This window comes from Rattus norvegicus, chromosome X (assembly GCF_021556685.1).
Source record: "Rattus norvegicus strain SHRSP/BbbUtx chromosome X, alternate assembly SHRSP_T2T, whole genome shotgun sequence".
NCBI classification, from domain to species: domain Eukaryota; kingdom Metazoa; phylum Chordata; class Mammalia; order Rodentia; family Muridae; genus Rattus; species Rattus norvegicus.
Window position 1 is genome coordinate 20,269,944 of NC_141554.1, and position 72,089 is coordinate 20,342,032.

A 72,089-nucleotide genomic window follows, 5' to 3' on the forward strand; every position below is an offset into this window, starting at 1 on the left:
GGGTGTTCTGATTCTTTCTTTCTTTTTTTCTGTATGCATGTATGTATGTATGTATGTATGTATGTATGTATGTATGTATGTTTGAATGTATGTAAGTACGTTCGTATGTACGTATGTATGTATGTATGTATGTATCTATCTATCTATCTATCTATTTATCTATCTATCTATCCTCAAGAAGCAATGAAACTTGTATCTTCTACTGGGTTAAAAGCTTCAGTTGATGTGGAGGACTCCTGTGTTCAGTTCTGAGTAGTGGTAGAGAAAAAGTGAGAAATATTTATGCCAGGTTAAGGCTGTCACTGATTAATACCTGAAGTCGAATATCCTTCCCCCTCTTTTATTTACTCTTTAATTATACAATCCATCTGGACCCGCGCCTCCCCTCCTTCAACTGCTCCCAGTTTTCCCACGTGCACACCTCCCTTTCCGCCACCTCCACTACTTATTTAACCCCTGCCCCATCTCATTTTGTCTACTTTGAACACACATGCACCGTGTGCTTACACAGTTACTGTGCACATATATCAGGGCTTCAGCACACAGCTCACCACACCCCATACCTCACCATCACACCCCATCCCATATCCTCCCACCACACCCCACACGACCCACCCCATCCCACACCATCACAACCCATCTCACCAGATCCCACCCATTACAACCCTATACAACTCCATCCGACATCATCACATCCCACTATACCCCCATCCAACCTAATCCCACCCTATCACACCCAATACCATCCTATAATACCCCGTTCTACCTCATTGTTCAACTAAAATGAAGTAAATACTTTATTATTTGAAGTAATCATAAGTAAACAAAAATAACATCAACACTTTTCTTTGGTGCCAAACTAACTTTATTTGAAATAATGGTCAAAGGTCAAATGGTCAAATGGTTAAATGGTCAAAGGGGAAGGTCATAGAGCTGGAAGGACAAGATGAGGGTCCAGCCTGGTACCCTGAAGAAGACTTCAGGTCAGGAGCAAAGCTCCAGCTCACTTCTCTTTGGGGTTGTCACCCAGGCTAAGTTTTCCAAAGAGATACTCAGCCATGCCGACTTCTGGAGATCCCATCTGGCGCATGCTGATCAGGAAGCTGCTCATCTCCTTGAGGACTGCAACTTGCTTGCGCAGAAAGTGTGTCTGCAGGAAGCTACACAGATGGCCGTCTCTTTTTCTGGCCGCGAGCTGGTACATGGCCACAAGGCTTTGGTTGAGGTGCAGCTCCAACTGGAAGGCACGCTCCATGGCTGGGAGGCCGCCTATCCAGTTGTCACAGTCTGGCTTGTAGATGGTGCGGAGAGAGACGCGACCTCCGCGCTGGTTTTGCAGGGCCAGAAATATCTCAGCATTGCGAGTACACTCGTGGGACTTGTTTAGGAAGTAGCGTGAGAAGTTCTCCAGGGCCACATCTTCACGATCAAAGTAGAAGCACATGGATAGGTAGACGTAGGAGGTGGAGAGCTGCAGCCGGACATGTCTGTTGATAGCGGCCTCGCAGTCAGTGTGGAAGTTCTGTCGTACATCAGATGGTGGAGAGAAAATAGGTGGTGGCATAAACACCAAGGCATTGGCTGCTCTGTATCTCTGGAAGTGGGGTGGGCAGCGTTGGCGTTGGTGACGCCGAGGCCCTCGCACAAAACCCATGGTGGGCAACGGACCAACGCACTAGGCTCGAGCTCCTGGCTGAACTTGGAACAGAACCACACAGAGTTTAGAACGGAAAGCCAGGTCCGTTACGAGTCAGGCCTTAAAATGGGAATTCGGAGTTCTATAGCCACCTCCAGGACTCTACATTGATAACGTGACTTACATAGTATTTTCAAAAGTTACCAAGGAAGGACAAACACCCAATTTCCTTAAATCAGAATATTACTTAAATGTGATTTTTATTACTATGCTGCTTTTCATGATTCCGGAAGTTGTATTTAATAGCTAATATTTTCTTGAGTGACAGCGCTCCTCTGTGACTTCAGTGAGCATACAATGACAGCCTTCAGTGAGGAGGCACACGTTGGGTCCAGGGGTCAGGGGCTGCTTGTTGTGCCATCTGTGATTCCTTGCACTGCCTGGCTGACGTTGCTCTACCTGACTTCTTTGGACATTTGAACTTTGCAAAAGTGTTGTCAGGATTCAGGAACCTTCTGGATTTCTTGCATTACATGGTTGTCCCCCAGAGGGAGGTGCATTTGTGAATCAAAACTATCTTTGGCTACCTCATGAATGTAATTATTCTGTAGGTTAGGCCCAGAGTATTCTCCGGGTGGGAGAAGGCTACTCTGTGTCCCTTTGGTGGAGCAGTTCTCCAGCTGCATAAAACTGTGCTATACTCTGGTTTTTCTTCCGATTCCCAATCATTACACTGTGGCTTCGGGTAGGTAACGGGCCTCAGACCACAGCAATTTATTACCCACCCCACATAGGGATGAGAAACCATTACATGGCGATGGGAAGCTAGGTTGGGATGTGAATGCATATGGGAATGGAAAAAGTTACTGCAAACTTGAGGAGGGCAAATGATTGAGTTTGGGGAATTACAGACACAAATCAATCTCATGGCCAATTCACAAATCTTGGAATTTCTTTTATTTCATTGACACTGTCCTGATAATTTCTTTAAGTATGCTCAGCTTTCTACTGAGGTATTTTCATTCTCTCATTTTATCAATCTAACAGCATACTCTACTTGTATTTTTTAAAACTCTCTCAACATTCTCTGCTTCTCTAAATATTCAACTTTCTGTGTGTGTGTGTGTGTGTGTGTGTGTGTGTGTCTGTGTGTGTGTGTGTGTGTCTGTGTGTATGTGTGTGTGTGTGTGTGTGTTTGTAGTGGGTGTGTTTTATGGGAATAACCATGTCTCCAGTGTCCTTTTAAAATTCTCTTGTAAATACAAATAATTTTTTTCTGGCACAATTTACATGGCACTTATCACTTGTCTCCTTTGTTCAAGCAACCATTAGACTGTTATGTGTTTATCAGGGAGAAAAGAATACTAAATAGAAAGTGACAGAATTGGTCACCCTCAACAGAGATATATGTAGGGAATGTTTAGAAACATGTGTTACTTTTGAGAATTTTATGTGTGAGTTGGGTATTACACCATATCTCCTCTAACCCTCACACTTTCAACTTCTCCCATGACCCCCCAACTTTACCTTCTCAAATTCATGACTTCTTATCGTTCCATTGTTATTATTGCCCAAAGTCTCTCTCTCTCTCTCTCTCTCTCTCTCTCTCTCTCTCTCTCTCTCTCACACACACACACACACACACACACACACACACACACACACACATACACAGAGAGAGAGAATAGACAGAGACAGAGAGTTAAACAGAGAGACACAGAGACAGAGACAGAGACTCACATTTATAAATACAACTTGCAAAGTCCCATTCGTGCTGCTCATATGTTTATGTGTTTAGGGTTGACCACTTGAGATTGAATAACTAATTATTCTAAAGGTCATACCTCATAAAAACTCATCTCTCACCTCCCCATCTCTCACTTCCAGTCATTTATTGTTATTGTCATTATTATTCCAGTCATTCATCAAGGTGTGTAGCCTTCTGAGACTTTGCCATGTCAAACTGACATATCAACTAATGTCATAGTTTATGTCTTGTTTAGGCAGTCATATTGTTAAAATTTCACGGATGTAGTTTATCTGTCATGTATAGAATACACTATATTGTAGTAGTGATTCTGATATAACACATGGTTTTAGAATCAGATATTTTTCAAATGTGGACAACCCTATTGTGGAACTTGATTTTTGAGTGATTTTTAAGCATAAATTTAAGCAGGTGCTAATTTTGCAATACATGTCCTTTGACCTCAATGGAATTAAGTCAGAAATCATAAAACGTTGTCTTCGCTGGGCATGGAGGCTCAAGGGAAGACTAAGACACTTGCATTGCTGTAAGTTTAAGGCCTGCCTTGGCTGCTTGTTGAGTTCAGCCCAGCTTACACTATAGAGTAAAACCCTGTCTTAAAACAAAACAGACCATCAAAGAAGATATCTGAAAACAAAGTATTTGGTGACTAATAACACACATTTAAATCATTCTAGTGTCATTAAGGTCTCAAACTCTACTCCCATTGCTTCTCTGGTTTGATCCCCAGTGAGAGTACTTAGGTGAGATACACAGAGTATAGCTGGTGGGTCAGATAGATCATAACCATTTACAGAATGGTACATGGTTTAATGCCAAGAATCATAGATCATAACCATTTACAGAATGGTACATGCTTTAGTGCCAAGAATGAGCAGTGACCAAAGAGATCACTGTGCTGATCCAAACTTTAGGCTGGCCTTATCCTCAAGACCACCTATATAAGAGTGACACTGCCCTCAATGATTTGGTTCTTCCACATCAATCATCAATCAAGAACATGTCCCACAAACTTGTCCATAGGCCACTCTAATAGGGGCATTTTCTCAATTGTGGTTTCCCTTTCTGAAACAACTCTAGCTTATGTCAAGTTGACAGAAAACTAGCCAGCACTTATGGATTTTTCTTTGTTTATATGGTGGATTACATTGATGGGGGACTAGCCAGAGAACTGGGATGGGGGAAGCTACAGGAGTCTATGGGGCTGATCCTAACTGAGACTCCTAGTAGTAGGGGATATGGAGTCTGAAGGGGTCACCTCCTGTATCCAGGCTAGACTTCCAGTGGAGGGAGGGGGATCTCAACCAACCCGCAAAACATTCAACCCAATTTTGTCATGCTTAAGAGATGCACAGGGATAAAAATGGAACAGAAATTGAGGGACCAGCCCACCAGTGACTGATCCAACTTGAGACTTGTCCCATGAGAGAGAGTCAACCCCTGACACTAATGATGATAGTCTGCTATCCTTGCAGACAGAAACCTAGCACAACTGTCTCCTGAGAGGTTTCAACTAGCAATAGATGGAAACAGAAACAGAGATCCACTGTCAAACTCAGGTGGAACTCAGGGAGTCTTGTGGAAGAGTGAGGGATAGGGTTGAGTGAACCAATGGGGGCAAGGACATTAAAACAAGACCCACAGAGTCAACTAACTGGGCCAACAGAGGCTCACAGAGGCTGAACCACCAATCAAATAACATGCAGGGGCTGAACCTAGGGCCCTTACACATTTGTAGCAGACATGTACCTTGGTCTTCATGTGGGTCCCCTAACAATTGGAGCAGAGGCTGTCTCTGACTCTGTTGCCTGCCATTGGATCCCCTTCTACTAGTTATATTGCCTTGTTGAGCTTCAGTAGGAGACGATGCACTTAGTCCTGCTATGACTTGATGTCCTAGGGTGGGCTAGTACTCAAGGGGTCTCCCCTTCTCTGAGGACAAGGGGAGGGAGTAATAGGGGAAGGATTTGTAAGGGTGGAACTAGGAGGAGAAGAATGAGGTTATGATCAGAATGTAAAGTGAATTAATTAATTAAATATTAAAAACTAGCCAGCATAAAGATAAAATTGAATTAAATATTATTTAGGGGTGGGGGTATGTACCAAGCCTTGTATGAGACCAAGCACTGCATACACTGGTTATAGCAGCACATGCCTATAATTCCAGCACTTCAGAACAAGTGACAAGATTATAAGAAGTTCAGTGTCATGCTCAAATCCACAGTGAGTTTGGGATCAAAAGCCATCCTTGACTACATGAGACCCTGCCTCAAAAAGTGTTTAAGAAACTGTAGTAAACATAAAATAACTTCAAATAAAGTAGGTGGAAGAATTTTGTGATTCAAGAAATGTAAGCTAAGACCGAGGACAGCATAAAACAATGATGCAAGACATCTATTTTGAGAGCTGATTACAGTAACTGGAGTTTTAGGGCTATAGCCTTAGTTCTAACAGCCCCAGCAGGCTAGAGTAAGCCAACTGTCACAATTTGCCAGTTAAAGAGACACACAACACTAAAAACAGAGAAAGGAGATTTAAACAATGTGTATTGGACAGAGGAACAGATAAACTGGTCAAGTGATCCCAAGTTCATCTGAATAGCACTAAAGGGGCTTTAGGATTTACCAGAGGTAGAAATGTATTTGTTAAGAGGTCACACTCAAGATGTGTTCCAAGCCATTGTTGCCTCAGCTCTTTCTCAACTCTGTCCTACCTGGTAAGCCAATAAAAAGTTGTAATCAATGCCTGATGGCATCAACCTGCTTTCTACAAGATAATCTGTTCCAGTCATGTGTTGCCTCTCCTTCACAGTCATTCTCATTTAGAGAAATAATCTATCCTGCTCATAAGCAAGGGATAATGTGAAAGTCTCTAATAGGCTAATATATATATATATATATATATATTAATATACAGGTCAAAGTAAGTTGATATTACACAAGATTATTATACAATATATCTTTCTTTGATTGATATGACTTGCATGGATACTAAAAAGCATCTTCAAATAAGATGCTCTTGGAGGCACAAGCAGCATCAGGCCAATCTCCTACCCAAAATCATATGTCACCTGACAAAGAAACACACAGTTGATGGTGGTCCATAAGATTACATCACCTAGGGATATCATAGCCATCTTTGTTTGTGTAAATGGACTCTGATGTCCACTATACTTCTAAGTTGCCTCATAATAATTTCTTAGAAGTCTATCATTACATTACAACTGATAAAAAATAGATTTGTTTTTTAAAATTGATTTTTATGATTCTAGAACCTGGCAAATCCAAAGGATGTGGATAGAGCAGAAGAATGGGGCCCCAAGTAGAGGTGATGCTGCTATTGAAGCCCTAAGGCAATCTAGAAACAGAATTCAATCTTCTTGAGAGGGAATCTTCTTTTTCCAGGTACTGATTTAAATTTGAAAGTCATATAAACTAGATATGTTGAAAGCAGCATCCAGATGTGTCTGAACAGATATCCAAGTCTGATGACCTAGCCAAGTTGAAAACTCATGACTACAGATACCTAGGCAGAAAAAAAGAGGAAAATAAGGAAGGAGAAGACAGGTGATCCCAAGAGCCCACAATGGAAAGATGTTTTTAAGGGAAGAATTAAGAAAATAGTTAAATGATATCTTTTTTAAAAGATCTGACATGTAAGAAGAAATGAAAATTACTCAGTCAATCTTTCGCTCACTTGAGTGAGTTACTATTGTAGAGTTTACCAAACCCTAAGATTCAAAAATAGAATGGTAACGTGTTTCATTTATTCTTTTCTCTACATTGGTCTTTATTCATATTGCCAATTAAAATCCTTTGATTTGAATACTTTTGTTTTTAGCTTCTTATTCTTCATTATCCCAATTCAAGGTAAGTATTTTTCTAACAACACCAAAACAAAGATGTTTTGGAGGTTGGAGTTGTGGCTTAGTGGGTTCTTAATGGGGCCCTTGTTGCTTTCTCAGAGGATCAGAGTTCAGTTCACAAGATCTACTACATCAGTTGGCTTACAACCATTTACAGCTTCATTTGCAGTGCAGAGAATCAACCCTCCCATTTCCCACTGTCTCAGGAACATGCACACATGTGGTATACATATAGCAATCAGGCACAAACACATACACGTAGATAAAATTCAAACATAAAATATATCCTTTTGTAAATTATTATTATTTATCTGTGGCTATTGAACAAGACATCCAAATCCTACATTTCAATTAGGATTATGCTTAACTAATAAGTTTTTTCTTTGTAAGTTTTTGCAGTTTCTTTTTAATTGTGATTGTTTCAAAGATGCCTAAATGAGAGCTTTAAGCACAAGGTTTGTACTTACCTTTCCTGTAGGGATAGTAGTCATGCTATGAAAGGAAAAGAAATAGACATTTTCAATTGTTCTTTATAAATGAAAATTTTTCTTTCTCCTTAGTGCAAATTCTGCAAACAATATATTATGGCTTTTATCTACCAGTAAGATCACAAATAAATAAAAGAACAAAACAACAGGCTCTGAGGAAAACAGTCAATGAATTGAGAATGTAAGCCAATTTTATTACCCTGATAAATGTCATACACAAGTTATTCATAAATAGCATCTTGTAAAAACATCATAGCTTTCCTCTGAAGATCAGGAAAACTACAAGGATATTTGTTCTTACTCTTTCTTTGACATTGTACTAGAAGTTCTACCCCAGTAAAGTAAGCAAGAAAAGTAAATTTAAAAAAATATTATAAACATATGCTAAGCAAATATATTTAGAACAAAAGATAAAAAGGCATACATATAGAAAAGAAGTGCATATGAGTATTGCTTACTTGCAGATGACATAATCTTGTATGTAGAACATCCTAAAGGATTTTTTCAAGAAAAGTAATATAATGAGATTCAGCAATGCTTCAGAATACAAAATACTGCCCTCAAATTCTTGTACTTTGAACAGTGATAACTAACAATGTGAAAATGAAATTAGAAACACAATTCCAAGCTTCATTCCCTAACCTGCAACAAGATACCTGCTGTGGTCTTCCTTTTCTCTCTGACCACATCCTCAATGGGTCACAATGACCTTCTCTCCCAACCTTCCTTCTCCAAATTCATCCTATTTTTCCCAGCCTCGAACACCAAAGTTCTCTGGGAACACAATAGCTTAGCAGGCTAGGGAAACAAATTAGCTCTCTAAAGACCCTTGCCCCTACCTCCTCGCCTCCAAGTCCAATCCCCCAGTCTCTTTCCCAGCACTGAAACAAAACACCAGCTACAGTATTCTTTCCCCTCCAGTCCAACATCCTTAGTCATCAGGGAAATACAAATCAAAACCACTTTGAGATTTTAACTTATACCTGTCAGAATGGTTAGGATATGGAGCAAAGAGGAACACTCCTCCATTGCTGATGGGAATGCAAATTTGTACAACCACTATGAAAATCATGGTGATGGCGCCTCAGAAAGTTGAGAATCGATCTACCTTAAGATCTAACTATACTACTTAGTCATATATCCAAAAGAATCTTCATCTTATGAGAGAAACATTTGCTCAACCATGTTCATTTTTGCTCTGTTGATAAGAGCCATAAACTAGAAACAACCTTAGATGTCCTCATAAAGAAAATGTGGTCTCTGCTCCCAGACCCGGTGAGAGAGAGACCCAACCGCCTGGTCAGGTGGGCACTCCTGAGGCTGCAGAGCAGAAGAGACCACCAACACTGCTCACCCCTGCCCACATCCCTGGCCCAAGAGGAAACTGTATAAGGCCTCTGGGCTCCCGTGGGGGAGGGCCCAGGAGCGGCAGGACCCCTGCCAGAGACACCGCCGGACCCTGAAGGAAACAGACCGGATAAACAGTTCTCTGCACCCAAATCCCGTGGGCGGGAGAGCTAAACCTTCAGAGAGGCAGACAAGCCTGGGAAACCAGAAGAGACTGCTCCCTGCACACACATCTCGGACGCCAGAGGAAAAAGCCAAAGACCATCTGGAACCCTGGTGCACTGAAGCTCCCGGAAGGGGGGGCACAGGTCTTCCTGGTTGCTGCCGCTGCAGAGAGCCCCTGGGCAGCACCCCACGAGCAAACCTGAGCCTCGGGACCACAGGTGAGACCAAATTTTCTGCTGCGAGAAAGCTGCCTGGTGAACTCAAGACACAGGCCCACAGGAACAGCTGAAGACCTGTAGAGAGGAAAAACTACACGCCCGAAAGCAGAACACTCTGTCCCCATAACTGGCTGAAAGAGAGGAAAACAGGTCTACAGCACTCCTGACACACAGGCTTATAGGACAGTCTAGCCACTGTCAGAAATAGCAGAACAAAGTAACACTAGAGATAATCTGATGGCGAGAGGCAAGCGCAGGAACCCAAGCAACAGAAACCAAGACTACATGCCATCATCGGAGCCCAATTCTCCCACCAAAACAAACATGGAATATCCAAACACACCAGAAAAGCAAGATCTAGTTTCAAAATCATATTTGATCATGATGCTGGAGGACTTCAAGAAAGACATGAACACACTTAGGGAAGCACAGGAAAACATTAATAAACAAGTAAAACCCTACAGAGAGGAATCGCAAAAATCCCTGAAAGAATTCCAGGAAAACACAATCAAACAATTGAAGGAATTAAAAATGGAAATAGAAGCAATCAAGAAAGAACACATGGAAACAACCCTGGATATAGAAAACCAAAAGAAGAGACAAGGAGCTGTAGATACAAACTTCACCAACAGAATACAAGAGATGGAAGAGAGAATCTCAGGAGCAGAAGATTCCATAGAAATCATTGACTCAACTGTCAAAGATAATGTAAAGCGGAAAAAGCTACTGGTCCAAAACATACAGGAAATCCAGGACTCAATGAGAAGATCAAACCTAAGGATAATAGGTATAGAAGAGAGTGAAGACTCCCAGCTCAAAGGACCAGTAAATATCTTCAACAAAATCATAGAAGAAAACTTCCCTAACCTAAAAAAAGAGATACCCATAGACATACAAGAAGCCTACAGAACTCCAAATAGATTGGACCAGAAAAGAAACACCTCCCGTCACATAATTGTCAAAACACTAAACGCACAAAATAAAGAAAGAATATTAAAAGCAGTAAGGGAAAAAGGTCAAGTAACATATAAAGGGAGACCTATCAGAATCACACCAGACTTCTCGCCAGAAACTATGAAGGCCAGAAGATCCTGGACTGATGTTATACAGACCCTAAGAGAACACAAATGCCAGCCCAGGTTACTGTATCCAGCAAAACTCTCAATTAACATTGATGGAGAAACCAAGATATTCCATGACAAAACCAAATTTACACAATATCTTTCTACAAATCCAGCACTACAAAGGATAATAAATGGTAAAGCCCAACATAAGGAGGCAAGCTATACCCTAGAAGAAGCAAGAAACTAATCGTCTTGGCAACAAAACAAAGAGAATGAAAGCACACAAACATAACCTCACATCCAAATATGAATATAACGGGAAGCAATAATCACTATTCCTTAATATCTCTCAATATCAATGGCCTCAACTCCCCAATAAAAAGACATAGATTAACAAACTGGATACGCAACGAGGACCCTGCATTCTGCTGCCTACAGGAAACACACCTCAGAGACAAAGACAGACACTACCTCAGAGTGAAAGGCTGGAAAACAACTTTCCAAGCAAATGGTAAGAAGAAGCAAGCTGGAGTAGCCATTCTAATATCAAATAAAATCAATTTCCAACTAAAAGTCATCAAAAAAGATAAGGAAGGACACTTCATATTCATCAAAGGAAAAATCAACCAAGATGAACTCTCAATCCTAAATATCTATGCCCCAAATACAAGGGCACCTACATACGTAAAAGAAACCTTACTAAAGCTCAAAACACACATTGCACCTCACACAATAATAGTGGGAGATTTCAACACTCCACTCTCATCAATGGACAGATCATGGAAACAGAAATTAAACAGTGATGTAGACAGACTAAGAGAAGTCATGAGCCAAATGGACTTAACGGATATTTATAGAACATTCTATCCTAAAGCAAAAGGATATACCTTCTTCTCAGCTCCTCATGGTACTTTCTCCAAAATTGACCATATAATTGGTCAAAAAATGGGCCTCAACAGGTACAGAAAGATAGAAATAATCCCATGTGTGCTATCGGACCACCACGGCCTAAAACTGGTCTTCAATAACAATAAGGGAAGAATGCCCACATATACGTGGAAATTGAACAATGCTCTACTCAATGATAACCTGGTCAAGGAAGAAATAAAGAAAGAAATTAAAAACTTTTTAGAATTTAATGAAAATGAAGATACAACATACTCAAACTTATGGGACACAATGAAAGCTGTGCTAAGAGGAAAACTCATAGCGCTGAGTGCCTGCAGAAAGAAACAGGAAAGAGCATATGTCAGCAGCTTGACAGCACACCTAAAAGCTCTAGAACAAAAAGAAGCAAATACACCCAGGAGGAGTAGAAGGCAGGAAATAATCAAACTCAGAGCTGAAATCAACCAAGTAGAAACAAAAAGGACCATAGAAAGAATCAATAGAACCAAAAGTTGGTTCTTTGAGAAAATCAACAAGATAGATAAACCCTTAGCCAGACTAACGAGAGGACACAGAGAGTGTGTCCAAATTAACAAAATCAGAAATGAAAAGGGAGACATAACTACAGATTCGGAGGAAATTCAAAAAATCATCAGATCTTACTATAAAAACCTATATTCAACAAAATTTGAAAATCTGCAGGAAATGGACAATTTCCTAGACAGATACCAGGTATCGAAGTTAAATCAGGAACAGATAAACCAGTTAAACAACCCCATAACTCCTAAGGAAATAAAAGCAGTCATTAAAGGTCTCCCAACCAAAAAGAGCCCAGGTCCAGACGGGTTTAGTGCAGAATTCTATCAAACCTTCATAGAAGACCTCATACCAATATTATCCAAACTATTCCACAAAATTGAAACAGATGGAGCCCTACCGAATTCCTTCTACGAAGCCACAATTACTCTTATACCTAAACCACACAAAGACACAACAAAGAAAGAGAACTTCAGACCAATTTCCCTTATGAATATCGACGCAAAAATACTCAATAAAATTCTGGCAAACTGAATTCAAGAGCACATCAAAACAATCATCCACCATGATCAAGTAGGCTTCATCCCAGGCATGCAGGGATGGTTTAATATACGGAAAACCATCAACGTGATCCATTATATAAACAAACTGAAAGAACAGAACCACATGATCATTTCATTAGATGCTGAGAAAGCATTTGACAAAATTCAACACTCCTTCATGATAAAAAGTCCTGGAAAGAATAGGAATTCAAGGCCCATACCTAAACATAGTAAAAGCCATATACAGCAAACCAGTTGCTAACATTAAACTAAATGGAGAGAAACTTGAAGCAATCCCACTAAAATCAGGGACTAGACAAGGCTGCCCACTCTCTCCCTACTTATTCAATATAGTTCTTGAAGTTCTAGCCAGAGCAATCAGACAACAAAAGGAGATCAAGGGGATTCAGATTGGTAAAGAAGAAGTCAAAATATCACTATTTGCAGATGATATGATAGTATATTTAAGTGATCCCAAAAGTTCCACCAGAGAACTACTAAAGCTGATAAACAACTTCAGCAAAGTGGCTGCGTATAAAATTAACTCAAATAAATCAGTTGCCTTCCTCTATACAAAAGAGAAACAAGCCGAGAAAGAAATTAGGGAAACGACACCCTTCATAATAGACCCAAATAATATAAAGTACCTCGGTGTGACTTTAACCAAGCAAGTAAAAGATCTGTACAATAAGAACTTCAAGACACTGAGGAAAGAAATTGAAGAAGACCTCAGAAGATGGAAAGATCTCCCATGCTCATGGATTGGCAGGATTAATTTAGTAAAAATGGCCATTTTACCAAAAGCGATCTACAGATTCAATGCAATCCCCATCAAAATACCAATCCAATTCTTCAAAGAGTTAGACAGAACAATTTGCAAATTCATCTGGAATAACAAAAAACCCAGGATAGCTAAAGCTATCCTCAACAATAAAAGGACTTCAGGGGGAATCACTATCCCTGAACTCAAGCAGTATTACAGAGCAATAGTGATAAAAACTGCATGGTATTGGTACAGAGACAGACAGATAGACCAATGGAATAGAATTGAAGAGCCAGAAATGAACCCACACACCTATGGTCACTTGATTTTTGACAAAGGAGCCAAAACCATCCAATGGAAAAAAGATAGCATTTTCAGCAAATGGTGCTGGTTCAACTGGAGGTCAACATGTAGAAGAATGCAGATCGATCCATGCTTATCACCCTGTACAAAGCTTAAGTCCAAGTGGATCAAAGACCTCCACATCAAACCAGACACACTCAAACTAATAGAAGAAAAACTAGGGAAGCATCTGGAACACATGGGCACTGGAAAAAATTTCCTGAACAAAACACCAATGGCTTATGCTCTAAGATCAAGAATCGACAAATGGGATCTCATAAAACTGCAAAGCTTCTGTAAGGCAAAGGACACTGTGGTTAGGACAAAACGGCAACCAACAGATTGGGAAAAGATCTTTACCAATCCTACAACAGATAGAGGCCTTATATCCAAAATATACAAAGAACTCAAGAAGTTAGACCGCAGGGAAACAAATAACCCTATTAAAAAATGGGGTTCAGAGCTAAACAAAGAATTCACAGCTGAGGAATGCCGAATGGCTGAGAAACACCTAAAGAAATGTTCAACATCTTTAGTCATAAGGGAAATGCAAATCAAAACAACCCTGAGATTTCACCTCACACCAGTGCGATTGGCTAAGATCAAAAACTCAGGTGACAGCAGATGCTGGCGAGGATGTGGAGAAAGAGGAACACTCCTCCATTGTTGGTGGGATTGCAGACTGGTAAAACCATTCTGGAAATCAGTCTGGAGGTTCCTCAGAAAATTGGACATTGAACTGCCTGATGATCCAGCTATACCTCTCTTGGGCATATACCCAAAAGATGCCCCAACATATAAAAGAGACACGTGCTCCACTATGTTCATCGCAGCCTTATTTATAATAGCCAGAAAATGGAAATAACCCAGATGCCCTTCAACAGAGGAATGGATACAGAAAATGTGGTACATCTACACAATGGAATATTACTCATCTATCAAAAACAACGAGTTTATGAAATTCGTAGGCAAATGGTTGGAACTGGAAAATATCATCCTGAGTGAGCTAACCCAATCACAGAAAGACATACATGGTATGCACTCATTGATAAGTGGCTATTAGCCCAAATGCTTGAATTACCCTAGATCCCTAGAACAAACGAAACTCAAGACGGATGATCAAAATGTGAATGCTTCACTCCTTCTTTAAATGAGGAAAAAGAATACCCTTGGCAGGGAAGGGAGAGGCAAAGATTAAAACAGAGACTGAAGTAACACCCATTCAGAGCCTGCCCCACATGTGGCCCATACATATACAGCCACCCAATTAGACAAGATGGATGAAGCAAAGAAGTGCAGACCGACAGGAGCCGGATGTAGATCGCTCCTGAGAGACACAGCCAGAATACAGCAAATATAGAGGCGAATACCAGCAGCAAACCACTGAACTGAGAATAGGTCCCCTATTGAAGGAATCAGAGAAAGAACTGGAAGAGCTTGAAGGGGCTCGAGACCCCATATGTACAACAATGCCAAGCAACCAGAGCTTCCAGGGACTAAGCCACTACCTAAAGACTATACATGGACTGACCCTGGACTCTGACCCCATAGGTAGCAATGAATATCCTAGTAAGATCACCAGTGGAAGGGGAAGCCCTGGGTCCTGCTAAGACTGAACCCCCAGTGAACTAGTCTATGGGGGGAGGGCGGCAATGGGGGGAGGGTTGGGAGGGGAACACCCATAAGGAAGGGGAGGGGGGAGGGGGATGTTTGCCCGGAAACCGGGAAAGGGAATAACACTCGAAATGTATATAAGAAATACTCAAGTTAATAAAAAAAAAAAAGAAAATGTGGTACATCTACACAATGGAGTATTGTATAGCTCTTAAACAAAATGACATCATGATTTCTCAGGCAAATGGATGGGACTTTAAAAAATCATCCTGAGTAAGGCAACCCAGACACAGAATTATGAATATGGTATGTATTTGCCTTTTATTGCATCTTAGGTATTGAGTAAATGATAACCAAGCTACAATCTATAGCACAAGAGAGGTTAAAGATGAGGGGTCTATGAGCCATGTGTGGATCTCTGGGGGGGGGTAAAAGTAGAATAGATTTTATCTGGAAGTGGAAGGAATGTGAGCAGGGGGAGCAACTGGGGGGTTGAGATAGGGTAAAGGAAGAGCGTGCTGGAATTGGGGGGATTTAGGAAGTTCTGTGGAAACTTAGCACAGTGGAAACCTCCTGGCACCAATAAAGTTGATTCTAATGATGGGTCCTAGTAATGGGGAATATTTAGTCTCAACCAACTATTTCTTGGTGCCAAGCAAGGCTTCCAGTGGCAGAACAGGTATGCATTCAATTAAGTTGATGGCCAAGGAGGTCCCACTGAAATCACCAACCTACCCAGTATGTTGCTAACATGAAGGGTTGCTCTCCACAAACAAGATAGTGCAGTCCTGTTGTCAAGGACAACACACACACACACACACACACACACACACACACACAATTTTATCTGGGGTTGGATAGAGGGTTCAGCTGTTAAAAGGTTAGAATCACAACTACAACAATTTTATTTATTCAAAATATTAAGTAAACACCTCCCATATGACTCAGCTCTTCCTGTGTTGAGTTCATATCCTAGTATCAGTGGAGTATTAGCAGCCCAAACATCCATCAAATGATGAATGTATACAGCAAATGTGGTATATTCCTGCAAGGGGATATTTACTCAGTCATAAAGTGGGATAAAATACAGATACGCACTGCAACAAAAAAGATGAAGCTCTTCTAAAGCAAAGAAAGATGTAACAGAAAGCTTGACATGGTTTCAGTTTTGTGAAATGTCTGAAACAGATTCATTTATGAAGAAAGAGAGTAGTGATTGACAGGGACTGGAGAGAAGACAAACGTGGAGTGACTGGTCACGAACGTGCAAAAGTCCTGGCCTCTTCTGGGGGCTGATGAAATGACATAGTAATGATGTTCCAAAGGTTCTGCAAAACATTAAGAACAATTAAATTGTGCTCCTTTTTGCTACGTGAAATATTTTAAAATGATGCACATCTGTGATCTATAAACACACCAAACCCCAATTAAACGTCATCTAATGCGTACACATATCCAAATGTCACCCGAAACTCCACTAATGTGTGAACTTTCTGTCCTCATATAGCAGCTAAAAATAAATTTAACATTAAACTGTGTTAGTCAAAGGGCAATGTTGATGAAACTAAGCCTAGTAACCATGTGAATTGTTAATTGCGAAGGTTTCCTGTCTTCTCTACTGAGCAGTAATGAGGGGAGATAATTTGCCTGTCAATGATGCCTTGTTATCTATCACTCATAATGTAGGTACAGAGAAAGAAAACATTCAGAAGAAAAAAAAAAACCTTTAGTTCCTTAGAGAAAAGGGTGCCTGCTTAAGTAAATTCTATAGTCATCAATGTCCTATAAATCTGTTTTATTAACTTATAATTATTTCTCCTTCATTCTAGCTCCTGATCTTAAGGTTCTTATTTCCTTCCCTTTGATCAGTGGTGTATGAGGAGATAAAAATGTCAGTTTTATCATAAACTGCTACTAGGTGTATGATAGTGGAAAGAATCCACTAAAACACAGTGCATATCCTAGCTTACAGAACAATCTCTATTGTCCCCCTCCCCTTCTCTATCCCTGTCTCTCTTCCTCTCCTCCTATCTCCACTCTGAGCCACAGTTATCCAGGTGTTCATGGTTTTTGTTGTTGTTGTTGTTATTGTTACTGATTTCTAGTTTTGCCTAAAATAGGCATTTTACCCTCCATATTGATCAGTCATTCTTAGTGCCACTAGGCTTCATAAGTTAAAAATAAATTCCTGATTTTACTCAAAGTATATATGCGCTATAGACAAAAATTATCGTTAGACTTTAAAACCTCAATTACCATCAGGGCATGCCTCATAATTGCCTAGCATGAGTCATTTGCTGGCATGCTGTCAGTCACTGCAGTCATTCTGAAGGAGAGTCAGGGGACTTAGACTGGTTGAGACGCCTTTAAGAGGAGCTGCCTCTTGCTCCTGGGCTCACCCTCCCTCAGGTTTCAGGTCATTTCAACTGATACCAACTGCTAGTCACCATTGCAACTGTCACCAACTGCTAACCACCAACTACAACTGTTAACCAACTGCTAATCACCACTGTAACCGGTACCAACTAGCCACTGCTAACCACCTGCGGGTGGAAGGGAACCCACCCGAGTCTGGATTCCCTAGGTGGAAAAGGAGACCTGAAGATAGACAGGCCCCAGAGACTATAAAAAGTGCAACCCAGAGTCCTCAGGCAGATTCCCACATCCGGGGCTTTATGTCCTAATAAAGTTTGCTAAAGAAAGGTACTTCTTTACTCTGACCCTGACCCTGGGGACTTTCAACTGTCAATCACAATGAGACAGTAGCAGCTGTCACATTTTGCACTGGCATCCTGTATCCTTTCTTGTTCCTTCCACTTTCCTCAGTGTTGGGGGCTGTTGCCTCCACTTAGCCTGCTGCTTTCTGTGCACCGGTCTTCTTTCCAGGATGTATGGGATTTTTTCTGTCTGTTCCACAGAACAAACTTGGCAGAATCCATAGATGATTACCCCATCAGAGCAAGACCCTGTAACATTTGAACTTTCTCAGTCCCAAGATAGAACAATAATGGGGTCTTCCTCAGCCCCTTTCTCCAGCACCTCAAGGAACTTTGCTGTACTCATTGTCCTTTTGTAAAAGAGCATATTTTTCGTATATTGTTCTTCTTTCCAAGTTCTAGCCATGACATCAGTGGTAGGAGCAAACACTGCCCTTTCCCATGAGTTTAGATGTTCCATGTATTTTCTTTTGGTCAATGGTATGTTTTAACAGAAGCTAAAATGTGTTTCTGGGCTTGGTCCTTGCCTCTCATAGTTTTTTAAATATTCTATTTAAAAGGCATGTGTGCAGTGCATGTGCACAATAACAGAAAGAGAAAACCTCTACTCAACCCTAACCTAACCCAACTCAACCTATAACCAGCCCTGGCAGATAACAACTTTGTTGTCTAAGTGCCATTTTGGAGACTTAAAAATGTGGAGAATGCATTATATGGCCAAAGGTAACTTTGCAAATGACAAAGTTAATAATTATTATTTTATTATTTAAGTGATTACTGAACATTTTACCAAAACTTTGCCAAAGAAGAAAACTCTATATGTAGTTTTGAAGGATCAATTGCTATAAAACTTCATTTCTATATACTCCATTATAATAATGTTTCTTAAAGTAATGTAAAGGAAAATACTCTTCATATGTTTAGGTTAGTTATCTTTTATTCTTTGCATAATATGTGAAGTTAGTGGTTTTGTTTAATTGGTTTTGGTCTTTTAATAAAATAGGATTTATAGGGCTATGAAGATGGTTCATTCGTTAAGAATACATGCTTCTCCCAATGGAAGGGGAAGCCCTTGGTCCTGCCAAGACTGAACCCCCAGTGAATGTGATTGTTGAGGGGAGGGTGGGGAGGGGAAGCCCATATACAAGGAGAGGGGGAGGGGTTAAGGGGATGTTGGCCCAGAAACTGGGAAGGGGAATAACAATCAAAATGTAAATAAGAAATACTCAAGTTAATAAAGAAAAAAAAAGAATACATGCTTCTCTTACATAGGAACTGAGTTCAAATACTAGCATACACATTGTGTGTCACACAAACATCTGTATCTCCAGCTCTAGGATGTCTAATGTCTGCTCCTGCCTTCTGAAGGCTCATGTACATATCCATACACACATATACACACTCATATGTGTGTGTGCATACATGCATACATACATACATACATATATACATACATACAAGTAAAAGAAAAAAGTAACATTTTAAGACATAATTATTCTTCCCACCTGAAAGACGCCTGTATCCTAAACCTTGGGACTTAAGACTACTTTATCTTATTTGGTAACAGTTTCAGATTGATTAGATTAAAGACCCGGAAATAGGAACATTAGCATGACTTACATCAATAGGCCATATCTAGGTGCTTAAGGAGGAGAAATTTCCTGCAGAAATAACATCCTGAAAGACTGAATAGGAAGACCACAAGCCAAATAGTGTAAACAACATTTAAGGCTAGAACAAACAAGCAATTATATACTGGAGTCTCCAGAGAAGTTACTGTTGGGCCCTGAGTGCTAAGCAGGGAATCTATAATACCCTTGTTGACATTTCTAGGAAACATATGGCCATGTGTTTCTTATATATAAAAACAAAACTGCGTATTTTCCTACTTATTTTAATTCTCTGTGGTAGCTTTTGTTTGTGTGTAATAAAAGTTTTCTATATTCTTGCTTTCATCAAGAATGAAAACACAATGTTTCCAGGCTAAGATATCCAGCAATGGCAGTATTTGAATGTTGGAGGATACTGCAGAGATTTATAGAATACACTGTAATAAATACTATAAAAACTAGAAAGTAACTTGTTGTGTGACCTATAACTGTTGTCAAATACCATGATCGTGGTATGGCATGGTTGTTGCTGTCTTAAAATCATATTCCTCATAGATGCCATCAAAAGATTGTGCCTACACTCTTTCTTGGATGAGAGGGAGAATGTAGAAGATGATGCTCAAGTTTCAGCTCTTTCAAAAAGATATATTATATTGTAAAAGTGACTCTTATTTGCCAGATATAATTATTGTCTCAGAGACTCACTCCTGAGTAAGATCACCTTTTCTAGCTCTTTCAGAACTCTGGCTAACTGGTTCAAATCAGCTCATTCTCCTCTCCAAACTGACTCAAAGTGGCTTCTGACTGAATTGCTCTACTTGGCCTCAAACAAACTAGTAATCTGTTCTAATCTTCTGGCCCCCTCTCATTCTCTGATTCACTCTGTCTTCACCTGCAACCTGTCTCTGTTTTTTAAAAAAACTCTCCCAGTAAAACTGCATCCTCTCCCTCATCTCTCTGAACTGCTCCTTTGAATCCTCCTTTTCTTTTCCTTTTCCATTTCCTTTTCCTCTCTTTTGGTGAGAGTTGAGTATATCTTATCTCTGACTCATGCTGTCAGATCTTTCTTTGATTTATCCCTCTGTCTGCCCCTTAATTAGCCATCGCTTTCAAATATGACATGACTACTTCCTTCTATAAACTAACTTTACTTTCATTGTTTGGTATCAAAGGTTTGTGCTAAGGGCATGTACTCCAGCCAGATCTTAGTGTAATCTAGGGTATTTCTGCATTCTGGTCAGACTATGTAGACCTAGAAGGTCTTTGGACGTGATCCCTTGTTAGAGCAGCCATGTTGCTGGATTAAAATTTCTCTACATTATGTGTTATTAATTGTTGGTGGATGTGATAATCCTTTCATGGTATAGCTACTACTCAAATTGCCCATATTCATGTCAGAAAGCCCTCACTCATCTTCCTGTAAGTAATTGCAGTTAAATTCTCTGGTTCACCAACCTAGACCACACATTATACTTGGACAGAATTATGGCACTGGAGAACTTTGATTGCTTCTTCTACTTTAAATCCACTCTTCCTCTTTTCCTAGATTAATAGAATCTTCCTAATCTTGCAATATTTCACATGTGTGTACTGTAATAACAGTACTATATTGCTACATTTTAGGTCTTAATTCATCAATATACACAGGAGTCTACCTAATGAAGCACAAGACTCAGATAATCTAGACCCCATTCCTTCTTCTGGGACAGGCCCCTGTTTGGAATAGTTGATACTAGTCACCCAAAGCAACTTCTCTTCCTACTGGCTCTGAAAACACAGATATGTCCAAAGCTTCTTGAATTTCTCTTAGTATTGTTCCACATTTGTTTATACTAGAACTTCATGACAGAATTGAGATCCTACTGTCACGGCTGCTTTATGAAAAGTTAAAGGGCCCTGGCTTATTCCACCCCATGACAAATAAGGGTGGGATGCAGGGGTACCTGGGTAAGCAATGTGGTGTGTGGGGATTAGTCAGTAAGGCAAGTCAGTTTCTGGGTTGAAGACTATTCCCACAAGATAAAGGACATTAGCAAAAGGCAGGAAAACCATGGTGTTAGTGGCAGCATCACCTCTGACAAGGAGAGCATTCAAACATCCTACCTGCCATCCCCAATACCCTTATGAAAAAGTTTTCATAGCTGCCAGAATGAGTAAGATTCAGATTTGAGCCCCTTGAAAAAGAAAAGCACTGAGGAGCCCAAATTTTGACGAAGCAATATAATTACAATTTTTAATGATTTATTTTTAAAGTGTGTTGGTGTTTTGCCTGTGTGAGGGTGTTGAATCCCCTGCAACTGGAGTTATAGACAGTTGTGAGCTGCCATGTTGGTGCTGAGAATTGAACTCAGGTCCTCTGGAAGAGCAGCCAATGCTTTTAACCATTAAGCCAACCCTCCAATCCGCACATAATTTTTTTCTTGATTTTTAGTAATAGTTAACATTGAGTATGATAGAATACGGGACTCACACAAAGAGTCTCATATCATGAAAACCTTCCTTTTATCTTTGGATCATTGCAGCACCCATCTGCCTTTTATGAATACACTCTTTTACAAATAAATGCTTAATATCAATTGTGTGCTACCTGTGGCCATAAGCAATTCTAGAAAATAGTTCCATTATTCCCATCAAATTGTCTTTAAGTTTAATGGCATGGTTTCCTTTGCATATATGAGGAAACTGACCCCATGAAGTACATGGCCACAAAGCTAAAATGGAAAATTGGTGCCTTTTGCTGACACCTGGATAACACTGAATGAAGTTTTGCAACCAGAGACAAATTGTCATTTTGATTATGTGTTGGGGAGGTCAGAGACTTAAATCACCTTTGCCACCTGTTGAATATCCAGTAAACTTTGGCATGTTGACATATTTCTAATTTCTGTTAGACTTTCTGAAATTTTACATCCAAGATAAATTCACTCAAGTTTGCATTCAAATATTTCATTTCTTATGTTAAAGATGGAGGGGTATGTATCAAGAATGCCATGGGAAAAAGAGGAAGATTGACACACTGTATGATCTACATCATATAGACTTTCCAAGACATATGTGGTTAAGAAAAATGATGACAAAAGCATGCAATAGAACTGTCGATAATATTTAACCAGAAAAAGGACTTCGTGGGGTGGGGGGAAGTCACCAGTGGCAGGGACAACTTCACAATGTTTATGAAAGGTGGAGAGGACCATAGAAATGTGTGAATTTTTAACATGTGGGGGGAATGTTCTAGAATAAAAATAAATCATATTTTAAAATGTATTCCATTTCTCAATTCTTTTACCAACTATTTGAGTGTCCATCATGTTCTCTGCATATTCTAGTTGCTGAGAACCTAACAGACTTTAGATATTTGCATGAGAATTAACTTTTGGGATGTGATATTAAAAAAACAGCCTGAATGCAAAAGAAGGATGGGGAGATATTCCAACATGACATTTTCTGCAGGGAAAAGAAACAAAATAATAAAAGGCACTATGAGATCACAATATTTGCAAGTCTCATGTGTGATAAGGTTCTAACTGTGAAAATATTAAATCTTAACTGTTCTCACTGAACATGCACAAAAGGAATAAATTAAAATAGCCATTGTCTTGTGACTGTTCTATACAAACAAGTGAAAATTAATGTTGTAAGCACCAAAATGAAATTGAAATTGAAATCACAGTGACTGTTACGGAAGATGAATTCACATTTATTTAGCTATTGATTTCAAGTTTCAGTTGACAAAACAATCGCTAGTTATTTAATTAAGTTTTCATCCACAGAGAGCTGCACAAGTCTCCTTTTATTCTTCCAATTGTGGTGTTTTGATAGCCTTCTCACACTGTTAATGTCATCCGGGATCTTCCTAATATTAGCTTTTTGTTCATGGTCTTATGCAGTCTTATATTGTTTAATGTAATGATGTAGTACTTCAATGCAACAATAATGTCAAAAAAGTATGTGTGAATATTCATCTCATAGCTGATAAAGTAATGTATTATGTGAAGGCAAGGCAGAAGTTCAGTGAGAATTAGTTCATGATGTATACCTTGATTGATGAGTAAAAAGAGAACTGGATATAGCCAAATGAGTTATGATTAGAAAGTCTACTTCTTTTCTGTCTGCTCTTCCTTCAATTTCTCCTTCTCCTCTTCATCATCATCATCATCATCATCATCATCATCATCATCATCTGAATCCATGATCCAATAATAATCCCTAAACATTTTTGATGTTGGAGTAGAACATTCATAACCCCATCCCTTCTTCATAAACATCTGTTCAAGGGTGCTTGGTGTGGTGTCTTCCTTGCTTATAAAGTACTTCCAGTCAGTTGGTTCATAGGCTTGCTCAGCGATCTCTGTGTTGCCAGCATTTTCACCTTGAAGTTCAAGTTCATTGGAATCAGTTAGAGAGTCTTCTGTTTCTAGTGTTTTCAACTGGTTGCTTTTCAGGAATGGTGATTCATATCTTTTGTGTTTGTTGACTCTGCAAAGATCTGGTGGGGTTTGGAGTTTTATAACAAAGCTGGACTCCTGTTTAGATAATGATGTGTCCTTCCCATTGCTCATTTTCCTACCATACTTGATGTCAAAATTACACAGATCAGTTCTCCTGACACACGGTGAGTCTTCATAGCTTGATTGGCCTTCATATCCTGTGTCAATATGCTGCATGGAATCTCTGTAAGTTTGGGCCCATTCGTCATTTCCTCCTTTGTATATATATTTATAATAAATAGAGCTAAGCATATCCTGTCCTCTGTATTTACCATCGTGGAGCCAAGTGCCTTCACATGTCCAGGGAAGCTTGTGATGTTCCAGATCGAATTTTCCTTGAGACTGGTTGCCAGAGGTGGTGGGCTGCTTGGTTGCTTCCCTGTGATCTTCCCAATACGGCCACTTGTTTTCCAGCATCCGGTTAGGTTTCGGTGTTTCCAGCATTTTAATTAATATGTCTGCAGAATTTTCTTCTCCTCTAGGCCATGGAGCAAGCAGCTGTTGATTGTGGCGGGCATTTATGTCATCCCAGAAAGTTCTACGTGTTGGCTGGACTGTCAAAAGCGGGTATAAAAGTCCTGAATCATCAGCTGACTTTTGCTGATTCTTGTTGGCGATGGGACTACATACTCTACGAGAAATTGTTGGGAAAAAGATACCCTCTGTGCTGCGTGGGGTCAGCCCTTCACTCGATGTCCCGCCTTTCCTGAAGTCATCTGACCGTTCCTTACCATAGAATCGGTGCTGGTTCTCCAAGGAGGTAGGCAACCTCAGTTGCTCTTTCTTGTGCTTTGAAAAACACTTGGAAGAGTCTTTCCACATAGACTTGACAGTAGTGTCCTGGGATGTTGGCTTTAGTGTCCGACGGGCCTGGCTCCCTGGCAGCCTGTGGTCTCCCATAGTATTTCTGGCTGTGGAGCCACGGCCTCTGCCTCCGCTGCTGCTTCAGCCTCCACCGCAGCCTCAGGGATTTGTTTCATTGGGGTCAGTCAGTTGCTAGGAGATCTTGCCTGAATACCTTGGATTCTACTATGACAAGGAAGGGAGTGCCCCACCAGTGGTCTCTCCATTCTGTTCTACATAGTATGAATAAAAAAGTGCTTTATTTATGACAGGATTTTTGGTGGACTTCCAGATTGTCTATGTCTTGACCTATATTTTAAAGAATGTTTCTATGAAAATGTGTATTAAATATTATCTTGTATTTAATAAAAATAATACAAAATATATGTGCGTGTGCGCGCACGTGCGCGTGCACGTGAGCATGTGTGCCTGAGTGCGTGCGTGCGTGCATGTGAGTGCATGAGTGCGTGTGTGTGTGTGTGTGTGTGTGTGTGTGTGTGTGTGTGTTAAGTCAACTGTGCTGGCAATGCACCGCACAAGAATGATAGATTAGCAAAAGCCCCAGAAGTAGACAATAGAAACCTCCTTTACAATAGTTGTTTAGTTAAGTCCAAGAGATTTCCCCAAACAATATAGATTATAGACAGCCCTTATTGTTATTGTAGTGGCACACTTAGGATACACAACTCTTGATTTGACCTGGATCTAGCCAGAAAGCCTCTTTTCTGCAGTCCGGCTTCCATGGTTCTAGAAAATACAATGCAAGGTGCTAAGGGAGGGAAGCAAGCCAGCTGCAATAACCCATTAACCACAGCAATTACCAGCATGACAAGAGAAACCTAAAGTTACAATGGGTGGCACTCACACTTCTGTGTCAGCCAACAGCTCTCTCACTAACTTAAAGCCCACTCAACAGGAGCAAAATCATACATGGTACTGGAAATCTAACCAACTTCCCAGGGATAGTAGAGTTGTGAGCCTTAGAACAGAGTCTACTACCTCCACTTTACGAGTCCTACATACTTCCTCACGATAGTCTAAATTTTGTCCTTAAACACACACCTAAATGTAGCTACCACCCTTTACCAAAGAAGCCCCTCTTTCTAGCAAATGGAGACCATCATAGAAAAACAGAACTGGACACAATATAGATATCAACAGATGAGGAGGGACTCAGCCCCTGTGCCTGTATCTGCATCGCAACTCCTGCATCTATGGCTCAGGGAACATCGAGGAAGAGAGGGCAGAAAGAGGCAGAACACCAGGGAGTCTGTGAAAAAGTCTCTCCGACAAATGACTGCATTAGCAAGTCCAGGACAATGGTAATATCATGGACATGTTCCCATGGAAGGGAAAATATTCACAGGGACCTATTCCTAGACAGAATTACAGGCAATGAATATCTGCTGGGAAAAGGAAAATTCGAATATCCTAGGGATGAGCCCCACTATTGATCGCCCAGTACAAAAATGTTAGGTCTTGGATCTTCATTGCAACTTAGGCATTTGTTCTTACAGTTTCATGAAGTTGTATTCCAGGTCTCCTCACAGAGAAACACCATGTTTTGGGGAGGGAGGTGTGCTGCAAAAATCTTGAATGCATGGTCTGCTGTCTATAACTAGGCCACAACCTAAGGAACTGGTCTGTTTCATGTTTTTTTTTGTTGGGATGAGGAACTCTTCCAAAGATATTAGTGTACAGTGTGAAGATTTTTATTATAAAATACTGTGAATTTTGGGAGCATTTGGTTGTCAAACTCTACAGTGAGTTTGTTGACCTTTTCTCCATTGAGAAAGGCTATGGAAAACAAAACATTTACAGAATTATTATGAAGAATGTCCTAATTCGTTTTTTCTCTTAGCCTTGCCAGAGGGCTCAACTATTTTTCACAATTAGATGACATTTTCAATAATAATATAGATGATTTTGTGACAATAATCTAGCTAAAAACATTATTTTTACCCTTCCCTGGTGTAAGCTGAGCGAATGGTCTATAGTTTCTGCCTGAGAATTTTCTCTATCCCAGAGAGCGATAAAGCCTGTTGCTTGCATGTCATTGATGATGGAGATTTGTTGCTCACTAGATCAACTCTGAAACCATGAGACCCTTGCCACCTAGGTTTTACAGGAATTTTGAAAGCACAGATGTAACATTGAGGATGGATGCTTCATTTGCTCCCTGGAACAGCCTGGAAACTCTGAATGCCAGCTGTATTGTGCAGCTACATGGGCATTAACCTTTACCTTGGTGGATTGGATTTATTCTTCGCTTCACTTGACACTACTCTGTTTCTGCATTTTACGATCACCTAATTTATCAAATGCCATCCTGAACTTAAGTTCCTGGTTCTGGGCATCCTAAGACAATTTTTTTCTTTCCCTTACTGTAAATATTCTAAATTTTATATTGGAAATATCACTCACTACTATGCTGCATGTGTGTATGTTTCGTAGGGGAATGGATACAAATCTTGCATGGTTTTATAGAAGTTGTTCTTAAACACTGTGAAGTTAGGGACATGAAAACTGACACTAGTAACTCAGTCCATTAACACACAGTAATGACATAAATTACAAACCCTCTACAACTTCCTTATGAAGTGGGATTTTAAGGGTACAGAACTGGGTCTTTCTAAGTTTTATAGAAGCATCTCGACAGTCCCTACACATGCAATTTCAGACACGATGATTTGGAGATGAAAAGCCTATATGTGGAGAGAGTTAGTTCTCTGTATTGAACCCAGCACAGCAGTGGGAAAGGAGGGAAAGATAATGATATTGGTTTAACTTAGGGACTCATTTTGAAAAGGTACCCAACTTTTCAAATTTTTACCCTAGGAAATGTGACATCAATAAAGAAAAATATTCCAGTGAATGATACAGTGCTGAAATGGATACTTATTGTCCCCTGTCTATGGTTTTATAGGAAGCTCAAAATAATGTGATGTCCTTGGTTCCAGAAGATACATAGGCAGCTCAGACATCAAAGGAATAGAATCAACAGTCAAAGTCAGAAGGTGGGGGTCTGACCTAGAAGGATAAAGAACATGTAAAGGTTACATTGATACTCTCTTTTGATGTAATGATTTATTATAAAATTCAGGGACTATTTTATCTATAAAATGGTTTTATGCTATATGCAGTACTTGGAAATATTCCAAGCCCTCCTTATGTTTCTGAAGAGCTGATTTTGTTCATTTAAATTTAAAATATAAGCTATTTGGCCTTATTTATAATAGCCAGAAGCTGGAAAGAACCCAGATGCCCTTCAACAGACGAATGGATACAGAAAATCTGGTACATCTACACAATGGAGTACTACTCAGCTATCAAAAACAATGACTTCATGAAATACATAGGCAAATGGATGGAACTAGAAAATATCATCCTGAGTGAGGTAACCCAATCACAGAAAAAACACACATGGTATACACGCACTAATAAGTGGATATTAGCCCAAAAGCTCAAAAAAGCCTATATGTGGAGGTAAATGCTAGCAGCAAACCCCTGAACTGAGAACAGGACCCCGTTGGAGGAATTAGAGGTAATAGTGAAAGAGCTGAAGGGGCTTGCAAACCCCATAAGAACAACAGTGCCAACCAATTAGAGCTTACAGGGACTAAACCACTACCCAAAGACTATACATAGACAGACCCTGGGCTCCAGCTGCATATGTAACAGAGGATGGCCTTGTTGGGTACCAATGGAAGGGGAAGCCTTTGGTCCTGTCAAGGTTGAACCCCCAGTATAGGGGATTGTCAGGGGAGCGGTAAGAGGGCGGGGTGGATGGAGAGGGGACCACCCTTATAGAAGGGGAGGAGGAGGGGTTAGGAGTCTTATGAACAGGATACCAGAAAAGGGAATATCATTTGAAATGTAAATAAGAATTACCCAATTTTAAAAAAGAGATAGAGGAAAATAATATAAGCTATTGTGCTGGTTAGCTTTTGTCTATTTGACACAAGGTAAAGTTTCCTGTGAAGAGGGAGCCTCAATTGAAGGCCTCCATCAGCTTGGCCTGTCTTCAAGTCTGAGAAGCATTTTCTTTTTTAATTAATGATTGCTATGGAATGGCCTAGTTCTCTGTGAGTGGCGCCACCCCAAGGCAGGTAGTCTCTGGGAATATAAGCAAAGAGGGTAGGCAGGCCACCAAGAGCAAGGCAGCAAGCAGTGCTTCTCCAGGTTCTCTGCTTAGGTTCCCACATCCAGGTTCCTGCTTTGAGTTCCTGTCCACACTTCCTTCAGTGGTGGGCTGTGACCTGAAAGTTTAAGCTGAAATAAATCTTTTCCTTTTTAGTCATGGTGTTATCCCAGAAATAGCAAGTAAAGTAAGATAGATGCGTGCCCTTGGGTGGGGCTCTGACTCTAGCTTTTCCTCTTCCTATTTCACAACAGAGCAGCAAACTGAAACAACAGTTAAACTCTAAAGATAAAACACTCAAAATTGTGAAAATCACTTGCATAGGACAATGCCCCAAATTTTTAAATTAATTTAATGAAAAAAAATCACCTGCCAGTTTTGCCTTTAGAAGATAGATATGCCAAATTAGATGATTTCAAGTATTCCATAAAAATATATTTTATTCCATCTCTTGTTCCAAAAAATATAGTAGTTTTTTTTACAAATAAACTATATTCCTGTTCAAAGTTTTAAATAGATATAAAAAAGAACATGTAGCCCAAGCAACAGAAACCAAGACTACATGGCATCATCGGAGCCCAATTCTTCCACCAAAGCAAACACGGAATATCCAAACACACCAGAAAAGCAAGACCTAGTTTCAAAATCATATTTGATCATGATGCTGGAGGACTTCAAGAAAGACGTGAAGAACTCCCTTAGAGAAACACAGGAAAACATTAATAAACAAGTAGAAGCCTACAGAGAGGAATCGCAAAAATCCCTGAAAGAATTCCAGGAAAACACAATCAAACAGTTGAAGGAATTAAAAATGGAAACATAAGTAATCAAGAAAGAACACATGGAAACAACACTGGATATAGAAAACCAAAAGAAGAGACAAGGAGCCGTAGATACAAGTTTCACCAACAGAATACAAGAGATAGAAGAGAGAATCTCAGGATCAGAAGATTCCATAGAAATCATCGACTCAACTGTCAAAGATAATGTAAAGCGGAAAAAGCTACTGGTCCAAAACATACAGGAAATCCAGGACTCAATGAGAAGATCAAACCTAAGGATAATAGGTATAGAAGAGAGTGAAGACTCCCAGCTCAAAGGACCAGTAAATATCTTCAACAAAATCATAGAAGAAAACTTCCCTAACCTAAAAAAAGAGATACCCATAGGCATACAAGAAGCCTACAGAACTCCAAATAGATTGGACCAGAAAAGAAACACCTCCCGACACATAATAGTCAAAACACTAAATGCAAAAAACAAAGAAAGAATATTAAAAGCAGTAAGGGAAAAAGGTCAAGTAACAAATAAAGGCAGAACTACCAGAATCACACCAGACTTTTCGTCAGAGACTATGAAAGCCAGAAGGTCCTGCTTCGATGTCATATAGACCCTAAGAGAACACAAATGCCAGCCCAGGTTACTGTATCCAGCAAAACTCTCAATTAACATAGATGGAGAAACCAAGATATTCCATGACAAAACCAAATTTACACAATATCTTTCGACAAATCCAGCGACACAAAGGATAATAAATGGTAAAGCCCAACATAAGGAGGCAAGCTACAGCCTAGAAGAAGCAAGAAATTAATCATCTTCGCAACATAACAAAGAGAAGAAAAGCACACAAACATAACCTCATATCCAAATATGAATATAACAGGAAGCAATAATCACTATTCCTTAATATCTCTCAACATCAATGTCCTCAACTGCCCAATAAAAAGACATAGATTAACAAACTGGATACGCAATGAGGACCCTGCATTCTGCTGCCTACAGGAAACACACCTCAGAGACAAAGACAGACACTACCTCAGAGTGAAAGGCTGGAAAACAACTTTCCAAGCAAATGGTCGGAAGAAGCAAACTGGAGTAGCCATTTTAATATCAGATAAAATCAATTTTCAACTAAAAGTCATAAAAAAGATAAGGAAGGACACTTCATATTCATCAAAGGAAAAATCCACCAAGATGAACGTTCAATCCTAAATATCTATGCCCCGAATACAAGGGCACCTACATATGTAAAAGAAACCTTACTAAAGCTCAAAACACACATTGCACCTCATGCAATAATAGTAGGAGATTTCAACACCCCACTCTCAACAATGGACAGATCATGAAAACAGAAATTAAACAGAGACGTAGACAGACTAAGAGAAGTCATGAACCAAATGGACTTAACAGATATTTATAGAACATTCTATCCTAAAGCAAAAGGATATACATTCTTCTCAACACCTCATGGTACTTTCTCCAAAACTGACCATATAATTAGTCAAAAAACGGGCCTCAACAGGTACAGAAAGATAGAAATAATCCCATGCGTGCTATCAGACCACCACAGCCTAAAGGTGGTCTTCAATAAAAATAAGGGAAGAACGCCTACATATACGTGGAAGTTGAACAATGCTCTACTCAACGATAACCTGGTCAAGGAAGAAATAAAGAAAGAAATTAAAGACTTTTTACAATTTAATGAAAATGAAGGTACAACATACCCAAACTTATGGCACACAATGAAAGCTGTGCTAAGAGGAAAACTCATACGTCTGACTGCCTACAGAAAGAAACAGGAAAGAGCATATGTCAGCAGCTTGACAGCACACCTAAAAGCTCTAGAACAAAAAGAAGTAAATACACCCAGGAGGAGTAGAAGGCAGGAAATAATCTAACTCAGAGCCGAAATCAACCAAGCAGAAACAAAAAGGACCATAGAAAGAATCAACAGAACCAAAAGTTGGTTCTTTGAGAAAATCAACAAGATAGATAAACCCTTAGCCAGACTAACGAGAGGACACAAAGAGTGTATCCAAATTAACAAAATCAGAAATAAAAAGGGAGACATAACTACAGAATCAGACGAAATTCAAAAAATCATCAGATCTTACTATAAAAGCCTATATTCAACAAAACTTGAAAATCTGCAGGAAACAATTTCCTAGACAGATACCAGGTACCGAAGTTAAATCAGGAACAGGTAAACCAGTTAAACAACCCCATAACTCCTAAGGAAATAGAAGCAGTCATTAAAGGTCTCCCAACCAAAAAGAGCCCAGGTCCAGACGGGTTTAGTGCAGAATTCTATCAGACCTTCATAGAAGACCTCATACCAATATTATCCAAACTATTCCACAAAATTGAAACAGATGGATCACTCCCGAATTCCTTCTATGAAGCCACAATTACTCTTATACCTAAACCACACAAAGAGTCAACAAAGAAAGAGAACTTCAGACCAATTTCCCTTATGAATATCGACACAAAAATACTCAATAAAATTCTGGCAAACCGAATCCAAGAGCACATCAAAACAATCATCCACCATGATCAAGTAGGCTTCATCCCAGGCATGCAGGGATGGTTTAATATACGGAAAACCATCAACGTGATCCATTATATAAAAAAAATGAAAGAACAAAACCACATGATCATTTCATTAGATGCTGAGAAAGCATTTGACAAAATTCAACACCCCTTCATGATAAAAGTCCTGGAAAGAATAGGAATTCAAGGCCCATACCTGAACATAGTAAAAGCCATATACAGCAAACCAGTTGCTAACATTAAACTAAATGGAGAGAACTTGAAGCAATCCCACTAAAATCAGGGACTAGCCAAGGCTGTCCACTCTCTCCTTACTTATTCAATATAGTTCTTGAAGTTCTAGCCAGAGCAATCAGACAACAAAAGGAGATCAAGGGGATACAGATCGGAAAAGACGAAGTCAAAATATCACTATTTGCAGATGATATGATAGTATATTTAAGTGATCCCAAAAGTTCCACCAGAGAACTACTAAAGCTGATAAACAACTTCAGCAAAGTGGCTGGGTATAAAATTAACTCAAATAAATCAGTAGCCTTCCTCTACACAAAAGAGAAACAAGCCGAGAAAGAAATTAGGGAAACGACACCCTTCATAATAGACCCAAATAATATAAAGTACCTCGGTGTGACTTTAACCAAAGCAAGTAAAAGATCTGTACATTAAGAATTTCAAGACACTGAAGAAAGAAATTGAAGAAGACCTCAGAAGATGGAAAGATCTCCCATGCTCATGGATTGGCAGGATTAATATAGTAAAAATGGCCATTTTACCAAAAGCGATCTACAGATTCAATGCAATCCCCATCAAAATACCAATCCAATTCTTCAAAGAGTTAGACAGAACAATTTGCAAATTCATCTGGAATAACAAAAAACCCAGGATAGCTAAAGCTATCCTCAACAATAAAAGGACTTCAGGGGGAATCATTATCCCTGAACTCAAGCAGTATTACAGAGCAATAGTGATAAAAACTGCATGGTATTGGTACAGAGACAGACAGATAGACCAATGGAATAGAATTGAAGACCCAGAAATGAACCCACACACCTAGGGTCACTTGATTTTTGACAAAGGAGCCAAAACCACCAAATGGAAAAAAGATAGCATTTTCAGCAAATGGTGCTGGTTCAACTGGAGGTCAACATGTAGAAGAATGCAGATCGATCCATGCTTATCACCCTGTACAAAGCTTAAATCCAAGTGGACCAAGGACCTCCACATCAAACCAGATACACTCAAACTAATAGAAGAAAAACTAGGGAAGCATCTGGAACACATGGGCACTGGAGACAATTTCCTGAACAAAACACCAATGGCTTATGCTCTAAGATCAAGAATCAACAAATGGGATCTCATAAAACGTCAAAGCTTCTGTAAGGCAAAGGACACTGTTGTTAGGACAAAACGGCAACCAACAGATTGGGAAAAGATCTTTACCAATCCTACAACAGATAGAGGCCTTATATCCAAAATATACAAAGAACTCAAGAAGTTAGACTGCAGGGAAACAAATAACGCTATTAAAAAATGGGGCTCCACTATGTTCATAGCAGCCTTATTTATAATAGCCAGAAGCTGGAAAGAACCCAGATGCCCTTCAACAAAGGATTGGATACAGAAAATGTGGTACATCTACACAATGGAATATTACTCAGCTATCAAAAACAATGAGTTTATGAAATTCGTAGGCAAATGGTTGGAACTGGAAAATATCATCCTGAGTGAGGTAACCCAATCACAGAGAAACACACATGGTATGCATTCATTGATAAGTGGCTATTAGCGCAAATGCTTGAATTACCCTAGATGCCTAGAACACATGAAACTCAAGACGGATGATCAAAATGTGAATGTTTCACTCCTTCTTTAAAAAGGGAACAAGAATACCCTTGGCAGGAAATAGAGAGGCAAAGATTAAAACAGACACAGAAGGGACACCCATTCAGAGCCTGCCCCACATGTGGCCCATACGTATACAGCCACCCAATCAGACAAGATGGATGAAGCAAAGAAGTGCAGGCAGACAGGAACCGCATGTAGATCTCTCCTGAGAGACACAGCAAGAATACAACAAATACAGAGGCGAATGCCAGCAGCAAACCACTGAACTGAGAATAGGTCCCCTATTGAAGGAATCAGAGAAAGAACTGGAAGAGCTTGAAGGGGCTTGAGACCCCATGTGAACAACAATGCCAACCAACCAGAGCTTCCAGGACTAAGCCACTACCTAAAGACTATACATGGACTGACCCTGGACTCTGACCTCATAGGTAGCAATGAGTATCCTAGTAAGAGCACCAGTGTAAGGGGAAGCCCTGGGTCCTGCTAAGACTGAACGTGATTGTTGGGGGTGGGCGGCAATGAGGGGAGGATGGGGGGGGAACACCCATAAAGAAGGGGAGGGGGAAAGATTAGGGGGATGTTGGCCCGTAAACCGGGAAAGGGAATAACACTTGAAATGTAAATAAGAAATACTCAAGTTAAAATAAATAAATAAATAAATAAATAAATAAATAAATAAATAAATAAATAAATAAATAAAATTAAAAAAAATAAATTCAAAATATCATTAGGTCTTATTTCAAAAAAATCCCATACTCCACAAAATTGGACAATCTAAATGAAATGGATGATTATTCTGGACAGAGACCACTAACGAAAGGTAAATCAAGATCAGGTAAGCTATCTGAATAGTTGTATAAGGACCCCTAAGGAAATAAAGCAGTCATTAAAAGTCTCCCAACTCCCACCCCCCAAAAAAAGAGCCCTGGGTCAGATGGTTTTAGCACAGGTTTCTAACAGACTTTCGAAGAAGAGGTAATGACAGACTCCTCAAACTATTCCAGAAAAGAGAAACAGAAGGAACACTGCCAAACAGATTCAAGGAGGCCACAGTCACCCTGACACCTACAAAACATGAAGCCGCAACAAAGAAAGAGGACCGCGGGCCAATTTCTCTTATACACGTTGATGCAATATTACTCAATAAAACACTTGCAAACTGAATCCAAGACCACATAAAAAACACCATCCAGCTGAGGAAGTAGGCTTCATCCCAGGGATGCAGGGATGGTTCAATATACAGGAATCCATCCACATAATCCACCATAAACAAACTGAGGGTCTCCTTTTAAAAGACGTAAAGAATTGCTTATTTCAGGTGTATACATGTTTCCCTGCATGCATATGTGTATGCCACACGAATGCCTGATGTCTACCTTGTTCAGAAAAGGGACTTGCATCCCATGGGACTGCAGTTGTAGATGTGTTTGAGCCACTGTGTGGCTGCTGAGAGTTGAAATGGGGTCTTTGCAGATGCAATGGTTGCTCTTAACTGCTGAGCCTCTGCTCCAGCCCCGAAATTAACCCTTTGAATGGGTTCAACATTGAATATTTATTTCCAATTGGGAGTCGGGGAGCATTTCCAGGACCTGTTCGTTATCCCGAGGCCAAGGACTGTAAATAAAACCCCTCACCAACAGCAACAAGAAACTGCTTGAACAAAGGCTAGCAGGCAACACAAAGTGGGAATTACTGTTCTGATTCTCTAAGGCAGAATCTTTGTTACCTGAGAAACAGCATTTTCTCTGGTCTTAATAACATAAACATGTTTCCAAGAAGAAGAAGTTCACTGCATATTAAAATACCTCAGCATTTAATGCTAGTAAGTAAAATCATGATGTCTGCCCCCAGTGTAACAGCCAGGAGTGGTGTTATCATGAAACACACGGAATTAAAATACACATGGAATTAAAACGCTTCTAAGCAAAAGGTTCACACCAGATTATGAACATATGTCACACAAGTGAATACAAATGAGTCTATTTTTTCACACTGACGGCACATTGAAATGATGGTACTTGGGATATTTTGAATTAAATGAAATGTATTAAAATATATTTTTCTCTTTTTATTTATTCTGTGTAGCATTAGGGCATTTAGAGAAGCCCACGGTAGCTTTCACTTATAATCTCTGTCCAAGCGGCCAGGGCTGCTCTAAATAATTCTCCTGGTGGCATCCGCACTACCTATTTTCCTGCGAAGTACATGAATCCAGAAATATTAGCTCAGCCGAGATGTCCCTTTGGGATGGCATTTTGCTTCTCTTCAGTCAGGAAAAATCTTTTCCTAAAGCAGCAACCCCTTCCCTTGTCACTCGCATTTCCAAAAGCCATCTGAGACCTGGGAAAGCTGTGGTTTTGCACAGTGGTTCACAGACTCTATATCCCATGAACCTTACCTGAGAGAGAATTTGAAATTTAAAAAGTGTTGTTGGTGACAACATCTACGACCAAGTCATCTAGTGTCCCTGATAGTGGAGTGTGAGCACGGAACTTTGCACAAGGCCTTCCAAACATGTGCTTATGTTTTATAAGGAGTGATCCCTCCAGCAGATAAACCTGTCCAAAGGTCATGCAAAAAAGACCTTCCTGACACTGTGACCAGAGGTCCTTTCAAAGTGTGTTTCTTCATATTCTCCAACCGCCTTGAACTCGCTCAGTCTTCTCTCACACACTGGCCTGTCTCATGCATGCCAGGTTGAAGGAGTGACCCACAGCCTCAGAAGTGAGGGGAACACAACCTTGAAGGGATACATTTTTGTGGATGAAGATCGAGCCCTGGGAAGCTAAGTAATTGTTCTTTCTCACAGCAAAGCAAAAATTTCAACATCATGGCTTTAAATTGAACAACGCGTTCCTTCCATCCCTTTCTTGGTTTTATTTTAATTGACACACCGAGTAATGTGCTCCATGGAAACATCTTTATATGAGCAGAGTCCGAACTCAGGATCTGACAAGATGGCCGGCCTGCCTCGAAGGATCATCAAGGAAATCCAGCATTTGCTGGCAGAACCTGTTCTGAGAGCAATGCCCGTTTTTTCATGTGGTCGTTGCTGGCCCCCAGGATTTCCCCTTTGAGGGAGGGACTTTTTTTTTAATTAACTTGAGTATTTCTTATATACATTTCGAGTGTTATTCCCTTTCCCGGTTTCCGGGCAAACATCCCCCTAATCCCTCCCCCTCCCCTTCTTTATGGGTGTTCCCCTCCCCATCCAGGACTTTTATTCCTTCCAGAAAAATACCCAATGGCAGAACATAAAGTATGTTTGATGACTCAAATTTATTATCTTGATTTAGACAAGTCGGGAAGCATATGTTTCCATATTTTGAAACGTACGTGGTCCCCAGCACTGCCGATCTGAACAGTTCTGCTATCAATCCAGGCTTGGTTAAGTGCTCGGAATCCAGATGATCCATTAGCAAATGAGGTTGCCGAGCAGTGGAAGAGCAACGAAGCCGGAGCCGTAGAAAAAGAGAGGGCACGGACTAGGAGGCTCCATGGCACAGATAATGTTTAAGTCGATCAGATCGTCAAGTGTGCATCACTTCTGTCCTGCCAAAACTTCTTTTTTCTTTGCTTTCAATGGACACAGTCTTCGAAATATTGCAGAATAAAAGCCGAGGTACCTTCACCTTTGGTGATCACATGCACAGCAGCAAATCTGTCTTGTCCTGATTCACTGTTGGAAAGCGAGAGCTGGAAGCATCACCCGGGTTGCCGAGAGATGCTGAGAAGCAGGACTCTCTGTTTCGACTCCATTCCCCATCACGGTCTAAGTACGAGGCATTGTGAATGAAGGTAGTTGTCAGGGTTGGCTGCGAGGGGCACGGGTGCTTTTATTTTATTTTTTAGTGGGAAAGTAGGTTTATTTCAATTTTATAGTCTCGTCCCCCTCCCCTCTCTTAGGGATCTAACGGCAGTGCTTTAGTGCAGCTAGCCAGGTTTTAGAATAAGCTCTCTAGAAAAGTCTAACATTAGACACTGTAGATGGACAAGCTTCATTGTCTGAACCAAAATGGGAACATTAGATAAACAGCACAGCCCTCACTAATAACACTGTGACGTTGCTGTCAAGTGGAGAGTCTCCGTCCCACCATGCCCAAAAGGTAAAAAAAATTATTGTGACCATTTTGCATGGTTTCTTTGGAAACTTCTGTAAAACTTGTGCTTTAGTAAAATATTTCTGTTATTCTGAAAAAAAGAAACATCTTTATAATGCTGTGATTTTGATGATCTTCACCTCCTATTCCCCTTACCAATTATGCTTTACTCCTGCTCTTGACTCAGTTGATAAATGAGACTATAAAATATTAAACTACATTCACTCCCAGGATTCCAGCAGGAGGACAGGTAAACGTCCTCCACAGGATGCCTGCATTTTGAATCTCCTGGTTTCTCTAGTGTTTTTTTTCTGTACACAGGGACATCTTGACCAGTACAAGGAAGAGAATGATTATGGACTAGAATATGTGCAACTCCTTGCCCGTCCATCCTGTGTGTATCTATCCTCATGAAGCTGCTGCCTGGGCCTCCTCACCAGTTCCTCTTGTCTGATACCACACACCAAGACTGGCAGTAACTAACGGGAAGAAGCACATATTTTAGCTGGTGAGAAGTAGAACTTAAAGATGCAGAAACCGCAGTGTCATTTATGAATATGTCCCATTTATCTGCTGCCAGTTGTCTTGTAGCAGTTTCTTCTGAGATTGGGACATTCTATCTCCCAAAGAAACTCCTTATGACAAGAGGTAAACAACTCAAAATAGCTTTAGGAAGTCCCTGAAACTGACAGGACTCACTAAGCCCCTCCTTCCCAGAGTAAACTGTGCCACAGGCCCTACAATTATATTTAAAATTAGTAATGTTCACCGAGCAAGATGGAGGAGGAGCCAGGATTTCATACAGGGGCTCTGATGTCACATACTCCCCTGTATATTCCTCTTTAGTTCCACATATATTCTAACATTAGCAGCTAAAATACAGCATTTTCCTCACCTCAAGACCCTACAAACTTTAACTGAAATTTCACTCGCTACTGTCACATGCATGAGCTTTCAGCTTGTGATGGTTGACATTGCATTAAAGTTTACATTTACTGTGTTTGAGAGACCAAAAAGCAAAACAAGCCTCAAAGCTGTAAGCCCGATGTGTTGTACAGGGTAAGGTTTAAGTCCCATTGGGCGTACAGGTTGTATTCTTGTAACCCAGCTCCTTTTCACCCAGACATTGTTGACTATTCCTAAAATTGATCTTGTAAATTTGCTGTTCTTGAAAGATAATAGTTCATGAGACTAACTGCTATTTCTGCCTTTGTAACCAAACTTGCTTACTCAGCTGAATGACTAGGATAACCTCAAGACATATATGCTGAAATGAGAATCTGCCTACCCATACACAAAACTCAATCATATTGTAGTTTTTCACTGTAAAAGCCTTGGGCTGCTGTGGCTAGGGGCTGCATCTTGGGAATGCTCTCCACTGCAGTCCCAGTGCCATGAGTATCTGGTATCAGCATTTAATAAAACCTATTCTTAATAAAATCTATTCATAGTCATGCTGAATCTCTGAGCGACCTCTGATCCCATAACCAGGTCTGAAGAAGAATCAGACCTGCCAACATGGTCTACCAATTGGGAAAACTTGGGTCCTCGCTTCAGGGTTCAAGTCTACCCATTTAGGAAATATGCCTCACTATAACCACTAAGTTTCATCAGTGAGGAGGAAATTGGTGAGGAGGGGAACATTGCCTCTATACCTACATCATCCTGAGTGGACTTAGGGCACGTTAGAATTACAAAGAATGTGGGGGTGGCCTGTTTCCTAATTTGGAACTCTGCTCTGACTCCCCTTACTTTATTTCTATCCTACTCAGCTTCCAGAGGAGACAGCTCTGGACCCATAAAAATATCCAGAAATGGAGGGTTGAAGATGTAAGATAACAAGACAGAGTTCATTCAATCCAGAGAGCAATGTAGACAAGCTGTGTCTGTGACATGAGGTTGTCCACAAAGGCAAGCCTCGCTTACTGGTTAGAGTACCACCAGCACTTCTTGAGTTCTTGTGTGTTTTGCAAACTGCGTACTCAGTTGTGGTAGTTGAACAGGTACGGCCCCCATGCACCCATCTATTTGAATGGTTGGTCCATGGGAAGAGGCACTATTAGGAGCTGTGTTCTCTTTGGAGTGGGTGTGGCTTTGTTAGATAAAAAATGAGTTACCGTTGGGGTGCGTCAGATTCTGTCCAGTGTGGACCCAGACCCTCCTCCTGGATGCCTGCAGATGAGAGTCTCCTCCAGCCTGTCTTCTGATCAAGATGCAAAACTCTCAGCTCCTCCAGCCACAGCTGCCAGCAGGCTGCCATGTTGTTCACCATAATGATAATGGACTGATCCTCTGAAACTATACACCAGACCCAACCAAATGCCCTTTCTAAAACATGCCTTGGTCATGATGTCTTTTCAGAGCAATAAAGCCCTACGTAAGACTCCTGTGTTGAGGCAAAGACAGGAGCATCATATAGGGAGAGTTTTGCTTCATTGAACAATTTGAATACTGAAAAATAGCTAGAATTTTTGTTTTGGATGGTTTGGTATTTTGTTGTCTTTTTTTAAGACAGTGAAACACTTTGGACTGTAAAAGCAGTTGAACTCTGTGAGCAGAGTTCAAGTAGGACCTTGGAACTCAGTACATCTGAGAGTCGTGGCTACTGTGGAAGCTTTGCACAAATGCAGCTGCTTCCTGCCAATGTCCTAAGAACTTACCTGGGGCTAAATTTAAAAGGAATGGACTGTGAAAGTCATTTCACGATAGGCTAATATTGAGTCTGCCACGCAATTATTAATAATCATTCTTATGCAGGTTTTCAATTAAAACTAGAAAAAAGGGCAGAACTGTCCCGCGCGACCTCGCCAGCAAGAAAACATGCCGGGATATACGAATCCTTGCTGTAGCTAAAACGTTTATTGAATCTTACAGAGAGGCCCCGCGGCTTATATACACCCTAGCGCCGAACATCCACACCAGATTGGTTGCTTACCCATGATCTCATTAGGCACGCCCCGGAGTGGGCAAAGACCTGGCACGAAGGCACTCTTGCACATGCGCACACAGTTAACTTCCTGAAAGGAAGTCGGCTGGCGGGGCGGAGGCCAGCGCCATCTTGTAATGGCGAAAGCTATCCTGGCCTTCCACGTGGGGCGCAGTGGAAGCCAGCGCCATCTTGTGGTGGCTAATGTTATTGTGACCCTCTACACAGAACTACATACAAAGTGTGTAAGACAGGGAGAGTGTCAGGCTTAGTATTGTTACTGTCAATGCATGTGCTTGTGGCTGTCATTTTTGGAGACATTGATGTACTTACCCAAACACCTGACATGCACAGATCTAAGAATATGGTGCTCGTGAAGCCAGGTCCCATTCAGGCAAGCTTTCGTCTTCTGAAAAAAAGTGTCTGAGGGCATTTCTGACACTATAAATTGACAACAGATAAAGCTGTTAAGGTGGCACAAGGGAGCCAAGGTTCTCCCAGGCTGAGAGCTGAACGTGGCACTATTGTCCTGATGGCTTTAAAGTCAAATAAACCTGGGAGAGTAAAGGGGTCAGGGATTTTTCCTTCACAGTTTCAGAGAGCTACTGGGGTTAAGCAGTGTGTGACAGAGAAGTTCAGGTATGAGGGACCTGAGAGACATGGGCCCTAAGCAGCCCTTCCATGAAGCTGAGTAGACACGGAGACCCCAAGAAGTTGGAGGTGCCAGTACAGTTACTATCTAGTCAGTCCTGCTGAATACAGTGGATGAAACCAGCCCCAGAAGCAGAAACTATGCTATAGGCAGCCAAGCCGGAAGGGCAGAGCAGTGTGAGCCCTTAGCAAGCAGCCATGGGGACACAGGGTTGGCATTTGTCCTGCTGGGTCTCTACTATGTCCACATCCTTCTGTTGTGAAGGAGTAGTGCATATTCTGGGTCATTATGTGTCAGAAATATGTCATTTACTTTTTTTCTTTTACAAGGAGTCACAATTAAGTGATTGCCTGGCCTCTCTGAAGAGATTGTGACATTTTCTATAATTAATAATTTTTACTTATTCATTTATATCATGCTCACTAACCCCCACCCTTCACCCCTACCACAATCATTTTGCCACCCCTCCCCTTCCTTTCTAAGTGCGTGGGGCTCCCTGAGTATTCCCGCTCCCTGGCACTTCCTAAACAATGTTATGGGGAAACTACAGGACTTTTAAAGTTAGACTAAATCCTGAAGAATACCTCTCTGTGCCCCCAGATAAGGCTGCCATCAAGACGCAGCCTAAGCCATCCACCAAGTCTGCCAGCATCAAGGCAAGAAAACCCCAGAGGGACCAGCTAGACATTACTTCCCCCACCCCAGCCCCAGACTAGATCCAGCACCCAGGCCCCCACTCCCTTCTCAGCTCCACGGAGGCTTCCAGCAGCGCCTGAGTGTCTGAGAGCCTGAGAACCAGATGGCCCCATCCTCTGGGGAACCCTCTGGACACTCAAGCCAGATTTGGCTGTCCCCCCAGACCTCAGGGTGTGCTTCCTCACATCTGGAGTTTCCTTGTGGCCTAACACCTGGGGCAAGCAAGGTCAACTCCCTGCAGCCTGCCTCCCTGAGTGGCCCTGCCCTATGGCAGAGCAGTCAAAGGCCCCCACAACCCTACAATGGTAAAGTCTGCAAAAAAATTATGTTTGTTTCTTTGGATGATATACTTACCCATTCTCCTGAAATGAGGACAAAGTTGCCCAACTATTTTGTCCATTCTGTTTTCTGAAGGGGTTTTATATATGTTTTTCAACAAGGGAGTGAAACTGTTATTTTTTTTGAGAACTCATATCTCTTTTTTATTACTTATTTATTTTCCATACTCTTTTTAAATTGGGTATTTCTTATTTACATTTCAAATATTATTCTCTTTCCCCATTTCTGGTCCATCAGCCCCCAACCCCTCCTGCTCCCCTTCAATATGGGTATTCCCATCCCCATCAACCCCCCTTACCTATCCCCCCAACAAACCCCTAAACTGACAGTTCAACCTTGGCAGGACAGGGCTTGCCTTAAGGGGTTATATTTATTCTCGTAATTTAACATTTTTGTGTTAGTATGCGAACATCATGTCGCTGCTCTGTGCCCTAGATCTACATGGCCAACTGAGGCTACAGATTCACTCTGGGTAGGCCCTAATGGCCCACTCATGAAAGTCTTTTCTGACACCCTAAAACACCCTTACATTTGTAGGCAGGCACGGAAATCATCACTAGCAAACCTATTGGCAGTCTCTGGTGGTTTCTGAGAGTGCGTATTAGGGAGGGTCAATTATCTTAAAATTATTAACTAGGAAAGCAGGGATGACGCCTTTCAGAGCAGCCACTAGGGATGTGTTTTTCTCCCCCAGAACATATCGACAGATATGAACTGCTAAAAGCTCGTAGAAATGCTATGCCTCAGGAAAACAGGTAAGGGACCCTGAAAGGTAAAATGCCCTGGAAGCCTGTTAAGCACCTGACTGGGAGGCTCCTAGGGTCTCCTACCTGATAAGTCCTTCCATCCTCTTGATGGAGGCTCTTTAAAAGTATGTTCTAATATAGTTTGTCATTGAATACTGAAAAATAGCTAGAATTATTGTTTTCTATGGTTTGGTATTTTGTTGTTGTTTTTTTAAGACAGTGAAACACTTTGGACTGTAAAAGCAGTTGAACTCTGTGAGCAGAGTTCAAGTAGGACCTTGGAACTCTGTACTTCTGAGAGTCGTGGCTACTGTGGAAGCCCAGTTCAAGAGGTCTCGGGAGGAAAAGTGTTAGTAACTGCTCTGGAGGCCATTACTATGCAATTTTGGCACAAATGAAGCTGCTTTCTGCCAATGTACTAAGAAGTTACCTGGGGCTAAATATAAAAGTAATGGACTGTGAAAGTCATTTCAAGATAGGCTAATATTGAGTCTGCCACACGATTATTAATAATCATTCTTATGCAGGTTTTCAATAAAAACTAGAAAAAAGGGCAGAACTACATACAAAATGTGTAAGACAGGGAGAGTGTCAGGCTTAGTATTGTTACTGTCAATGCATGTGCTTGTGGCTGTCATTGTTGGAGACATTGATGCACTTACCCAAACACCTGACATGCACAGATCTAAGAATATGGTGCTCGTGGAGCCAGGCCCCATTCAGGCAAGCTTTCGTCTTCTGAAAAAAAGTGTCTGAGGGCATTTCTGACACTATAAATTGACAACAGATAAAGCTGTTAAGGTGGCACAAGGGAGCCAAGGTTCTCCCAGGCTGAGAGCTGAACGTGGCACTATTGTCCTGATGGCTTTAAAGTCAAATAAACCTGGGAGAGTAAAGGGGTCAGGGATTTTTCCTTCACAGTTTCAGAGAGCTACTGGGGTTAAGCAGTGTGTGACAGAGAAGTTCAGGTATGAGGGACCTGAGAGACATGGGCCCTAAGCAGCCCTTCCATGAAGCTGAGTAGACACGGAGACCCCAAGAAGTTGGAGGTGCCAGTACAGTTACTATCTAGTCAGTCCTGCTGAATACAGTGGATGAAAACAGCCCAGAAGCAGAAACTATGCTATAGGCAGCCAAGCCGGAAGGGCAGAGCAGTGTGAGCCCTTAGCAAGCAGCCATGGGGACACAGGGTTGGCATTTGTCCTGCTGGGTCTCTACTATGTCCACATCCTTCTGTTGTGAAGGAGTAGTGCATATTCTGGGTCATTATGTGTCAGAAATATGTCATTTACTTTTTTCTTTTACAAGGAGTCACAATTAAGTGATTGCCTGGCCTCTCTGAAGAGATTGTGACATTTTCTATAATTAATAATTTTTACTTATTCATTTATATCATGCTCACTAACCCCCACCCTTCACCCCTACCACAATCATTTTGCCACCCCTCCCCTTCCTTTCTAAGTGCGTGGGGCTCCCTGAGTATTCCCGCTCCCTGGCACTTCCTAAACAATGTTATGGGGAAACTACAGGACTTTTAAAGTTAGACTAAATCCTGAAGAATACCTCTCTGTGCCCCCAGATGAGGCTGCCATCAAGACGCAGCCTAAGCCATCCAAGAAGTCTGCCAGCATCAAGGCAAGAACTCCCCAGAGGGACCAGCTAGACATTACTTCCCCCACCCCAGCCCCAGACTAGATCCAGCACCCAGGCCCCCACTCCCTTCTCAGCTCCACTGAGGCTTCCAGCAGCGCCTGAGTGTCTGAGAGCCTGAGAACCAGATGGCCCCATCCTCTGGGGAACCCTCTGGACACTCAAGCCAGATTTGGCTGTCCCCCCAGACCTCAGGCTGTGCTTCTTCACATCTGGAATTTCCTGGTGGCCTAACACCTGGGGCAAGCAAGGTCAACTCCCTGCAGACTGCCTCCATGAGTGGCCCTGCCCTATGGCAGAGCAGTCAAAGGCCCCCACAACCGTACAATGGTAAAGTCTGCAAAAAAATTATGTTTGTTTCTTTGGATGATATACTTACCCATTCTCCTGAAATGAGGACAATGTTGCCCAACTATTTTGTCCGTTCTGTTTTCTGAAGGGGTTTTATATATGTTTTTCAAAAAGGGAGTGAAACTGTTATTTATTTTTTTTTGAGAACTCATATCTCTTTTTTATTACTTATTTATTTTCCATACTCTTTTTAAATTGGGTATTTCTTATTTACATTTCAAATATTATTCTCTTTCCCCATTTCTGGTCCATCAGCCCCCTAACCCCTCCTGCTCCCCTTCAATATGGGTATTCCCATCCCCATCAACCCCCCTTACCTATCCCCCCAACAAACCCCTAAACTGACAGTTCAACCTTGGCAGGACAGGGCTTGCCTTAAGGGGTTATATTTATTCTCGTAATTTAACATTTTTGTGTTAGTATGCGAACATCATGTCGCTGCTCTGTGCCCTAGATCTACATGGCCAACTGAGGCTACAGATTCACTCTGGGTAGGCCCTAATGGCCCACTCATGAAAGTCTTTTCTGACACCCTAAAACACCCTTACATTTGTAGGCAGGCACGGAAATCATCACTAGCAAACCTATTGGCAGTCTCTGGTGATTTCTGAGAGTGCGTATTAGGGAGGGTCAATTATCTTAAAATTATTAACTAGGAAAGCAGGGATGACGCCTTTCAGAGCAGCCACTAGGGATGTGTCTTTCTCCCCCAGAACATATCGACAGGTATGAACTGCTAAAAGCTCGTAGAAATGCTATGCCTCAGGAAAACAGGTAAGGGACCCTGAAAGGTAAAATGCCCTGGAAGCCTGTTAAGCACCTGACTGGGAGGCTCCTAGGGGACTCCTACCTGATAAGTCCTTCCATCCTCTTGATGGAGGCTCTTTAAAAGTATGTTCTAATATAGTTTGTCATTGATTTTCTTTTCTCTCTTTGGGGCTTTGGCCTTCTTCCCATTAATTTAAATCTCCAGGGCCTGCTGTTGTCACTTTTCTTATGTGTTTGTTTTTGGCTTTTCCTAGAAATCCATTCTTCGTTCTTCCCACAGAAGTCAGTTGATGGCCTAGATGCCCACCTCTATTCTTTAAAAGAATTTATTTATTCACTTTACTTCCTGGTTGCTGCCTTCTTAGTCTCCCCTTCCTACACACCACCCTCCCACCCTCCTATCCTGTCATCCCAGTTATACTCCTGACCATCTATTTAAAGTCTCCAGTGAATCCATATTTTTCCCCACAGTGAGAGAGATTTTTGGTGGTGTCGTAATTTTATGCGACTGTCTCCTATAGCTCAGGAGGGCCTCCACCTTGCTGTAAGGCAGATGATGGCATTGAACGTTAGACATTCCTGCCTCCATCTCCACAGTGCTATGATTTCAGGTGTGCACCACCGTATCCTTGTTTATTGCCATGGATGGGATCATTCCACGGTTTCCTGAATACTAACTAGGTAAGCACTATGACAGGTAAACTACACCCAGTTCGCTAAAGTTAAGAGTTTAAACATCCACTTGATACTTTCATTTGCTGCAAACAAACGCTTTTTATTTCAAACAACAGTCAAACAGAAAGAGTAAATAAGTGAACTTTGCTTCAAAATCAACATGACCATCAGGTGTAATGAACGGAGGAAGACCCCAAGGCAGTGGGGGACAACCCAGTTCAGTCCACTTGAAGCTTTAGGACAGGCTGAGCTTGTCAAAGAGGTATTCGGCCAAGCTGTGCTCCTGGGCTCCCATCTGGCGCAGGTTGGTCAGGTAGCCGCCCACCTCCTTCAGAACTTCGACCTGCTGGTTCAGGAAGTTTTGCTCCAGGAAGTGGCAGAGTTGGGCGTCGCCTTTTTCCTTGGCTACTTCGTGCATGTTCAGCAGACTCTGGTTGATCATCATCTCCATGTGCAAGGCGCACTCCATGGCCTGACTGCCGCCATGCCAGCTGTCGCGTTCCGGTCTCGCGATGTCATGAAGGGAGAGGCAGCCTCCACGCGTATTCTGCAGGTGCATGAACACCTCAGCCTTGGCCTGGCATTCGTGTGACTTGCTCAAGAAGAAACGCTTGAAGTTTCCCAGGGCCACGTCATCACGGTCAAAGTAGACGGCCATAGACATGTACACATAGGAGGCATAGAGCCGCAGCTGGATATGGGTGTTGACGGCATCCTCGCAGTGCCAGTCATAGTTCTGTCGCACTTGAGAGGGCGCTTCGGCCATGGCGGGCGCTTAAACAGCACAAGGCTCTCAGCCCTTCTCACCTGCTCAGAGAGGCAGGGCGAGTTCACAGAACACAGTCCCACAGTCCCAAAGTACCTCAGAAGAGACGAACACGACAGGCGTTCAGCAGCAAGGCCTCAGGCAGCTCTGGAGTAGCCGGAGGCAGCAGGCGAAATGGATGTCCCGCCCAAAGCCGACCGCATTTAAAGGCCACGAGAAGGCGGGACATTAACGGAAATGAGTGTTGGCGCCCAATCGGGACATTGTTTCAGCCTCAGGGCTTATGTCATGGGGCGGGACTTAAACGGAAATGTGTTTGGGCACCCAATCATGACATCGTTTCCGCAACAGGGCTTATGGGACAGGGCGAGACATCAACGGAAATGTTTATTGGCCACTAATGATGACAGCAATTCAGCGCCAGAGGTTATGGGAGGGGCCCGGTCATCATGGAAATGAGTTTTGGCACCCAATCGCGACACCTTTTTCTGCCCAAGGGCTTCAGAGTGGGAAGGGGAACCGACAGAAATGACTGTTGGCTTCTAATGATGACATCTTTTCACCCCAGGCATTGTAGAAGGCGGGGCATCAACAGATATGATTGCTGGCCCCCAATGATGACATCACTTCAGTGCCAGGGCTTTTGGAGGAGGCGGATCAGCGTTGCTGATTGCACAAGGAGCTGAGCGAACTGGGCAGTGGTAAACCTACACTGTAGGGGTTTTTTTGTTTGTGTGTGTGTTTTCAGTCTAAAAATGTTTTACGAATGGCAGATCAAATATCCTGAAACATACATATATTCCAATAAACGTCTAATCCCAGTGGAATTCAAATTTTAAAGTAAGACACACACACACACGAGCTAAGAGATTTCATTATTGTTCCAAAGCACTTACTGAATGTCCATGACTAGTTGAAAACAAGAACCATTAGACGGGTTGGGGATTTAGCTCAGTGGTAGAGCGCTTGCCTAGGAAGTGCAAGGCCCTGGGTTCGGTCCCCAGCTCCGAAAAAAAAGACCCCCCCCAAAAAGAAACATTAGAATGAGCAATTATTATATATATATAAAAAACTGTTTAATTACACTTTATAAAATGTATTATCATAGTAATCTCTGATCCCCAAATAACTGCAATGCTGGCTACATGATGTCAGCTAGTTTAAAATTCAGAAACTGCCGGCTGCGGGGACATTCGGAGTGGACACAGCAGTCGCCGCCTCTGAAGAGACTTACCACACCTATGGCTAGGTTAGGTGTTCAGTATTCTAGAGTCCTCCAGGCAAACTATGGACCGTGAAGAAAGGCACAGAATCTCTCATCGGTACTGAGTGGATTCGTCTCAAATTTACCAGATCAAAAATTCCAGACAAAATATTTCAGCCTAGACCTCAAGATCATGAAAAATACCGTGAGACACCAGAACCCCCATAAACTGCACATTGTTACAAAAATAAGAAGCACAAAGACGTGTCCATACTGGGAAAAAGATTCAGTGAAGATTCTCGGACTTCAGAAGGCACACAGCCCTCAAATTCACAAGAACATCTCGTCAGTGAATGGAAAGCCCAAAATGTTTAAACACTTGATACACATCCAGTCCCTTTTTTTTTATTAACTTGAGTATTTCTTATTTACATTTCGAATGTTATTCCCTTTCCGGTCAAACATTCCCCTAATCCCTCCCCCTCCCCTTCTGTATTGGTGTTTCCCTCCCCACCCTCCCCCCCTTGTCGCCCTTCCCGCAACAATCACGTTCACTGCTGGTTCAGTCTTAGCAGGACCAAGGGCTTCCCCTTCCACTGGTGCCCTTACTAGGATATTCATTGCTACCTATGAGGTCAGAGTACAGGGTCAGTCCATGTGTAGTCTTTAGGTAGTGGCTTAGTCCCTGGAAGCTCTAGTTGCTTGGCATTGTTGTTCATAAGGGGTCTCGAGCCCCTTCAAGCTCTTCCAGTTCTTTCTCTGATTCCTTCAACAGGGGTCCTATTCTCAGTTCAGTGGTTTGCTGCTGGCATTCGCCTCTGTATTTGCTGTATTCTGGCTGTGTCTCTCAGGAGCGATCTACATCCGGCTCCTGTCGGCCTGCACTTCTTTGCTTCTTCCATCTTGTCTAATTGGATGGCTGTATATGTATGGGCCACATGTGGGGCAGGCTCTGAATGGGTGATACTTCAGTCTCTGTTTTAATCTTTGCCTCTCTCTTCCCTGCCAAGGGTATTCTTGTTCCCCCTTTTAAAGAAGGAGTGAAGCATTCACATTTTGATCATCCGTCTTGAGTTTCATTTGTTCTAGGCATCTAGGGTAATTCAAGCATTTGGGCTAATAGCCACTTATCAATGAGTGCATACCATAAGTGTTTTTCTGTGATTGGGTTACCTCACTCAGGCTGATATTTTCCAGTTCCAACCATTTGCCTACGAATTTCATAAAGGCATCGTTTTTGATAGCTGAGTAATATTCCATTGTGTAGGTGTACCACATTTTCTGTATCCATTCCTCTGTTGAAGGGCATCTGGGTTCTTTCCATTTTCTGGCTATTATAAATAAGGCTGCGATGAACATAATGGAGCACGTGTCTTTTTTATATGTTGGGGCATCTTTTGGGTATATGCCCAAGAGAGGTATAGCTGGATCCTCAGGCAGTTCAATGTCCAATTTTCTGAGGAACCTCCAGACTGATTTCCAGAATGGTTGCACCAGTCTGCAATCCCACCAAAAATGGAGGAGTGTTCCTCTTTCTCCACATCCTCTCCAGCATCTGCTGTCACCTGAGTTTTTGATCTTAGCCATTCTCACTGGTGTGAGGTGAAATCTCAGGGTTGTTTTGATTTGCATTTCCCTTATGACTAAAGATGTTGGACATTTCTTTAGGTGTTTCTCAGCCATTCGGCATTCCTCAGCTGTGAATTCTTTGTTTAGTTCTGAACCCCATTTTTAATAGGGTTATTTGTCTCCCTGTGGTCTAACTTCTTGAGTTCTTTGTATATTTTGGATATAAGGCCTCTATCTGTTGTAGGATTGGTAAAGATCTTTTCCAAATCTGTTGCTTGCCATTTTGTCCTAACCACAGTGTCCTTTGCTATACAGAAGCTTTGTAGTTTTATGAGATCCCATTTGTCGATTCTTGATCTTAGAGCATAAGCCATTGGTGTTTTGTTCAGGAAATTTTTTCCAGTGCCCATGTGTTCGTAATGCTGCCCTAATTTTTCTTCTATTAGTTTGAGTGTATCTGGTTTGATGTGGAGGTCCTTGATCCACTTGGACTTTAGTTTTGTACAGGGTGATAGGCATGGAACGATCTGCATTCTTCTAACATGTTGACCTCCAGTTGAACCAGCACCATTTGCTGAAAATGCTATCTTTTTTCCATTTGATGGTTTTGGCTCCTTTGTCAAAAATCAAGTGACCATAGGTGTGTAGGTTCATTTCTGGGTCTTGAATTCTGTTCCATTGGTCTATCTGTCTGTCTCTGTACCAATACCATGCAGTTTTTATCACTATTGCTCTGTAATATTGGTTGAGTTCAGGGATAGTGATTCCCCCTGAAGTCCTTTTATTGTTGAGGATAGTTTTAGCTATCCTGGGTTTTTTGTTATTCCAGATGAATTTGCAAATCGTTCTGTCTAACTCTTTGAAGAATTGGATTGGTATTTTGATGGGGATTGCATTGAATCTGTAGATTGCTTTTGGTAAAATGGCCATTTTTACTATATTAATCCTGCCAATCCATGAGCATGGGAGATCTTTCCATCTTCTGAGGTCTTCTTCAATTTCTTTCTTCAGAATCTAGAAGTTCTTATTGTACAAACCTTTTATTTGGTTGGTTAAAGTCACACCGAGGTACTTTATATTGTTTGGGTATACTATGAATGGGGTCATTTCCCTAATTTCTTTCTCGGATTTTTCTCTTTTGTGTAGAGGAAGGCTACTGATTTATTTGAGTTAATTTTATACCCAGCCACTTTGCCGAAGTTGTTTATCAGCTTTAATATTTATCTGGTGGAACTTTTGGGATCACTTAAATATACTATCATATCATCTGCAAATAGTGATATTTTGACTTCTTCTTTACCAATCTGAATCCCCTTGATCTCCTTTTGTTGTCTGATTGCTCTGGCTAGAACTTCAAGAACTATATTGAATAAGTAGGGAGATAGTGGGCAGCCTTGTTTATTCCCTGATTTTAGTGGGATTGTTTCAAGTTTCTCTCCATTTAGTTTAATGTTAGCAACTGGTTTGCTGTATATGGCTTTTACTATGTTTAGGTATGGGCCTTGAATTCCTATTCTTTCCAGGACTTTTTATTTTTGGTTCTTTTTTTCAGAGCTGGGGACCGAACCCAGGGCCTTGTGCTTCCTAGGCAAGCGCTCTACCACTGAGCTAAATCTCCAACCCCTCTTTCCAGGACTTTTATCATGAAGGGGTGTTGAATTTTGTCAAACGCTTTCTCAGCATCTAATGAAATGATCATGTGGTTTTGTTCTTTCAGTTTGTTTATATAATGGATCACGTTGATGGTTTTCCGTATATTAAACCATCCCTGCATGCCTGGGATGAAGCCTACTTGATCATGGTGGATGATTGTTTTGATGTGCTCTTGGATTCGGTTTGCCAGAATTTTATTGAGTATGTTTGCATCGATATTCATAAGGGAAATTGGTCTGAAGTTCTCTTTCTTTGTTGACTCTTTGTGTGGTTTACGTATAAGAGTAATTGTGGCTTCATAGAAGGAATTCGGTAGTGATCCATCTGTTTCAATTTTGTGGAATAGTTTGGATAATATTGGTATGAGGTCTTCTATGAAGGTCTGATAGAATTCTGCACTAAACCCGTCTGGACCTGGGCTCTTTTTGGTTGGGAGACCTGTAATGACTGCTTCTATTTCCTTAGGAGTTATGGTTGTTTAACTGGTTTATCTGTTCCTGATTTAACTTCGGTACCTGGTATCTGTCTAGGAAATTGTCCATTTCCTGCAGATTTTCAAGTTTTGTTGAATATAGGCTTTTATAGTAAGATCTGATGATTTTTGAATTTCCTCTGAATCTGTAGTTATGTCTCCCTTTTCATTTCTGTTTTGTCAATTTGGACACACTCTCTGTGTCCTCTCGTTAGTCTGGCTAAGGGTTTATCTATCTTGTTGATTTTCTCAAAGAACCAACTTTTGGTTCTGTTGATTCTTTCTATGGCCCTTTTTGTTTCTACTTGGTTGATTTCAGCTCTGAGTTTGATTATTTCCTGCCTTCTACTCCTCCTGGGTGAATTTGCTTCTTTTTGTTCTAGAGCTTTTAGGTGTGCTGTCAAGCTGCTGACATATGCTCTCTCCTGTTTCTTTCTGCAGGCACTCAGCGCTATGAGTTTTCCTCTTAGCACAGCTTTCATTGTGTCCCATAAGTTTGGGAATGTTGTACCTTCATTTTCATTAAATTCTAAAAAGTCTTTAATTTCTTTCTTTATTTCTTCCTTGACCAGGTTATCATTGAGTAGAGCATTGTTCAATTTCCATGTATATGTGGGCATTCTTCCCTTATTTTTATTGAAGACCAGTTTTAGTCTGTGGTGGTCCGATAGCATGCATGGGATTATTTCTATCTTTCTGTACCTGTTGAGGCTCCTTTTTTGGTGAATTATATGGTCAATTTTGGAGAAAGTACCATGAGGAGCTGAGAAGAAGGTATATCCTTTTGCTTAAGGATAGAATGTTTTATAAATATCTGTTAAGTCCATTTGGCTCATGACTTCTCTTAGTGTGTCTACATCTCTGTTTATTTTCTGTTTCCATGATCTGTTCATTGATGAGAGTTGGGTGTTGAAATCTCCTACTATTATTGTGTGAGGTGCAATGTGTGTTTTGAACTGTAGTAAGGTTTCTTTTATGTATGTAGGTGCCCTTTTATTTGGGGCATAGATATTTAAGATTGAGAGCTCATCTTGGTGGACTTTTCCTTTGATGAATATGAAGTGTCCTTCCTTATATTTTTGATGACGTTTAGTTGGAAATTGATTTTATTTGATATTTGAATGGCTACTCCAGCTTGCTTCTTCCGACCATTTGCTTGGAAAGTTGATTTCCAGCCTTTAACTCTGAGGTAGTGTCTGTCTTTGTCTCTGAGGTGTGTTTCCTGTAGGCAGCAGAATGCAGGTCCTCGTTGTGTGTCCAGTTTGTTAATGTATGTCTTTTTTTGGGGAGTTGAGGCCATTGATGTTGAGAGATATTAAGGAATAGTGATTATTGCTTCCTGTTATATTCATATTTGGATGTGAGGTTATGTTTGTGTGCTTTTCTTTTCTTTGTTTTGTTCCCAAGACGATTAGTTTCTTGCTTTTTCTAGGGTGTAGCTTGCCTCCTTATGTTTGGCTTTACCATTTATTATCCTTTGTAGTGCTGGATTTGTAGAAAGATATTGTGTAAATTTGGTTTTGTCATGGAATATCTTGGTTTCTCCATCTACGTTAATTGAGAGTTTTGCAGGATACAGTAACCTGGGCTGGAATTTGTGTTCTCTTAGGGTCTGTATGACATCAGTCCAGGATCTTCTGGCCTTCATAGTTTCTGGCGAAAAGTCTGGTGTGATTCTGATAGGTCTGCCTTTATATGTTAATTGACCTTTTTCCCTTACTGCTTTTAATATTCTTTCTTTATTTTGTGCATTTTGTGTTTTGACTATTATGTGTCTGGAGGTGTTTCTTTTCTGGTTCAATCTATTTGGAGTTCTGTAAGCTTCTTGTATGCCTATGGGTATCTCTTTTTTTAGGTTAGGGAAGTTTTCTTCTATGATTTTGTTGAAGATATTTACTGGTCCTTTGAGCTGGGAGTCTTCACTCTCTTCTATACATATTATCCTTAGGTTTGGCCTTCTCATTGAGTTCTGGATTTCCTGTATGTTTTGGACCAGTAGCTTTTTCCGCTTTACATTATCTTTGACTGTAGAGTTGATGATTTCTATGGAATCTTCTGCTCCTGAGATTCTCTCTTCCATCTCTTGTATTCTGTTGGTGATGCTTGTATCTACGGCTCCTTGTCTCTTCCTTTGGTTTTCTATATGCAGGGTTGTTTCCATGTGTTCTTTCTTGATTGCTTCTATTTCTATTTTTAATTCCTTCAGTTGTTTGATTGCGTTTTCCTGGAATTCTTTCAGGGATTTTTGCGATTCCTCTCTGTGGGCTTCTACTTGTTTATTTATATTTTCCTGTGTTTCTCTAAGGGAGTTCTTCATGTCTTTCTTGAAGTCCTCCAGCATCATGATCAAATATGATTTTGAAACTAGATCTTGCTTTTCTGGTGTGTTTGGATATTCCGTGTTTGCTTTGGTGGGAGAATTGGGCTCCGATGATGCCATGTAGTCTTGGTTTCTGTTGCTTGGGTTCCTGCGCTTACTTCTCGCCATCAGATTATCTCTAGTGGTACTTTGTTCTGCTATTTCTGACAGTGTCTAGACTGTCCTATAAACCTGTGTGTCAGGAGTGCTGTAGACCTGTTTTCCTGTTTTCTTTCAGCCAGTTATGGGGACAGAGTGTTCTGCTTTCGGGCGTGTAGTCTTTCCTATCTATAGGTCTTCAGTTGTTCCTGTGGGCCTGTGTCTTGAGTTCACCAGGCAGGTTGCTTGCAGCAGAAAAGTTGTTCTTACCTGCGGTCCCGAGGCTCAAGTTTGCTCATGGGGTGTTGCTTATGAGCTCTCCGTGGCGGCAGCAACCAGGAAGATCTGCACTGCCCTTTCTGGGAGCTTCCGTGCACCAGGGTTCCAGATGGCGTTTGGTGCTTTCCTCTGGAGTCAGAGATGTGGCCCGAGTGTAGACTCTTCTGGTTTCCCAGGCGTGTCTGCCTCTCTGAAGGTTTAGCTCTCCCTCCCACGGGATTTGGGTGCAGAGAACTGTTTATCCGGTCCGTCCCTTCAGGTTCCGGCCCACATGCAGTCCATTAAGCTGCCACAGGGACATCACACAGAAGAGGCCATGTCCAGCCCGTGCTTCAAGGGCACTGGAGAGTTGGTAATGCAATGACCTCAGAAGCCTGTGGAGCAGGTAGCAAAGTCCTGAGGCCACACTGCTTCAGTTCGCAGATGCAATTCCTGAAGAAATCGTTCTCATTAAGGTGTGTTAATCAAGCTAAAACAAATAAAATTCAGAAACTTTTTTCTAAATCTTCAGGGCAAATAGTTTACAAGTAAGATACACAATGAATTAGAACATGCAGAAATTCTTACATCTTCTGTTAATAATATTTTTAGGACTTCAACTTTCTGAAATTATATATCTACTTGCCCCGCAAATATACAAAGTTATACATACATACATGATAAACAGTAAAAGAGCAGTCCCTTATCTAAATTTATCATAAAAGTATGACTATATTAACAGGTCTACAAGCAGCTTATATCAGGTTGACACACATTAGGGCAATAATACTTGAAGTTACGAAATAATTGGGGAGAGTGATGGACCCTCAGAAATTCAGACACTCCCGTGAATTCAGAGCAGGCTATCCTCTGCCCATATCGCTGACCCAAGACAAAATTGTCTAGTGCCATCAGTGCCCTCTGGTCACAGGGACCTAGGGGCATTCAAGAGCAGGAACCTTCGGGTTTCTGCCTGTGCTGAGAGCTGAAAGCCAGTTGACAGGAGTGCCTACACACCTGAGAACAGAGGTAAGACCAACTTTTCTGCTCCAACATACCTACCTGGCGACTTCAGGATACACAAAAGCAGAAGTCCTCGGGGACAGGGTACTTCTGGTTTCTGGCTGTGCCAGACCTGATCTGTTCCTATCCCACAGGTCTCTGCACCCAAATTCTGTGGGGGAGGGAGCTGAATACCCAGAAGTACAGACAATCCTGAGACCTCAGGGCAGACCACCACTTTTGCCTACTTACCCTCACATTCATGGACAAGAGGAAACTGCATCCTGCCTCTGGATATAGGAATATAGGAGCAGTCAGCAGCAGGAAGTGGCTGGTTTCTTCTTGCACCCGGAACTGGACTGAATCTATCCCACCCAAATCTCATTTGTGGAGAGAGTTGGACACTCAGACATGCAGAAAATCCTGAGACTTCTGGGGAGACAACTATTTTCTGCCCACATTCCTGACCCAAGAGGAAATACCTAGTGAAATCTGTGCTCTCTGGGCACTGGGACCTAGGAGTAGTCAGGGGCAGTACCCTTGGGGTTTCTGCATACCCCAAGAGCTGAAATCCAGTCACCAGGAGCACCTACACACCTGAAAGCAGAGGTAAGACCAATTCTTCTGTACCAAGCAATCTAACTGTGTCTCCAGGTCACACAAACCCAGGAACAGCTCTCTGTTCCCAGATCCACCTAAAGGAAAACTTGTGTACAGGAGTGTTGACATACAGGCCTACAGGAGGATCAAGCCACTGTCAGAGAAAACAAGACAAGCTAACACCAGAGACAACCTGATGGCAAGAGGCAAGCACAGGAACCTAAGCAACAGAAACCAAGACAACTTGGCACCATCAGAGCCCAGATCTCCCACCAAAGCAAACACTGGTTATCCAAACTCACTGGAAAAGCAAGATTTGGATTTACAATCTCATTTTATGACGATGGTGGAGGACGTTAAGAAGGACATAAATAACTCCCTTAAAGAAATGCAGGACAACACAAGTAAATGAGTAGAAGCCCTTAAAGTGGAAACGCATAAATCCCTTAAAGAATCCTGTTGCCATAAAAATATAAAAAATAAAAATGGCATTCTTTTATTCTGCAATAGGTTCGACAACTCAGTGTCCCAAGATATCTGGTAGATGTCTTCATCTCTGTCAGCAAAGCATCTCACTTGCTTTGCTCCATCCCATATCACACTGCCGATGGCTACTCTCTGACCCTGGCAACAATCTCTCTAGCAGCCTAGTTCCCAAGGCAGTTTGCCACCATGCCAGACATACACATTCCAATTCCGTGGCAGCCCAGTGTCCTGCCACCACCATGTACTCTCTTGGACCCAATTAAGTCACCACATGAAAGAACACACAACACAATAAGTTCTGGTACAATTGATAATATGTAATTGCCCACCTAGACATACAAAGCCCTGTACATATAAATCCCTTAAGAATATTCATAACAACCTGTAAATGTGCAGAGAGGAATCTTAACATCTGCCTCCATGTTCTCTAGGCTGGTTCTCTCACTCCAATCTCCTCCTCTTCTTTAAAAAATTTCTCCTGCCCATCCTTCCTACATCGAATGACAGGCCATATTCTATCGTGTACCTAAATAATGGCATCAACATACAGAGTCGCTTAAGGAATTATGGGAAAACACAAACAGGTGAAGGAAATGAACAAAACCAACCAGGATTTACAAATGGAAATAGAAACAATAAAGAAAGCACAAAGGGAGACAACCCTGGAGATAGAAAACCTAGGAAAGAGATCAGGAGTCAAAGATACAAGCATCACCAACAAAATACAAGAGATAGAAGAGACGATCTCAGAAGAAAAACATACCATAGAAACATTGACACGACAGTCAAAGAAAATGTAAAATGCAAAAATCTCCTAACCCAAAATATCCAGGAAATCCAGGACACAATGAAAAGATCAAACCTAAGGTTAATAGGTATAGAAGAGAGTGAAGGCTCCCAACTCAAAGGACCAGTAAGTATCTTCAACAAAATCATAGAAGAAAACTTCCCTAACCTAAAGACAGAGAGGTTCATAAACATACAAGAAGCCTACAGAACTCCAAATAGATTCAACAGAAAAGTAATTTCTCTTGTCACATAATAGTTAAAACACCAAATGAACAAACCAAAGAAAGAATATTAAAATCAGTAAGGGAAAAAGGTCAAGTAACATATAAAGGCAGACATATCGGAGTTACACCAGACTTCTCACCAGAGACTATGAATGCCGGAAGATCCTGGACAGATGTCATACAGACCCTAACAGAACACAAATGCTAGCCCAGGATACTATACCCAGCAAAACTCTCAATTACCATAGATGGAGAAACCAAGCTATTCCATGACAAAACCAAATTTACACAATATCTTTCCACAAATCCATGCCTACAATGGATAATGGATGGAAAACTCCAACACAAATAGGGAAACTACACCCTAGAGAAAGCAAGAAAATAATCTCCTTGCAACTAAACCAAAAGAAGAGAGACACACAAACATCATTACACCTCTAAATAGAAAAATAACATGAAGCGACAATCATTATTCCTTAATATCTCTTAGAATCAGTGGACTCAATTCCTCAAGAAAAAGACATAGACTAATGGACTGAATACACAAGGAGCACCCAGCACTTTGTTGCATACTGGAAACACACCTCAGAGACATAGTTGGACACTACTTCAGAGTAAAAGGCTGGAAAACAACTTTCAAAGCAAATGGTCTGAAGAAACAAGCTGGAGTAGCTATTCCAATATCGAATAAAATAGACTTTCAACCAAAACTATCAAAAAAGGTAATGAAGGACACTTCATATTCATCAAAGGAAACATCCACCAATATTGACTCTCAATCCTAAATGTCTAGGCTCCAAATAGAAAGTCACCTACAATCATAATGGAAACCTTACTAAAGCTCAAAGCACACACTGCACTGCACACAATAATAGTAGGAGATTTCAACACCCCACTCTCATCAATGGACAGATCATGGAAACAGAAATTAAACAGAGACATAGAGAAACTAACAGAAGTTATGGACTTAACAGATATTTATAGAACATTTCATCCTAAAACAAAAGAGTATACTTCTTCTCAGTACCTCACTGTACCTTCTAAAAAACTGATCATAAAATCGGTCACAAAACAGGCCTCAACAAGAAGAATGATATAATCCCATGCATCCTATCAGACCACCACAGACTAAGGCTGGTCTACAATAACAACAATAACATCGGAAAGCCCACATAGACATCGGAGTTGAACAAAGCTCTATTCAATGATAACCTGGTCTAGGAAGAAATAAAGAAACTGAAGACTTTCTAGAATTTAATGAAAATGAAGGTACAACATACCCAAAAATATGGGACACAATGAAAGAAGTGCTAAGAAGAAAACTCATAGATCCGATTGCCTCCAAAAAGAAACAGGAAAGAGCATACATTAGCAGCTTGACACCGGACCTACAAGCTCAAGAAGAAAAAGAAGCAAATACGCCCAAAGGAGTAGAAGGCAGGAAATAAACTCAGGGCTGAAATCAACCAAGTAGAAACAAAGTGGACCATACAAAGAATCAACAAAACCAGGAGCTGGTTCTTTGAAAAAATCAACAAGATAGATAATTCCTCAGACTAAGCAGAGGTCACAGACAGTGTATGCAAATTAACAAAATCAGAAATGAAAAGGGAGATATAACAACAGAATCAGAAGAAATTCAAAAAATCATCAGATCCTATTACAAAAGGCTATATTCAACAAAACTGTGAAAATCTGGAGGAAATAGACAATCTTCTAGACATATATGAGGTACCAAAGTTAACTCAGGATCAGATAAACCATGTAAACATCACCATAACTCGTAAAGAACCAGAAGCATTTATTAAAAGTCTCTGAACAAAAAGAGCCTATAAACATATGGGTTTAGTGCAGAATTCTATCAGACATTCATGGAAAACCTCATACCAATACTGTCTAAACTTTTCCACAAAATAGAAACAGACAGAGCACTACCCAATTCCTTCTATGAAGCCACAATTACACTTACACATAAACCATGCAAAGACCCAATGAAGAAAGAGAACTTCAGACCAATTTCCCTTATGAATATCTATGCAAAAATACTCAATAAAATTCTTGCAAACCGAATCCCAGAACACATCAAAACGATCATCCATCATGATCAAGTAGGTTTCATCCCAGGGATGCAGGGATGGTTCAATATGTGGAAATCCATCAACGTAATTCAGTATATAAACAAACTCAAAGAGAAAAGCCACATGATAATTTCATTAGATGCTGAGAAAGCATTTGACGAAATTCAACACCCCTTCATGATAACTGTCCTGGAAATATCAGGAATTCAAGGCCCATACCTAAACAGTGTAAAAGCAATATACACTAAACCAGTAGCTAACATTAAACTAAGTGGAGAGAAACTTGAAGCAATCCCACTAAAATCAGGTAGTAGACAAGGTAGCCCACTCTCTCCCTACTTATTCAGTATAGTACTTGAAGTCATAGCCAGAGCAATCAGACAATGAAAGGAGGTCAAAAGAATACAAACTGGAAGGGAAGAAATCAAAATATCACTATTTGCAGATGTATACTTAAGTGACCCCAAAAGTTCCACGAGAGAACTATTAAGACTGATAAACAACGTTAGCAAATTGGCTGGGTATAAAATTTACTCAAACAATTCAGTAGCGCTCCTCTATTCAAAGGATAAACAGGCTGAGAAGGAAATAAGGGAAATGACACCCTTCACAATAGTCCCAAAAAACATAAAATACCTTGGTGGGACTCTAACCAAGCAAGTGAAAGATATGTATGACAAGAACTTCAAATCTCTGAAGAAAGATATTGAAGATCTGAGAAGAGGGAAAGACCGCCCATGTTCATGTATTGGCAGTGTTAATAGAGTAAAAAATCGCTGTTTTGCCAAAAACAATCTACAGATTCAATGCAATCCCCATCAAAATTCCAGCTCAATTCTTCACAGAGTTAGAATGAGCAATGGGCAAATTCATTGGAATAAGAAAAAGCAAAACAAAACAAAACAAAACAGGACACCTAAAATTATCCTTAAGAGTAAAATAACTTCTGGGGCAATGACCGTTCCTGACCCCAAGCAATAATGCAGAGCAACAGTTATAAAAACTGTATGGTATTGGTACAGAGACAGGCAGATTGCTCACTAGAATAGAATTGAAGACTCAGAAATGAACCCATACAACCATTGTCACTTGATCTTTGACCAAGGAGTTGAAACCATCCAGGAGAAAAAAGCTACCATTTTCAACAACTGTTGCTGGTTCAACTGGAGGTCAGCATGTAGAAGAATGCAGATCGATCCATTCTTATCACCCTGTACAAAGCTTAAGTCCAAGTGGATCAAAGACCTTCAAATAAAGGCAGATATACTCAAACTAAGAGAAGAAAAGATAGGGAAGACTCTTGATCACATGGGCACTGGAGAAAATTTCCTGAAGAAAACACCAATGGCTTATGCTCTAAGATCAAGAATGAACAAATGGGACCTCATAAAACTGCAAAGCTTCTGTAAGGAATAGGACTAGTACCTGATTTTAGTGGGATTGCTTCAAGTTTCTCTCCACTTAGTTTAATGTTAGCTATTGGTTTAGTGTATATTGCTTTTACACTGTTTAGGTATGGGGCTTAACGTGGATCTCTTGACCCTTTAGGTTCCCTACAGTGATTACCAAAACCAACATCTGCATCTCATTTCCTTTACACAGGTTATCAAACCTTCAGAGTCAGTCCTCTCCTGATTTGGAAGTTCCTGCCTTTCAGATCCTACAGGCATATCTGTTAGTACAAAAGACTAAGAAGTTCTTTCAGATAAGGGAGGAGGTGACACTTAACAAACAACAGCATCTTTCTCAGCGCCTGAATGCCGAGTTCCTGCTACTTCCTGTCTGGACACCAGCAATACTTTCCCAGTGCAAGCACCCTCAGCACTCCTGGCAGGAGACATGGTGGCTTTTGCTGTTGAGAGGGTTGGTAAAGCTGAGAGGAGCTCTCAACTAAGGGGAGCGTTTGTGGTGCTCCCTAAGTTGGTGGACTGCTTCTTCTGCTATAGGGTTTGACGTGGAACTCACTATCTGGAGATTTTTGCCTTTGGCTGAGTCAGACACAGGTGTGGCATTTTCAGGTCCACGAGTTCACCCTGTTACATGTCCCTTCTTATCAAGGGGCAAGCAGTCGGGCCCTGGAGGTGTGAGGGTGAGTACTTCTGGGACTCCTCTGAAGAAGCAGGAGTGTTGTCTGAGTGCTGCACTGCAGTCCACACAGGAATTCTGAGACACATCATCAACCTTTACATCACCTGAACTGAACTCCTGTGGCTTAGAGGTTTTGTCAACTACAAAAGATGAAGTGGACTTAGTTTTCATTTCATGTCCCCTATCCAAGAGTGTGTTCCCATCAAAATTTTGGGCCCCTCTCGAAGAACTTTCTTCATCTCAAAAGATAAATGCACGTGCAGCAGTGGCTTTGGGTGGTACCTGTCAGTGTCCTGCCTGACAGGGGTGACAGTTGGGAAGGCTGAAGGTGAGGTCTGCATCAGCATGGGGGCCACCAGGTGAGGTTCTGGTGGCCCGAGCACGTCTTCCTTGGCATCACCTTCTACAGGGCAACTTGGAGTTCTTGGTGGCTCTGGAGGAGGAGAATCTTATTTTCCACTCTCAGTGGGACTAACCATATTTCCAGTGATAAATTTCATTACCGTTGGGGATTTTCTGCTTTCCGTAAATTTCACACAGTTGTAGCTGTTTATCAGGTAGTTGGACACTAGGTCTATGAACAAGTTCACACTGCTCCTTGTTTGTCCTGCAGAGTGCCTTTGTGTGTAAATTAAATACATTAAATCCCCTGGAATCCCCCTGCTTTCAGTAAGCTCCACGTGGAATCTATGGCACAAATCGCACCTGTTGGTCACAGCCTGCACCGCAATGAACACGAGCAGGCCCGTCCTCATGTTCTCGGTATTTCTTCATTTAGCTTACCACATCCAGAATAGAATCACATGGTGAAGGAGCATCATGGTCTGGCCAGTCCACGTGATGAAACTGATAGAGCCGATCCGATTCATTTTGAAATGACATAAAAATATACCATTGGATAGTCTGTTCTTGCTCGTCCCTTTTCACAAGACATTTTAAATGGCGTAAATGTCATAGAATCTTCTCCATACAAAGGCCACGGTACTCACACTTTTCCCCCTTCCCATCTCAAATTCTCCATAGGACATTACGAAGATCACAACATTGTACTCCCATATCATCCTCCAGAAATCTAGGACTGCATTCGCCAAAGGCCCTTAGGATGGCACTTATGCTTTTGGCTATACACACCCTTAATAAAATTTGCATCGATGTAATCGGAATCTTGGGATGGAGTCTTCAAAGTCAATTTAACAGATCTGTGATCTGTGATCAACATGATTCCCGGGTTAAGGTGTCCTCCCCATTGTGGTCAGGACTCTTCATGACCTGGACCCTCTGGATGAACCTCCTCAGGATCTCCACTTGCTCCGGTGTCCTCCACCCAGAACCCCTCCTGCCCGCCGTCAACCTGTGCACAGCAGCACTGTCTTCACCAGCTTGCTCCTGCTGGAACTCCCTCCCTGCGCATGCGCGTGCTAGTTGCTCCAGCAGCTGAAGCTGCAGTGGCAAAGCCAGTCTCCCCCCCACCCCGAAACTTAAAAGCAGCACAGCTTTCCCCACTAGGAGGCAAGGCTCTTTGGGCTAGCGCCAGCCCCAACCCCCAGCTCACCCCATCCTCCTTCCCTGCCCTTTTCAGTCCAAGAAACCCCTCAGCCACAGGAAAGCCATTCAACCTGCCCCCTACCCGGTTCTGGGCACACTCCCAATCCCCCCAAACCAGCCACAGCCTTAGGTTTTAATAGACTCTATTAATAAACTACAACGTTTGGACTAAATTTTTGGATGCTTTATAAAGCAGTTTCTCTGAATATCTCCACATTGTTATTTTGCTAAATATTCTGTTGTTTGATTTCATTACGCAAATTCCATATCCTAAAGCTTTATTTGAATGACACCGCTCATCAATGACCTCAACTACTGTTCAACTGACTCTTTGATTACAGGATCAGTGGTGAGGTTGCCAGGTCTATTCGATGCCATCAATAAACCAGGGAGCCTTTATAATTCGATACGATTTAAAATGGGCTTTCAATAATAAAAGTGAAACTGGTTTTTTATTTCATTAATTTGGACAGTAACTGAGGAAACAGGAGTTCTGATGCATTTGCAGGGGTAATGTAGGTATTCGTGGCAATTTAGTGATCTCCAACATTCTTTGTACTGCCACTGCTATAAAATCAGCCTTTTTGAGTTAATTATTTCTTGTTCATTTTGTATCCCACTCACTGCCCCATCCCAGTCACACTCTCCCACAGTCCTTTCCTCTATTCCTGCTCCCCTTCTCCTCTGGGAGGTTGAGGCCCCTGCACTACAAGTCTCTTGGAGACTAGAGGCCTTCTCTCCCCCTGAGGCCACACAAGGCAGCACAGCTCGAAGGACATAACTCACACAGGCAACAGCCTTTGGGATAGACCCGCTCCAGTCATTTGGGACCTACATGAAGTCCAAGCTGCACATGTACTACACATGTGTCCAGGATGCCTAGGTTCATCCTGAGTATGTTGGTTGGTTGGTGGTTCAGTCTCTGAGAGCCCAAGGGTCCAGGTTACCTGACTCCGTTGATCTTCCTGTGTTTTTACCCCCACTCCCCACCTCCTTAGGTCCCCCATCCTTTATCTGTTGCAGATTTCCATCCATTCTCATGGCCATCTGGCTGTCTCTCTTGTCCCTCCCCACATCTGACCCTGAACCTCCCCATTTCCCTCCTTTACCTCACTATTCCAAACAGGAGGAAATAGTGCAGCAAAGCAAGACCAAAAATTAGCAGGTCAAACTCCAACTCTGCGTCTCCACGTCTGTTGTCAAAGGGCTCTTCAGATCTCCAACTCCTTTCAGCTTTGTTGAGTGCAATTCCCTTCTCTGTCTCTTGGGCTGGGTCCATACCCTTTTAGCAACTTTCCTCAGCGGGGATACAGTACCTCTGGCATCTCTACGTCTCAGAGTCTCCAAGGTAATTCCAGTTTAACCTTCAATAGGTAGAATTGGGGGAAGGCTGGCACAATCTGAGGGGAGAGCAGCCCTATGGGAGGACCAGCAATCTCAATTGACCTGCACCCCCATGATATTTGAGACACTGAGCCAACAACCAGGCAGCATACACCAACTGATATGAGGCCCCTGACACATAGACAGCAGAGGACTGCCTGATATGGTCTCAGTGAGAGAAGATGCACCTAACCCTGGAGAGATTTGAGGTCCCAAGCATAGGGATAATGTGGTGTGGTGGGTGTTTCATGGTGGGGACATTCTCTTGGGGACAGGAGAGAGGGAGGAAGTATGGAATTTGGAGGGCTGGGGGTGGGGGCAAGACCAGGAGGGAAATGAAGTCTGGACTATAAAAAAGGATTAAAACTATTTAATAAAAATACAAAAGTAAAATTACTTCTAGCACAAAAACAAAACAAACAACAAACAACAACAACAAAACAAAAACAAAAACCAACCACAGGTCTTCCTACTTTCCTTTAAGTCCAACAGTATTTTTGTCAGCTGCATCAGTATCAGAACTTTCTCGCTGTTGTAAAAGTGCTATCATTGCCCCCATGTTTTTAACAAACCTGGTCCACTTCAGAACATATGTGTCAGTGTTCTTTTTGATGAGGTTGAGATAAAATATAGTGACTTAAACGATGCCTGTTACATTGGACTTGGACAAAGCAAACCAACACAAGGAAAAGAGCCTCAAGAGAAGGCACGAGAACCAGACCCATTCATTCATATACTCAGGAGTCCATAAAATATTAAACTGAGACACCGAGTAAGCCATTCTCAGACTCACACTTCTTCTACTGTTCCTGAGATTCAGTCCCCAAGTCTCATCTCCAAATTGGTAGCAGAAAACCTGTTGCAGTATCTTACCTCTCTGACCTTATCCCCAACTGTGATGGTTTGCATATGCTCAGCCCAGGGAGTGGCACTATTAGGAAATGTGGTCCTGTTGTAGGTGTGGCCTTGTTGGAGTAGGTGTGCCATTGTGGGTATGAGCTTTAGCCAGCATTATGGTATCAGCCTTCAGATGAAGATGTAGAACTCTCAGCTCCTCCTGCACCATGCCTGGATACTGCTGTGCTCCTGCCTTGGTGATATTGGACTGAATCGTTGAACCTGCAAGCCACCACCAATTAAATGTTGTCCTTGTAAGAGTTACCTTAGTCATGGTGTCTGTTCACAGTAGTGAAACTCAAACTACGACACAAAGTGATCGCAAAAACCTTTTCTCCCAACCATTCTTCCCCAAACTCATCTCATTATCCTTGCCTCCAACACCAGCAAGCTTTCTCTGGCGACATACCTGCTAAGCAGGCCAGGGAAATAGGCTCACAGAAAGTATCCTATCAGACAGCACACAGCAACCACACGCTCCTAAAGTCCAGGGAGGAAGCAGAAACCAAGGAACAAAACATTCATCCAACAGAGACCAGACCAGATATCATCATCCAGACCCATATGCATCTATGACTGCACAAGAACGGAAAGGAAAAGCGCAGCCTACCCATCTAAAACTGAAGCAGCCTACTTGTAAAACCAATGTACTACTATTACTGCACTTACAGTTCAATTCTGCAATAAGAAAGCACGTGGAATTGCTCCTAAAACACTGAATCAATTTGCTTCTGAAGAGCAGCATGTGCATTCCTAAGGACAATAAAATTGTTAAGAGCCCTGAGAAAATGGTAGAAAACTTTGTGATAGCAAAGACTTTGCTTTACCAATAAACATTACAACTGAGAAGTACTGTGACACAAGGGGCATTGATCTGAATGCAGAGGAGATCAGATTATTATGCTTTTATCACTGCATCAGGACACTGATTGAACAAGAAAGAAACAAGAGAGCACAGCATGTGCCTCTGTAGCTGAAGCTGTACATGGTGGGATTTTAGAAAAATCCACACAGATTCCATTAAAATACTGCGCAAGAGCAGATTGACATCTACCTGGGTACTACTACTGCAGTGATATAGAAACTCCATTTTCAAGGATACGAGATAACTCCTAGAACTCCCAAGTTGCTTGCTTCAGCACAGCAGCACGTATGTTCCTAACTAGGCCAGGGTTGTAAGAACCCAGAGAAAATGAAAGCACTTTTCCAACAACAAGAGCTTTGATATCTCGATGGACATTACAGCAGAGAAGTCCTGTGATACAAGTCAGGACAGATTTACAGAAAGACAGAGAAAATGCGACTATTACTGTAGCATTGCGGCAGGATGATGACTGAACAAGAATGGACTAGGACAGCACAGCATGTGTCCAGACTGAAGCAGTACACAGTGGCACCATTGAAAACCACAGCTGTGTGATTTTTAAAGGACTATACTAGCATATACTTTCTTATACCACTGTATTACTACCACAGTGATATCTTAATGTCATCCACAACAAAGTGTATGAGATTACTCACACCACTATGAAGTTGTGTGCTTCAGAAAAGCACCACACACATTCCTAAGTGGATTGAGTTTGTTAAGAATATAGTGATCTTTTTTAGACCAGTAATATTTAGACTTACCCTAGGTCTCTAGGCCATCTAGTCTCTGGAAGTAACAATAAGATGTCTCCTAATGGTATTCTGTCATATTCATAGATCAGTGTCTTATTGATAGATCAGGGACTTTTTCAGCCATACCCAGAGAAGATTCCTTCTGCAGCAGACAGGAACAATATGCTAGACATTGCAAACACACACACACACACACACACACAAACACACACACATGCACACACACATCATACACACACACACACATGGCACAACCTGCATATACACATATCATACAGAGAGAGAGAGAGAGAGAGGCAGAGAGAGAGACAGGCAGACAGACAGACAGACAGACATAGATATAGACACACACCTTGGAACACAGAGCTCTATATGAGACGTTTCAATCAAATCCCTATCCTCAGAGTGCAGGAAACTCCGAAAAGAGGAGGCAGAGAAACTGTAAGAGACAGAGGAATTGTGGGATACCAGTATGGAGTACACAAAGCCTTCTAAGCCAACATGATCAAAGCTCATATGAACTCAAAGACTGAAGCAGCAAGCACAGGGCCTCATCAGTCTACAGCAGGTCCTTTGCATATATACTACAATTTTCACATTAAGACTTTGATAGGACTCTTAAATGTGTGACCAAGTTGGTCTCTGATTCTTTTGCCTGCTCTTGGGCTTCTTTTATTTTTCTGTTGGCCTGTTTTGTCCAACTTTGCTATGATGCTTTTCTTATATCTTACTATATTTTGTTGTGTTCTGTTGTTATCTCTTTGAAGCTGGTTCTTTTCTGAGGAGAGACAGAAAGGGAGTGGGTGTGGATGGGAGAGGAGGTGGGAAGGAACTGAGAAAATAGAGGGAGGGGAAGCTCTATTCAGGGTATGTTGTATGAGAAAAGAACCTATGTTTAATAAAAAGGAAAAATGAGCAACAAATAACCTAGAAAGTCTACAAACAGGAGGAAACGTCAAATCCTGTAAGTTGTGTGTCTTAGGTTTTACTGCTGTGAACAGTCACCAGCATATTTGCTTCTAAGTGGACTGTGGCTGTTAAAGACGCAGTGGAAATTATGCCACTTTTACAAAACCAGAACTTTCTTTTTTTTTTTGATGCAGTTTATGAAGTAGCACTGTCCCATAAGTGATGATGATTGAAAACAAATCAGAGGATTGGATCGCCATATAGTAGCACTTAAGTAAACCCTGACTGAACAAGAATGAAGTAGGAGAACACACCATATGCATGTGTAACTGAAGCAGTGCACAGGGGCATCCCTGAGGCACAGTTTCACATGTGAATAAAACACCTCACAATGGCTTATTTGCCGAAACCTATGACAGTGATGATTAACCTAATTCCGTTTACAAAGCATCACAGGAGACTGCATCTACAACTCTAAAGTTGCTTTCTTCAGAACTGCAGCGATATGTACTCGATTGGACCAGAACTGTTAAGAACACAGGTACTTAAACAAGAAACTAGGTAGGCTGACTGCGAATCCTCTCTTCTCCTGTTTCTCCAGATTCAAACTCCCCCTCTCATCTTAAGCTGTTCAGCAGAATATTTATGGCAGCCTTCACTGCCCACCCCACCCCTTGTACCCATTTCCCGTCGTGTCCACAGATCTTCCCATTCCAACCTTCATCCTCCTTGCTTCATCCCAGAACTGCAGACAAGCCAAGGACCATTTCTGCCTGGGAAAGAAATAGACTGAAGGCTGAAGCCTGATTTATCCCTCTCCTTCTGTAACTCCAGATTCACAGCCTCCCCCAGTTTTATCCTCTGCAGCACAGCAGTAAAGCGGCTGCACTCTCTTTTTTCTCTGATCTCATCTTCAGGAAAACACAAATCTTGCAAAGAAATGAAAAATTTCAATTCCTGAACATGAAAGTACAATCACTGAAGAAAACGCAAAAATGGGTAAATACTGGAAATGAAAAATTTGATGATATAAACAGGAACTACAGAGGTAAGTTTCACCAACTGAACACAAGAGACCAAAGAAAGAATCTCAGGTGTTGAAGACTCAATAGAAGAAATGGATTTATCACCCTTAAATGTTAAATTTAAAAACTACCTACAGAAAACCTACAGGTAATCTGGGGGACAATGAGAAAATAAAATCTAAGAATATAAAATATAAGAATAATAGAGGAAGGAGAAGAAACCCATCTCATAAGCCCAGGAAATATTTTTAACAAAATCATAAAAGAAAATTTACTAGTCCGAAAGATGGAGATGCCTATAAGGAAGTGTACAAGAAACATACAGACCAGCCAATAGATTGAAACAGAAAAGAAGGTCCCTTGGAACAGAATAATTTAAATATTAAATGTACAAACACAGACACACACACACACACACCTTTTATAAAACAAGAAAGGATTATGGGTGTGGTGGACATATCACGAGTTTAAACATTTGGGAAGCAGACGCAGAGGCAGGAAAATCTCTTTTGTGTCAGATACACACTTAAGCAAAAAGACTCATTTACACGGCTCTAGAAAACAAAGGACATGTAAGTAAGGCCAGCTACGTGCACTCTAACAAGAGCAGGCCATATGTGCACTATATTTATGACTCACTTTTGCTTCCCTCTGGGTAAATTTATCCTGGCCTCCTTGGGCACTGTTTACACATGACACATCAGATATACATTCAGCTGCACACTCATACGCATAACATTAAAAACAAGTAAAATATTTTAAAAAGCATTCCTAAAATACAGGAAGTCATACTTATGCAATTTAAATGTACCTGTTATTGGGCCCTCATCTAGTATCAGGGACTTTAGGAAGTCATGGAGAATATCTTACCTTAAAGCTTGTGCTTCTCAAGTTACTGCCTGCCACCTGGCAATCTTGTTAGAAATCAGTTGCTGCTAGTGTGGGGTTTGGACTGGAGCCTGGGAATCCGTATTTCTAAAAATTCTTAATGATGGCAAAATTTCTCATCTGTGGATCACTTTGAGGAGCAGATACATCTGAGATCTCAGATGTTTAAAATGACTCTTTGACTGTGCCCATGGACAGATCAAGAATGAAGACCTGATGTCTGTTTGAGATTCAGCCATCAGTCTTGTTTTGTCTGAGGAGATTTAGACTGGCAGGCAACAAAGCTGGTATATTTACTTGCAGAATGCATTCTCTTGTGAGAGTTGCTTTGGCCCTGATGTCTCTTCTCAGCAATAGAGTAGTGACTAAGACAGAAGTTGTTACCAAGGAAAAGAGTATTGCTCTGACAGGTCTGTCCATGCTGCTTGTTGGCAAAATGTGGACTTTGTTTTGGGAAAGCAGTCTGAACCCATTAAGAGGAGATCAATGGGCCATCCCAGTAGGAGCATGGGAGTTATTGAGAGAGACTTAATTGGGGGCATCCAGCTCAAGAGGTTTTAGGTAAGAAACTTTAGTGAGTGGCCTATAGGCTACTGTGACATTTTGGTGAATAACGTGGCTGCTTTCTGCTATTGTTAAAAAAAAAAAAAACTGCCCGTGGACACACCGCAGAATTTTGCACTGTTGGCATTAGCAGAGGAAATTCAAAACAGCCTAGTATTTACTCTGACATTTGGTTATTAGTGGTCACTCTTACTCAGATCTATAATGAAAAGGAATACATTGAGTAAGGAAAAATACAAAATGTAATGTCTGAGAAGAAAAGGAGCTCCAGGATATGTAATGGAGGTAAATGTGGTGCCCAAGCAGATAAAAGTTTGAACAAAAGCCTGATGCTTAGTGAAATAAAGGGAGCACTAATGTCAGGGCAAGGCCTTACGCAGCTAAGCTTCCAATATGGAAAGAACATTTAAAGCAAATTTAGGACAGTGTGGGGTGACGTATGCCTTTAGTAACAGCACTTGGGAGGCAGAGGCAGGGGAGTTCAAGCAAACCTGGTCT

The 72,089-nt window shown here is 41.4% G+C and overlaps 2 protein-coding genes and 4 pseudogenes across 3 annotated transcripts; 2 read left to right on the top strand and 4 right to left on the bottom strand.

Moving 5' to 3' along the window:
• Positions 1–853: 853 nt before the first annotated feature.
• LOC120099305 (ferritin heavy chain-like) lies at positions 854–1,710 on the bottom strand (annotated as a pseudogene). The gene has a single exon (XR_015647052.1). The product of XR_015647052.1 is annotated as a ferritin heavy chain-like (transcript).
• A 21,530-nt stretch (positions 1,711–23,240) lies between these two features.
• Positions 23,241–25,054, bottom strand: LOC102552474 (protein FAM47E-like). Its single transcript, NM_001433066.1, is given in 1 exon segment — positions 23,241–25,054. A coding segment is annotated over 1 exon segment (1,293 nt). The 5' UTR covers positions 24,952–25,054; the 3' UTR covers positions 23,241–23,658.
• A 12,113-nt stretch (positions 25,055–37,167) lies between these two features.
• Positions 37,168–37,727, top strand: Ube2n-ps9 (ubiquitin-conjugating enzyme E2N, pseudogene 9; annotated as a pseudogene).
• Positions 37,728–47,176: 9,449 nt separating this feature from the next.
• On the bottom strand, positions 47,177–48,421 carry Fthl17cl1 (ferritin, heavy polypeptide-like 17, member C like 1). The gene has a single exon (XM_087601198.1). The coding sequence runs from the start codon at positions 47,877–47,879 to the stop codon at positions 47,349–47,351; it is 531 nt and encodes a 176-aa protein (XP_087457324.1). The 5' UTR covers positions 47,880–48,421; the 3' UTR covers positions 47,177–47,348.
• Mrpl30-ps5 (mitochondrial ribosomal protein L30, pseudogene 5) lies at positions 48,329–55,914 on the top strand (annotated as a pseudogene).
• A 6,648-nt stretch (positions 55,915–62,562) lies between these two features.
• Positions 62,563–63,917, bottom strand: Ptpn12-ps1 (protein tyrosine phosphatase, non-receptor type 12, pseudogene 1; annotated as a pseudogene).
• Positions 63,918–72,089: the final 8,172 nt, after the last annotated feature.

Bases quoted from the DNA above. Each gene is read 5' to 3' on its own strand.
- Fthl17cl1 (XM_087601198.1), bottom strand. From the start codon at position 47,879: ATGGCCGAAGCGCCCTCTCAAGTGCGACAGAACTATGACTGGCACTGC.